Source organism: Canis lupus, chromosome 36 (assembly GCF_011100685.1).
Source record: "Canis lupus familiaris isolate Mischka breed German Shepherd chromosome 36, alternate assembly UU_Cfam_GSD_1.0, whole genome shotgun sequence".
Taxonomy (NCBI): Eukaryota; Metazoa; Chordata; class Mammalia; order Carnivora; family Canidae; genus Canis; species Canis lupus.
Genome location: NC_049257.1, coordinates 378,675 through 439,622, shown reverse-complemented (window position 1 = coordinate 439,622; position 60,948 = coordinate 378,675). Strand labels below are relative to the sequence as shown.

At 36.3% G+C, this 60,948-nt stretch overlaps 3 long non-coding RNA genes and 1 pseudogene across 3 annotated transcripts; 2 read left to right on the top strand and 2 right to left on the bottom strand.

Annotated features, from left to right (window-relative positions):
• The first annotated feature begins 330 nt into the window (after nucleotides 1–330).
• On the top strand, nucleotides 331–12,425 carry LOC102157338. Its single transcript, XR_005384534.1, has 4 exons — nucleotides 331–522; nucleotides 632–707; nucleotides 7,758–7,854; nucleotides 11,042–12,425. It is a non-coding gene; the product is annotated as an uncharacterized LOC102157338 (long non-coding RNA).
• Nucleotides 12,426–15,752: 3,327 nt separating this feature from the next.
• Nucleotides 15,753–29,941, bottom strand: LOC111094245. Its single transcript, XR_005384536.1, has 3 exons — nucleotides 29,660–29,941; nucleotides 29,294–29,393; nucleotides 15,753–16,199 (listed from the first exon to the last, which is right to left on the bottom strand). It is a non-coding gene; the product is annotated as an uncharacterized LOC111094245 (long non-coding RNA).
• A 107-nt stretch (nucleotides 29,942–30,048) lies between these two features.
• On the top strand, nucleotides 30,049–48,847 carry LOC111094246. The gene is made up of 4 exons (XR_005384539.1): nucleotides 30,049–30,114; nucleotides 36,258–36,391; nucleotides 45,876–45,941; nucleotides 47,890–48,847. It is a non-coding gene; the product is annotated as an uncharacterized LOC111094246 (long non-coding RNA).
• Nucleotides 38,317–39,851, bottom strand: LOC100687309 (annotated as a pseudogene).
• Nucleotides 48,848–60,948: the final 12,101 nt, after the last annotated feature.

Here is a 60,948-nt window from a genome sequence, read left to right as displayed (position 1 = left end):
TCTTTTGTTTGTTAAAGTTCCCAGTATCCCAAACTTTTGCCTATTTTCTCTTTCTTCTCATCTTTCTCAGGGAATAGATGCCCATCTTTTTTTCCAAGGCCAGATTCTAACTTTAATGTTAATTTCCTTTCTGCTTTACTTTTCTTGACTTTGTCTTCTTAGCAAACTTTTTATTGTTTCCTTTTTTCCTCTAGTCACACTTCTCCTAACCTATTCAATGTACTTTCTCTTGAAGTTTCAACATAAAACTTTTTTTTTTTTTTACCATAAACTTCTATAGCTCAAAATCCTATAGATTTCCTCAACATTCCAACCCATTGTGACCTCTTCTGTCTTTAATATCCCTAATGGAGGTTTTCTGTATTACTCTCATAGTTATTTAGTCTACACTGCCCTATTCTCCTTTAATTCTTCCTGGGCATATTCCTTGTTATCTCCATTATATTGTGATTTCAATGATAGTAACAGAAGAGTCATTTTGCTGTTTCATCTCATCTTGAGACCTAATTAACCATTCATAGGGTAGGTACTCAAAAATCTTTAAAAATAAATACATTCAAATGAATTAGAATCTTAAACTTTTCCTTGATATTCTAGAAAAATAAATTTTGATTTTCATCAATCCTAATAGTTTGCTTCTTGACACACCTTGAAACTCCACAGAATACTCCTATTATTGATGATCAAAAGGAAAGGCAAAAACACATGTAAGTACATGAATTTCCAACAAAATTTATTTTAACTTATTTCTTCAGAGAGTTTGCTATTTTAAACACAAAAATAGCTTTCAAATGCAGGATACTGTATTTAAACATTTTGAATCCAGTGACTCAGAAAATAGAAGGACTAATTGCTGTGAATTGTTCAAGCCTACACAGAATTTTGTTTCAATCTCATAACACAGGCTTAGTTCAAGATATGCATGTTCACAAAACAGGTAAAACATCCAAGATGGAGACAAACAGACTCTATATTTGGGTTTACAGAAAGAATTCTAGTAACAAACATAACTTTGAAGATTTTTGTACAGGTTAAACTGCATGAACATGGTATAAATAAAATGATTACCCCTTCAGTTTCTTTTACTAGAAGTTCTTTTAGCACAGTAAAGAATCAAGACTTAACAATGTTAGCTTTAATTTGCACCATTAGATTTCCTACACACAAAACTTCAGGACCCAGGAGAGCCATTGGTGAAGTATCCCACTTTAAGTTAGCACAAAATCTGAACCTATACTGTTAACAAAATAAAAATATATGAAAATCAGTGCTCTCTGCTTGATAGAAAATCTGTTCCCTGTAGTCTTTTACTTTCAACAGCTCAGTTTTGCATGCTTTCAAGACATGGAGGCTGTGAAATTGAGCAAGTGTTAACCTAAAGAAAACCAATGATCTAAAAACTCAAAATCTCCAGTTCTGATTAATGGAAACAAAGACAGACTGGATGGGAATAAAATGAACTATGTTTATAGAGCTTTCCACCTTAATGGAATAATGCAATGGTCGTCATCATTCATATTTTATATTCACTCTCACTATTAATACTACAACATAAACTCATCTAATTTAGAAATGGACCTTATGTGGCCTAATAAACAAAATTGGTGTAATCTAAGGAAATCTAGGCCACCAAGATGAGCTAAGAGGTCTTTTCCCTGCAACACCGTGACCAATTAGAATAATGACTGCTGAAGGAAGATGAGATAGTAAAGCAGAATGACTCAGAAGAGAAAAAAGCCAGACTCAAACGACTTAACTCCAGTAGAATGTAATGGGGAAAGTATTGATTATAACTGACCATCATACTTTATAACATTTTAAATAATATAAATTTTTATACCATGGATTAGGACACTATTTGTCATTCTTATTAAATTATCTTTACTGTAAGGTGTACCTATGCCACATATATATAAATAGCATTACTGAAAACTTACATGTAAATGACATATGTGTTCTGAATCATTTTCCCATAGACTTAGTATAGGATCTCAGATATGTTTGTTTTTTGGTGTGACACAGAATGGAGAAGATGTCATAAGTCAGGATTTTAATGTGAATTTCTATGAGAATTATACCATTATCAATTTCCTGCATTATATATATAATATATATATATAATCTCCAAATGCATTTTCCACACTCACTGAAACCTAATAGTTTGATTTTCATGTGTATTTCTCAGTGATCCTATGGAAACAAAATGTTTAAGTGGTCACTGTGCTTCACACATCCTTGTTTTAAATTATGGTGATGACTATATTTTCAAATTATATTTTTAAATTGTTTGCTGTTTTAATACCTTACTTTCTTTGTTTTAGAATATTGATCATTCTCGATAGCTGCTCTTTAACTTTCATATGCGTAATCATAATATTTACAAATGATGGCAGTTTTGTTTCTTTTTAGTGCTTTTAAATTTATTTTTCATGCTTTATTGATTTAAAGGAGACTCCAGTATAATGTTGATCAGAAAACTGGAAGTCTTAGTCCTGACTTTAAAGACAATGTTTTAGTATTTTATTACGAAGTATCTTGTCTCATGTAATAACATTTGGTCATGAACTTTTTAACATAGTAAATAGGATCTCTTCTATTCCTGTTTGCTGACAGTTTGCCATGAATGGGCTCTGAGTTTATTGAACAATTTTCCTGCAAGTACTGTGAATTATGTTTTAAACCTATTATGATAAATTACACCAATAGATATTTTAACTGTCCTTGTCAGGTTATATCAATGTTATAAGCAAATGCTATATTTGCTTTACCAAAACATAAAATTGTGGAAGAGTTTTCATATTTCTTCTTTTTTAGAACAGTATGAATAAAATAGAGATTATCTAACCCTTGAGTGGTTAAAGTATCCTGTAAATAGATTAAGGATTCATGTCACATTATTTGGGTGATTTTTGTTGTTGTTGTTATTGTTTTTGCTGTTGTTTCTCCCAAGGAACTTTTTCCAAGTATTTTATATTTGCAAAATCATTGGCAAAAATGCTATTGTATAATTGTGGCCTAATTCTCATTACAACTTCTCCATATTGCATAACCTGCCAGAGATTTGTCTATTAGTTTTTCTAAAAAAATAACTTTAGACATTGTTTGCCCTCCCTACTCCTTCTTTATTTTCTATTTAAAATTTTTTTGTTCATATCCTTACATTTTCCCTTCCTCTACTTTCTTTAAATGACTTCATTATTGCTTTTTTATCTGTATAAGTTGAAAGCTATGATTTCAGTATTTCTTTTCTTTTTTTTTTTTTTGAGATAACTACTATGACCACTTTAATGTTCTTTTTTTCTAATATGTACATTTAAGGCTTTGCTTTCTAAGAGTGATTGCAACTAAATCCTACACAATTTAATTTATAATGTTTGCATTATCATTCAGGTCTAAATATTTTCTAATTTCCATCACCGTTTCTACTTGAAATTGCATGAGTGCAAGTAGGGTTGGGGGGGCAGCAGGACAGAGAGGGAGGGAAAGAGAGAACCCCAAACAGGCTCCACACCCAGTATGGAGCCTGACATGGGACTAGATATTACCACCCGGAATCATTACCTGACCTGAAATCAAGAACCCCAAAACCTTGGATTCTTTGACCCTTCATGGGACTCTTCTTTTCTACTATCCCCCATTCCTTGGCCTCCTTCTTCTGAGACTTCTATCCTCCATTACACCAAGAAAACTGGACAATCTGTGTATTTAGTGTACATAAATGCCCCACAACTTTATCCTAATTTCTATTTGGCTTTCTTAACCTCGGGACAGAGTGACTTTGTACCCTTTTGGTTTAATTTTTCTGCCGATGTGGCTATTAAGAATCCATTTTTTAAGGGCTGTTGCTACTTTCATTTCTATTCATCCTCTCCTTCATGAATAAAAGGACCAGTAATTGCTTCCAAAAAAAAAAAAAAAAGGTTGCTTAACCGACTGAACCACCTAGGCACCCTTCATGAGTTCTTTAAATCCAGGGGTTATTTATAAATTTTTTATTTCCAAATATTTGGTGGCTTTTTCTCCTATATTCTCCTAATTTTTAATTATATTGCATTGTAGGCATGTGTGTGATCTGTATGCTTTATTTTATGCCTAAATATGTTGTCGTTTGTTAGTAGTTTCTTATATGTTTGAAAACAATATACTTTAATTCTTGGGTACAGGTTTCTATATATGTCAAACTTGTAACTTTTTTTATAGATCTTATATATATAATTAATGTATAAATAAAATGAATATTACACATAGTCATTTATATATATGTATATACATATATATATAATTTGTACATATACACATAGTTTGTATATAGTAGATCTTAAAATCGTCTAAGAAGTATGTTAAATAAACCATGATAATTATAGATTTGATTTTTATTTTTTGTAAATCAGTCCAATTTTGCTCCATATATTTGGGGGCAACACTGTTAAGTACATACTGATCAACTGCTCCCTTAATTAATTGGCTGTAACCTCTTCTTTCCTTAAGAATGCTTTTGACTTTAAAGTCTCTTTTGTTTGATATTATTATAGTGACATCAGCTTTCTTTGTTTAGTATTTACCTCAAATATAATTTTCCATTCTTTTACACTCTCGTTTTTGCATCTTATGTTTTAAGTAGGTCTCTTATAAATAAAACACAGGCAGATGGATTATTTCTTAATCTACTCTAAGAATTCTTGCCGTTTAACTTGCAAATGTAGTCAATTCACTTTGGATTTATTTCTACCATTCTTTCAACTTTTAAGGCTTTTAAAAACTTTTTAAACTTTTTTAACTCGTATTTTGAGATCATCATAGATTGATGTGAAGTTATAAGATATACCTTTCACTCGTTTTTCCCAATGGTAATATCAGAATAGCTATAGTAAAATACCTCAACCGGGAAATTGACAGTGATCCTGTCAACTCACCTTATTCAGTTTTCACCAGTTTTACATCTGCGTGTGTGTGTGTGTGTGTGTGTGTGTGTGTTCAGGTGTAAGAAGTCCTATCCCATATATGGATGGTGGAACTACCAACACAGTCAAATAGAGAACAATTCCAGCATAAAAATTCCTCTTACTACCTTCACCCATCTCCTTTCTCTCCCCCTACCCTCCCAATTTCTGGAAACCATTAATCTGTTCTCCATTTCTATCATTTTGTCATATCAAGAACATTGTATAAGTGGAATCATACAGTGTATATGATTTTGAGATTGTCTTTTCACTCAGCATACCTCTTATCCCTAAGAACCAAATGGTTGTTGTGTATATTGATATTTCTTCCTTTTCTTCCAGTGGCACGGAGACAGTAACATTCTCATTCAGAAGGAGAGAAAACAATTCTTCCCTTCTATTCTTTATTGAAGCCAGTTCCAATTTGGCTTCCCCACAGTGTCTCTACCAATCTACTTTCAAGATCATCAATGACCTCTATATTGCTAAATACAATGGTGATTTCTCAGTTTTAGCTTACCTGACCTACAAGCATCATTAGAGATAATTTTCCTTCTTGAAACACTTCCCTCATTTGGTCACCAGAACATTACACTCTCTTACCCCCTTACTTATTTCACTAACTGGCCCTTTCTCAGTTTCTGTACTTGTTTCCAGTGGTTGCTATAAAAATTATTACGAACTTAGTAGTCTAAAGCAATACAGATTTATTATCCTGTAGTTCTGGAGATCAAAAGCCCAACATGGGCTCCCTTGCTAATATCAAGAAGTAAAACCTTCTGGGGGCTCCAGGGAAGAACTGGCCTCCTTGCCTTTTCCAGCCTCTGGAGGTGTTTGCATTCCTTGGCTTGCATTCCTTGGCCTCTTTCAAAAATCATATCCCTCTGACCTCTGCTTCTGTCATCACATCTCCTTCTCTGATTGTGACCTTCCTACTTCCCTTTCATAAAGATTTTTGTGATCACTTCAGACTGATCAGGATAATCCAGGAAAGATCTCCCCATCCCAACAGCCTTAATTTCAATCTGCAAAATCTCTTTTGTCATGTAAGGTATTATATTCACTGGTTTTGGGAATTTAGGATGTGAGCATAAATGGGGGCAGGCATTAATCTACTGCCACATTCTCCTTGATGATTCTTCCACATTTCTATAAGCTAAACACTGGCCCACTCCAAGAGCTCCAGTCTCAGATCTCAGTTTCTTCTGTATCTGTACACTTCTTAAGTTAGTTGATACAGTGGCCCATAGAACTCACATATATCATGGTTTATACTCCAACTATAAACTCCTGATGTTCAAATGTGCATATCCAGTCTGGACTTCTCTACTAAATACCAACTGCATGTTTGACAATCTCCACTAGCACTTTCGATGGGCATATCAAATTCAGCATTCCCCAAAAGGACGTTTTCATTTATCTTATATCCAAAAGCTTATTCTGAGAACGTTTCTCATCTTATTGATTTAAAATTCCAAGTTTGCTTACTCAAGACAAAACCCACAATCCTTCTTTGAAGTCCATCTTTTTCACGACTTATGTCTAATACACCAGAAAATCTAGTCAGTTCTACCTTCAAGGCATATTCTGAAACAAATCGCATTTCTTCATCCCCCTACCAGACTAGTCAAAGCCATCACGATCTCTTGACTGGACATTATAGTATCCTCATCCATCTCCCTGTTTGCATCCTTTCTTTTTATGGTTTATTCTTAACTCAGTGACCTGAATGGAAGCATAAGTCAAGTCACTATACCTCTAGTGACTTCTCCACCCCCAGAAACAAAAGGCAAGAAAATTTACAGAACTTACAGTGTCCTATATCATCTGCTCTCCCTTTCCTGCAACTTCTCTTCTGTTACCTCTGTGACCTTTTTTCTATCACTTTCTCCTTGGCTCCGTCTGTTCCTGTCACACTAAACTCCTTTTCTGTCCTCAAATACAACAGGCATGCTCTCCCTATACAGATTTGTACTTTCTTTCTTCCTTTCCTGGTGTTCTCTGCCCCAGATGTTCCCCTCGGCACATTCCCTTCCTTTCTCTGGGTCTTGGTTTAAATTTGATCTCAGTAAGGCCTTCTCTGACCCCCTAATAAAAAGTTATGAGGTCCATCCCTGCCCTAACACTTCCACTTTTATTTGCCACCCCAGCACTCATTCTCATGTGATATATTCAGAAATCTTTCATCTGCACAGTTCATTTTCAAGATCCTGCACCCTATTTTCTATTTTTTCTCTTAAAGACAGCCCTCAAATTATTTAAGCTCCTGGCACTGTAAAACTTGGATCTGTTTTACTTGTTTATTGTGTGTCTCCCTCCATAGGAATATAAGCTCAATGAGAACAGCAGTTCTTGTCATTTTGGATTACTGCTGCACTTATAGCACACAGGAGAACCTGGCATAGTATGTGATAAATATGTGTTGAATCAACTAATAAAATCAGCAGAAAACAAAAATAAAAAGGCCAATGGATATGACCCTATAAAAGAAATAACTTTTATGTATTTTTAAAAAGTACAATAAACAGAATTAAATGTTAATCAGCAATATAGGAAAATATTTGTCACAATTCTAATAGACAAAGTTGAATGCCTTTAACAGGCCAAACAAAAACCCATGTAAATGAACAAGGCAAATTCTAATTATTCTACAGGAAACTATGTAACCAGTATTTGCCAGCTTTAATAAAATGATGCCTTTGTGCTCTTGTAATAAAGATTCATCTAAACTAGATGGGAGAAACCAACAGCTGATAACTAAATTATTTTGTTCAGCACTTACTCTTTATTAATATTCTTATGTTGGCTCTATTCCAGGGCATCTGGAACAGACTGATGAGACACTATGGACCACTCTCAAAAAATAGAGGCAGTCACAAAGCTTGGGACTTTGCATTTTTCAAGGAGTACACAAGTACATTTTTTTTCTATTCTTAATACAATAGTAATTGTAGGAGTATTTATTAATGTTGAATAAGAAAATGATTGGTTATGAATCACAAGTTACAAGACTAAGGGGCTGCTTTTGTACTGCTGTTTTTAATTATAAGCAGCATTTATATACTTTTTCTAATATAGCCCTAATTTCAGGAGAATTGGTGGTAGGCTTGTTTATTTATAGCATATGTTATCTTTTTAAGATGTTATTTATTTGAATTAGAGCCAAAGAGAGAGAGAGAGAGAGAAAGCATGAGTTGTGGGGAGGGGCAGAGGGAGAAGGAGAAGCAGGCTCCCCACTGAGCAGGGAGCCTGATGCCAGGCTCAAATCTCAGGACCCTGGGATCATGACCTGAGCTGAAGGCAGACACTTAAGTGACTGAGCTACCCAGGCATCCCTATAGCATATGTTCTTTAAACAATTACCTAGAATGGTTAAACATTTTTAAATAGGTTGTGTATGCTATTTCAGAACTTTCAGCTTTTTTTCTTTTTTAAAAAATAACATTGATGATTATAAAAATAATTTCTGTTAATTCATTGTAAAATGAATGACAATATAGAGGAATGTAAAGAAGAAACTTTTTCCTATTCTCATCATATAAAGTTTCTATTTTTTAATATTTAGCTTACCGTAAATTTTAAACTTTATTTTAACAAAGCTAGGATCTTAAATATTATTTTGCTTTTTGATTTTGTAATTCAATTCTATATTGTAAGCATTCTCATATTGTGTGTTTCTGAAAAATACAAAAACTCAATGGTTTTAATTTGATAAATGCATTGTATTTAATTTATACTATAAAACTGGTCATATATCCCTATTTTCATATAGACTTAAATGGAAAAAGGTTTAACACAATAGTTCCTAAGTAATCAGAATCTAAGTTTTCATTTGTATAAAATCAGAGCTAATGACCATTTTCATTAAGTTGCTTTACCTGCAATACAAGGAGTCAGACAAGCTGCATAACATTCATCAGCCTGTTGCTCTCTTTGGTAATCCTGGTTCAGATTTAGAACCTATTTATCAGAGGTTGTAAACTAATGAGCTTCCCAAAGTCAGTGAGATATTGTGGCTCAACTAATTGGCGTCCTTTGATGATGGAATCATACATATCCAGCCCTAGCCTTGGATGGTCCCTCTGAATGAGCAAGACTATTTATGACTTTTCTAACATCTGGAAGATAGTAACAAGCCAGTTGCCTTTCCAATAACTTCTAAATCTTAAAAAAAAAACTTTTTCTAAAAAATATTTTATTTACTCATGAGAAACACAGAAAGAAAATAGAGACCTAGGCAGAGGGAGAAGCAGGCTCCCCACAGGGAGCTCTAAGTGGGACTAGATCCCAGAACTCCAGGATCACACCCTGAGCTGAAGGCAGACGCTCAACCACTGAGCCACCAAGGCATCCCTAAAATAATGTTTTTAGTAAGTAGCTAATATTACAGAAAGGCCAAATTGACATATTCAGAAACCGAGACCATAAGTAATATAATGCCAATGCTTTCCAGAAAAGTCTGGAATTTCTACTACCTAGGACAGCAAAGCGATTATAATAGACTATGTTTTTAAAATTCTCTCCTTGTTCCCAAAGATGTTGCCTTCTGTTTACCAGGGTCTGCTCCCTAGTTGACATAAACATTTAAAAAACATATTCATTTGTAAACATCAACTAGTCTAAGGAAAATGTCACATTCTAACCTTTCAGTAGCTACAAAGACTAATTCAAAGAATGAGAATAGGGTCACCTGGGTGGCTTGGTCAGTTAAGTGTTCAACTCTTGATCTCAGCTTAGGTCATGATCTCAGGGTCATGAGACTGAGCTCATATCAGACTCCATGCTTTGCTTAAGATTCTCTCTCTCCTTCTGCTCCTCCCCACTCGAGTGCATGCACTCTCTCTAAAAAAAAAAAAAAAAAAAAGGTCCTACACTATTAGTGTTCCTAACTTAGATGTTCATCATTTTGTCCAATCTAATTAAAAAGGGCACTGTACCATTTTTAAAATGAAAGGTTGTTTTAGATTTCTCATATAGCTTATTCCAGCAGAGAAATCACCTTAAAGTTTTTTGGCCTTTTTCCCCTCATATTCCCTTGTGAACTCATTATTTTTAGAATAGTCACAGACTGTATAGATTTGTCCCAAGTATATGATGAAGTTATATTTTTAAACAATCTGAATCAATGGAAATGTTTAGATACTAAATTATGAGGGATTAGAATTCTCAGAAAGGTCTATATCGAAATTCTGAATAAAACATTAAGCATTTATTCACATACAAACTGTGTTAGCCAAGGTACAATGAAATTGCTCAGAAAATTGCTTTTTATAAATATCTACTTTAATGCACTTGTCTTTAAAGAGCAAAATCACTCACCAAATTTTCCAACTAATGTCTCACCTTTGATATTTTGAATATTAGGGATCTGAAAGAATGAGTTTCTATGTGAAGTAGACTCGATAAAGGCCAACCCTGGCAGTTTTATAACTGAAATTTATACCATTCATCTTTTAAAAAATGCAGTTTATCATCTATCATAGTCGATGGATGAAATTAGTCAATGTCCAAGCAACAGTCAGTATATATGTGTGCGTGCAGAATATACATTTATGTATATACGTATAAATATATACATCCACATATATCCTGAATGGAATGTAGATGTTGCTTTAGAAGACAGAAATTAAAGTTTAATAAACGTATCCTATATGGCAGTGTAGTGGAGGCCTGACAACTCTTCCCTGTGCTGTCTGCCCCAAGAGGCTAATCTGTGTGAGTGGCACCAACAGATTCCTGTGCCCTCGGGCTCCCTGTTGTTTCCTGTCAACGGGAGGGAAGGCATGGAAGGTGTACATTTCCTGGTTCCTTCCCCATGAGGTTGCTATGGGCTGGCCACGCCCCTGATCAGAAGGTTATCTTTACTCTGAAGGCATCCAGAGCCATCCAATTTTCTTATCCTGGGCTCTGGGAAACCCTCCCTCCTCTCATCCTTAACAGTCTACAGATGCAGCTAGTCCAGGTCTATGCATGATCTCTTACACTTCTATAACTTACCCATATTTTTGTGGCTGGCCACTTTTTATAGAAACCTTTCGTAAGTTATCATTTGTGTGAGCCATGTAATTTCTATTGAGGTCCTACTATGTCTCCTTTTCCAGAATTACTCCTCTCCTTGGAAATATTCCCATGCCCATATTAGTGCATGAACTCATCTACTGCCACAGTTGACTGGGTATGGAAAAAAACTCCAGAACTACGATGAGCAAAGAAGAATCCCTTCCTAGAACTTTGGAAATGAAACTAAGAAATTACAACTTTAATTAATCAAATTAATACTTTGATCAAAATAAACATTAACCCCAAGTTTTTGGTGGGCACACACTCTCAGACCCTAGGGAATGGGAAGAAAGCCAATGTGTAGATGAGAGGTGCAGGATCTTTAGTTTTCAAATCCCTGATTCTAGATGTTCATGAGGCCAAACTTCATTCTCCCCCATGGTTTCTGGGATGTGCCAAAGTGTTCTCACAATTGCCTCCCTTTGACTTCACACCCAGTTTAAGATGGACTTCTGCTACTTGGAACAAAAGATCCCACATATAGCCGGCACTGTGCTTAATGTTTTCACATTAAATTCTCATTTGTAGCTCTTGACTCTGCAAAAGCCCTTCAGGGAACACATCAGTATTTTCCTTTACAAGACAAAAACAAAAGCTCAAAAGGTTAAGTAATATATTCAAGGTCACACAACTTGTAAATGACAGAGCTGAGACTTGCAGCCAAAATTACAAACCTAGTTACATTAAAATACACTCTTACACCAAAATTTTATTGGTTTTGGGGAGGTAAAAGCATGTATTTCCACCACGTTTAACCAGAAGTTAACTTTCTAATATGCAAACCTATCATGCTACTTTTTCTGCGGAAGAATATTCCAGTGGCTATTACTACTGCTCCAACATAGCTTAGAAAGACTGGCATGATCCAGCCCCTGCCTGCCTCTCCCGCTCTGTCTCATGCATCTTCATCCAGCCGACTCTTTACTCTAGCCAGCCTGAAAGTGTTTCAGTTCTTTAAAAGCACCATGAGCTCTCTCAGTGTCACTCCCTCATGCATACATTTCTTTCTTTCCACGAGTAATTTTCTCTGGTCTCATCTTAGCCATCTTTTCCCAAAGGAATGAGTTGTTCCTCTGACACCTTACCAGGTCTGGGTCAGGTACCATGCCTAAGTGCTCTTGTATTGCCCTGAGCTTCCTGTGTCAGATCCCTAATTCAACAAAACGTATCTGAGGCTCCTATGGGCCATGTCACATCTTCCTATTGTATCGACTGTACTGAGCCCAGGGTCTGATATGGAACAGATATTCAATGATTATTTATTAAGTGAGTGAATGAATTTGCTGTGTTACTCTTTGAATGTATTACCCTCTCATTAAAAAAAAAATGTATAACTGTTTTTCAATCAAATTCTAAAATCTAAAATATCTCTAGTGCTAAGACTACATAATCAATACATGATCTTTACTGTGTTTACTCTCTGTTCCCCACCCATGTTTTATTCAAACCACCCAGAATTTTAATTGGTATTAATATTTTTATATGTCTTTATATTTTAAGAAATCCTTTAACAAGAGAATTACTATCACACCAAATACTATTTAATCTAGCTATTGAACTTTATAAGTTTTACAAGTTTTATCATTGCTGCTTTTTTCCTTCTATCTTCTTCTTTCCCTTTGTCTCTGTTTGATTGATCCATTGATTTTGGCCTATAAAACAAATTTTTCCAAAACTCACTGCATGTCTGAAAAATTCCATTGTACTCAGTTAAAAAGAAGACAACAGACCCAATATAAAGACTCATGATAAGTTCTGTATCACAAAAACCAGAACAATTTGATTATAGTTTGACTCTCCCAGAAATGGAATCTGAAACCAGTCAACCAGGAAGTGCGTGACCAGCACCAGTTGGGTGATGTGCCTGACGGACCCCTGCCATCCCCTAAAGGAAAGTGACCCTTTAATAAAAAAAACCATGGCCTCATTTAACTCCCTTTTCCTACTCCTTTCTGCCTATAAAAGGCTTTCATTTTGTACAGCTTTTGAAAGCTCCTTTCTGCTAGATTGGCTGCTGCCTGATTCAAATCGATTTTCACTCAAATAAACTCTTAAAATTCTTAAGTTGCCTCACTTTATATTTTAACCACTCTTACTTTTTGATACTGAGTATAGAATTCTAGATTCAAAAGCATTTCCATTCAGAACTTTGAAGAGTTTGACCCACGTTTTTTTTCAAGTATCCCAAGTAAAACCCAACTAAAACCAGTTTGTTTCTCATTTTTATAAATAATCTAATATTTCTCCCTAGAAACTTTTAGGAATTTTTTTCCTTTCTCCTTGAAGTTCACAACTCTGGCCACGACACATCCAGGTTTGGATTGGTTTTCTTTACACATGCTTGGCATGTTGTACAGGCCTCACATCCAACAGCATGTGTCTGTGTGTGTTCAGCTCAAGAAATAATTTTTTTATTAATTGTTTTTTCGATTTCTGTTCTTAATCATCTTCCCATACTTTTTTCTTATTCTATACCCTGGGAAATTTCCTCCAGATCACTGATAGTCTCAGTTCTGTCCATTCCATCAACTCATATTGTGTTGTGTTTCATTTCAGCAATTACATGTTTAATGTGTTTGTGTTCTTTCTTGTTCTCTGACTACCTGCTTTTCATGACAGTCAGTTCTTGTGTTTATGAATGCAATTTTTTTGAATTTCTCTGAATTTATTATTTTGATAATTATCTTTAAACTTTTGTGTTATCTTCATTTTTATTGTGGTTGCTTAACTCCTTTTTATATTCTATTTCAAACTGTTAGTTTTTCCTCAAATATTTTATGATCTGTGGCTACTGATTTAGATTTATAAATGAAATAAGCAGTTTATTGGCTTCACTAGTTAGTATAAGTTTCCCCAGAATTTGCCTGTGTCATTTTCACAAAGGCTAGTCCCTAGCATAGGAGGGCCAACTGTAGGCTCAGAGCTTTGTGGCCAAATGGGGTGGGCATAGCACAACCAGATGGATTCCCTGGAGAGCGTGTGATGAGAACAAGCCAGTGAGCCACAATTCTTTTGAGTGTCATAATAAGGAAATATTTATTATGGACAGAGTAGACCTAACTATTCTTACTACGTTCTTTCACTTCCTTCTTTCCTGATCATAGCTCGTGTTTATTTTTGCTTCTTGATGTTGTTCTAGCTTGCTCACATGCTGGCCATTTACTCCCCATGTAACTCATCTTGTGAACAATTCTGCACAGGTGTCTTCAGTGCATGCCCCTCCCCCTCTTACCCCAACCTATTCTGCTAGCTCTCCCTAATGGTAACTTGAAATCAGCTCCCTGGCCTGGAATTTCTTCTGAGATGAGCTACATTGTCTTCCTAACTCCACAGCGCATGGTACAGCCCTCTGTGTCTTGTAACATGGTCACCTATCCTAGTGACCCTTTTCCTGGCAAGCCTGTGGGTTCCCTGTCAGTGCACTGGGTACTTACTAGGAGCCAATGGAAATTTGGGTCCTCTGTGCACTCCTGCTCAGACACAAGGCTGCTTTGTCACATAACTCTAGGGGCTACCATTCCCATGATCTTTTTACTATAAATAATGTCTTTGGATGCTATAGCACTGGCTCCACTGTTCTTTCCATTCTTGTGGTTTGAAATATCTTTGCATGGTTCCGCTTCAGAAATTTTTAGATAAAAGCAACTCACAAGCCTTACTCTTGAATCTTCCCATTACTAAGATAATTTTGATCCTAAGTCCCAAGAGACACAAAAACTTTTGCGACAGACAGAATCAAAGTGGATGTCACTTAAGAATCAAAGTAGACATCATTAAACATCTATAAGAATTGTAGCCCTACAGGTGAAAAAAAAAAATGCATGACAAAAGTCCAGACCAAGATCAAGCAGTAAAGGATTTAAATCTGATCAAGTGGTGAAACTAGATGGGAATTACAAACTTACATCAGATTTGATAAATAACTAATGTGTGATTTGAGTTCAGCAGATGTGGGCTATGCAATCACTATGTTTGAAGACCACCAACTAGTCTATAAGTGTAGCACATTTTTCTTGGAATAGTTTAATTTGTATGGTGAACACCTTACCCTCAATGGGCTTTAAAATTAAATATAGCTGTAGTTATCAGACTTCAGCATGCATCAGAATGACCGACAGCTCTTATTAAAACACAAGTTGCTGAGTCTCAAGACAATTTCAAATTCAGGAGGTCTTGGGTAGTGCCTGACAATTCACATTTCCAACAAGCTCCTAGGTGATACTGATGCTTCTGGTTCTGGGACCATATTTTAAGAACTAAAAAAACAGAAATGGAAGTGAAAACAAAACTAGTAATATTAATATTTTGTGTTATATTTGGGAATAATCTTTAATTTTATCATCTTAAAGAGAATTTAGAATATTAGAGGATCTAAACATCAATGTTATGCTTCCAATTTAAATATGCAATTGAGTTCCTGATTTAGACTTAGAGTTTTAGGTTGAGAAGTACAAGAGTGTTGACCAGGTGTGAAAACAGTATTAGAATATTTAAGAGATTTAAAATTGTTATAATCCAATTACTAAGATACATCTACATTTAACTCATGCAATTTGCAAAATGTGTCTTGGCACTTGGGAAGGTTTGCTTGTTAGACAAAGTACTTAAAGACAAAACCAAATATACTAAATGTGTACATGCAGTTTAAGTCCTTAAGGGAATTTAATTAACCAAATTGTAAAATCTCCCTTAAAAGCGATGTTAGAATTTACTATACTAATAACCATATTAATAAGTAAAATGATAAGATTAGTAATTTGGACTTCAAAGGATAAAAAGGGGCTAGATTTACTTGAAATATTAGTGAAATAAGTAACAGTCTTTTAAAAAGCAGCTTCTGGATAATATTTTCTGTGTACAAAAGCCACTGTTGAAGATGTCACACCAAATTACATGGGAGATTCTTTGGTGCTCTTGTCCACTTCCCCTCTTCCAATACTCTTCATGGAGTTGAGGGGAACATGTGTCCGAATGCCTGCACACAGCTGCTTCTAACATTTTCCAGCTAGCTGCTTCCTGCTCCCCCATTCAGGCATCAGAGAGAAGTACTCATTCCGCTGGTTACGTTGCCTGTTGGTCTTCTCCTCCTCACACCTGATACCCTATGAGGAGCTGGGATACTGGCCAGTGTGGATCTCTGTTTGCTGCTCTGCGTCTAACAGTGTTAGCTCCAGCAGGGGCAACTCATAGTTTTAAAATCTGAGTTAGGGAAAAGTTGAAGTGTCAAGACTCTGCAGGGTAGTATCACACACTACCACTCTGTCCTGTAAGCATAATTAGTAGGTCCCACGTTTCCTTGGCTTATAATACCAATGATATATTCATATTAGTCCTTCAAAATCTCATGTTTCCCTGTCCTCTCCTTGTCTGGCAGAAATTCCAGTATTTTCTTAACGTTTTCATTTTCAACTATTTCTGAGAATCCATGCCTATAAATCATTCTTAATGAATCTCAGTGCTCATTGGGAGAGTAGGAATTTAGGTGCTGACCTTGAGGTTGGGCTTCCAAACAATAGTACCAGTGAGAATTGCCAAATTGCCACTTGACCCAGAGGAATGACTGCATGTTCAGTATCGCCAGATAGGGGCATCTGTTGTATTATTCTTTGCTGAGTGGTTCTTATACAATTCAGTATACAGTTATTTTATTCATCTTTGTGCAAAATTCATTCTCTGACTGAAGCTCTAGACCATTCACGTGGAAGTATTTTCTAATGAATGCTGATTATTGTATAGATTTTACATCAAGTGGAAAACACACTGTAACATGTTGGTAGACAAAAAAAAAAAAAAAATAATGCATATATAACTGCGGAAGCTTTCTCTAATCAATACTGTGTTTTTGCACAATCCCTGACCAGCCACAATTCATTTTGTGAATTGAATTAGCTATTTACTACTGTCCCTCTCCCCAACTGATGTTTCTCTTTCCTTGCTAACAGGCAAACTTCATGGTAAAAATGTTTGTGTTTTTAATTTTCCTAAAATGGAAACTCTGTTTGGGAAGGGATTTTGTCTATTTTGTTCATACATGGGTTTTTTGTATATTTTTTATTGGAGTTCGATTTGCCAACATATAGCATAACACCCAGTGCTCATCCGGTCAAGTGCCCCCCTCAGTGCCTGTCACCCGGTCGCCCCATCCCCCCACCCGCCTCCCGTTCCACTACCCCCTTGTTCGTGCATATTTCTTGTGTCTAGAAGAGAACCAGGTGCTCAAAAACACATATAATTGAGTCGATCCCCTTCATCTGCTGTCTAGCCCCACTACCAGTGCCTTAGTGCCATTACAGTCTCTTACAGGGGTCAGCAAATGGCTACCTGTGGCTCAGATCCAGCCTGCTGCCTGATTCTGTGAATAAAGTTGCACTGAAAGCCACACCCATTTGTTTACATGGGATTTATGCTGCTTTCACACTTCGACAGCAGAGCTGAATCTTTGTGACAAAGACACTGTCTAGACTACGAAACCTAAAATATTTGCTCATTTTTATGGAAAATGTTTGCCAAACACCTATCAATTGCAACATTTAGAAGTCATCTTTTCGCCCAGCACCATCACCTCTTACACACCCATACCCCAGGTGTCTTCTTCACTGGCTCCAAAGAAATCATTCTAAAATACACATATGAATTTGTCAGTTATCTGACTCATTCCCTGAAATATTCATCAGCTGACTTCTTTTTGATTGTGCATGTAATGTTTTAATCTTCAAGTAAGAAAACCTTTCATAATGAAGCTTCAAGCCTTATACATCCATAAATACATATCTCCAATCTTATTGTAATTCTACATTCTTTCTGTGTAGAAACTCTTGAGCTGGCACTGCTAGAAAGGATTAAAAGAATAAATAGTAAAGGACAACAAGAGAGTTTCTGGATATAAGGAGCAGCAGAGTGGGAAGGATACCCAAATGAGATATCCCTGGATATCCATGGAGGTCTATGTATTGAGGTCTTGTGCATTCATATAGTAAAAAGGATCTTAATAGCTCAACTAGGATTGTCACCTGATCTGTTACCCCAGCTTCCTCTACTTATTCACTACAATTTTGATCCCATGTGGTAGGCAGATTTTAAAATGATGCCTCAAATACTCATTCTTTGATGTCTACACCTTTTATAATCCTCTGCCTTTAAGTGTGAATGGAGCTTATAAATATGATATGATAGTCAGTCCCTTGACTAAATTATGCTATATAGCAAATGGTGGTGAAATAGTCATTTTGTGGTTACTTTCAATTTTAAGACTCCTTCTAGCAGGCTGGAGAAAGATTGGAAGTATGAGAACACCTAAGAAGGAGGTCCTGCAACAAGGACCTGAGATTGTCTTCCAGGAGCTGAAAGTGGTCCTTGGAGAGCCAGTAAGACAACAAGGCCCTCAGTCACATAACGGCAAGGAAATCAATTCTGTCAAGAAACCAAGGGAGCTCAGAAGTCTATCTTTCCCAAGCTGAGCCTCCAGATGAGGATGCAGAAGGCCAACACAGTCATTTCATACTTGTGAGATCTTGAGCAGAGGACACTGCTAAAACATGCCAGAAGCCTGACTCAGTGAACCTATGAAATAAGAAATTTCTGTTGTTCTAAGCCTTTAAGTTTGTGGTAATTTGTTATGCAGCAATAAGAAACTAATACATCATTATTAATAGAAAAAAGAATTATTTAAAGTTTTGCTAAGGGTTGAAAAGACATTTGTTTGAATGACAGTGCCTATCTTTTGATCATTGCAATTAGAACATTCAATGTACCGTCTTCAGGTTCTCAAGTGTCAGACCCTTTATGATGATAATATCCCAAGAGAGAAGTTCATAGTCTCTATGAGTAAAGTGGTCAACTGGTATTTTGAGCCAAGGAAGTGAGGATAGATTAGCATTTATTTGTGCAGGTTGGATTAAACAGCTTTACATTCTTGAGTTCAAGTTTTCTTCAAAGTTAACTGAACGATTGGGTAAGTGGTTCGAATATTTGTAAGAGCCCAATTTAAATTATTGTACTGCCAAGGTATTAAAAATGGTATTAGGGCAAATGGTAAAATCTAGAAAGGGAAGAAAAGCCTGACCTTGAAGTGTAAACTTAGAGGCTATTGTACCAGTCAGGAAAATATATGTTATATTGTAGTAGCATACAATCTTTGATTCATATTTTACAAAAATAAAAGTTTAATTCTTGCTCAAATTATATGTCCATCATTGTTTGGCTAGAGCTCCGCTCTATTTTCACATTTTCTGAGGCATGAAAGCAAATGTGGCAAATCATGCACTGGCAGTCAAAGCTTCTGTTCGTGTTTCGTTGGTTAAAACAAGTCATGTGCCCTGCATTACTCAGGGTTCTTAAAAAAACAGAACCAGCTGGGTGTGTGCATGTGTGTGTAGAGAAAGATTTATTTTAAGAAATTGGCTCACACCATTGTGGAGACTGGCAAGTCCAAAATCTGCAAGGTAGGCTGGCAGGCTAGAAAGACTTGATGTTGCAACTCGAGTCTGCTAGCATAATTCCCTCTTTCTCGGGGTAAGTCAGTCTTTTCTCTTAAGACCTTGAGTTGTTTGGACAAGTCCCACCACATTATGCAGGATAGTCTACTTTACTCAAAGTCTACTGATTTAAATGGTAATTTCATCTGAAAAATATCTTCCCAGAAATATCTAGAATAGTGTTTGGCCAAACACTTGGCTAAATACAAGACCTAACTAAGTGGACACATGAAATTAACCACCACATGGCCCCCATACCTAACTTCTAAGGAGGTAAGGATCTACAATTCTAACACAAGTTTGGTATGAAAGGAGCCAGAAACATATGGTGAACAGCACTGAAAAAAAATGCAACCAATCAAAGAATCTAGAGACCTATTTTGCCATGTATCTATTTCTCTGAGCAGAACAATAAACTAGACACTGAGGAGTCAGCCATTGGGACTAAAAGTAAATTAAGATTAAATGTCTAGTGAGAAGTTGGAGAGACTTTGGCATATGTGTATATACCAACTGTAGGGAAGATGCAGCTCTGAACGTCATGATTACCTGGCAGAGGCTTGCTTGAAGACCTCAAGAAGGTGATTTAATTGAGGAGAAAGAGGGCAGAGAAATTGGGATTCAGAAGGACATGGAATATTTACTCTTGGAAACTCACCGGGTATGCCTATTTTCATAGCTCTTGCTAAATTGATGAAACCTTGTCAACATCTTTCCCTAAGAAATTATAAAGATTTTTAATTGAAGTGGTTAGTCTGCTTTGAGATGAGAATAAATGCCCTCTTACACTTCTGTTTTACAGGAGGAAAATTATGTCCTAGGTCTTAAAATATCAAAGGCTGGTTTGCTTTTTTGGTTGTTTGATTTCTTTTTCTTAGTGAAAAGTTTGAAGATGATAAATTTAAACACTTCAAAAATCTCACAGCTTTTTAAAAGCTGAAAGACAAAATTTATACAATACTAACAAATTAGGTTACTTGTAAAATTTATAAAAAGTACTATAATAGTGTTTAAGTTATCTCATGGTAAAAATATAGCATATATCTAATTTATATAATATAAATATATAGAAAATATATGATTAAGTATTTTTAAAATGTATATATTTGAAAAGGTAAAGGTAGATTCACAATCATAGCTCTCTCATTTTGCTGGAAGACATAGGGCTTGGAAATTATGATTTTTCCATTTCAAAGTAGTTTTAAAATAACTATATTTTATACCGATTATTGATGTACTGAAAACAACATAACTATCTTTTCCTCAACAAAATCTGAAAGTGAAAAGGCACAGACACAAACCCTAGTCATAAAAAAAAAATAATAATCTCTGCAATGTCTCACAGCTGGGAGTCATATTGCATTGAGTGAGGTCATACTCTACCATAAATTTTAAAAATTCATTATTTTCTTCAAGGAGATCATGCGGTTTGGAAAAAAAGGATTTGATTGCAAGATCCCTATTACAAAGCTTTTTTTGAGTTTCAAACCCAAAGAGATATATTAGGGAAACCCACAGAATTGCCAGTAGAAATGTCTTGCAATCTCTCTTATCTCAGAATATACCTTAAAAGCCTACCCTCGCTGCCTGAACCTGGTCCCAGGAAAAAGTGAACCCTAAATAAAGATGCAATCATCCCCAAAGTAACAGTATATCAACTGAGCTGCCACAGGTTCCACACTCAGGAGTGTAACCACCTCTACAGCATGGGATGAGCTACCATCATCTTGCTCCCAGATTCCTGTAGTTACCTCTTAACTGCAATTCCTGCTGAGATCCTTGTCTCCCTAGAGACAATATGACCAAAAGATCAATTCTCAAGATACCATTCAGAGTGATACTATGAAAGCAAAATAGATCATGTCATTCCTGTGCACAAAACCCTCCAACAGCCCCCCAATTCCCCTCAAAATAAAGGCCTACCTCTTTGAAACCACCTAGAAGATCTTTTATAACCCAACACTCCATAAACCCTCTAGTCCTTCTGCCTAGAATGCTCTTCACCAGGTAGAAGAATGGTAAAAGCCCTCATCAACTTGAGTTCTTTGCTCAAATGTCACCTGCTTCATAAAAAAGCCCCCTCTCATCACCCTATTTAAAATTTTCTCCCAATCCTCACTCTCTTTATTCTTCTTGTTCTGTTCCACTTTTTTTCCTATCATACAATTTGTATCTATACTAACATTTTTCTCTAATACTTTTTTCTATAAAACTTTTCAGTATCTGATGTATAATATTCTTCTTATTATGTTTCTCATCTTCTCCTACCTTCAACCCTTTGCTAGAATGTTAGCACAATGAGGGCAATTGGCCCTATAAGTGATATATACCTATATACTTTTAAGTATATAATACAAAATTATTAACTATAATCACGATGTTGTACAATAGATTCCTAGAACTTATTAATCTTATAACTGGAAGTTTGTATCCTTTGACCAACATCTCCCTATTTCATCAACTCCCAAACCCTGGTAACTGCTACTTCACTCTCTGTAGTAGAGATACAATAAAATTTTAACAAGTGGGGAATATGAGTGAAGGGTATATGGAAGTTCTTTATTTTAAAAAAAATTCTAAATTTTAATTCCAGTATAGTTAACACACAGTGTTATATTAGTTCCAGATGTACAGTTCATTGGTTTGAGAACTCTATATATCACACAGTGCTCATTACAACAAATGCCCTCCTTAATCCCCATCACCTGTTTCACTTACTTGCCATTAATCTCCCCTCTGGTATCCATTAGTTGTTCACTATAGTTAAGAGTCTGTTTTCTGGTTTGTCTCTTTTTTTCTTTGTTCATTTGTTTTGTTTCTTAAATTTCACATGAGTGAAATCATATGGAATTTGTCTTTCTCTGACTTATTTCACTTAGCATTATATCCTCTAGATCCAGCCATGTTGTTGTAAATCCAAGATTTTATTTTTCATGGCTGAGTAATGTTCCATTGTGTGTGTGTATCTTCTTTATCCATTCATCTATTAGATTTAGCATTTTCATATTCTTTGGGTAAATATCCAAAGTGTTTTTATAAGCACTGTTATATAATAAACTTGTGAAGTAAAATTTATTTTACTTTAAGGATTCAGGAACCAAGTCTCAGAAACTGAATTTAAGAAATTTAAGAATAAACAAGCCCCAATATTTTGTTCCCGGTCTAGAGCTCTCTCGAATATACCCTCCACCAGGTGCTGCCATGAAGAAAGTTCTATTTTTACAAGTTGGTTCAGAACCCTTCCACCATCACCAAGGCAAGGAAAATGGATTTCAGGGCCTTCTTTCATCCTTTAAGACCTCCTAATGTTAATTTTTAGTTCATCCTGATGGCATCAAAGAATATAATGTGTTGTAATAGGGGTCCAGTGTAACTGGTGAGCTATGTGATTGGCTCTGGGAGCTTAATTCCCAGTTTGGAGTCAGGTGATGTGAGTGCTGGTTTAGGGTCTGCCTATGTGAACCTGTCCTTCTTTTCAGCTTCTGGCTTGGGCAGCACATTCCCCCACTTTATCTCCTTAACCATCCTGTGCTACTTCCCATGTAAAGTTTCTCCTGGTCAGAGCAAGACAAACTTGAACAAACTATCACAAATAAGAGTATTCCAATTTAAAACTTATGCATCCAATGTGTAACTCAAATATCGACAAAGAACCATAGCTCCCAAATTGGCTGTACTGCACATAAACACTGTACAAATTAGTAACAGAGAACACAGCTTGATGGGTACTTTATATGGAGACGATTACACTGGTATTAGCCAAGTACCAAGTACAGGCGTATAGGAGCCAAGTGAGCCAGTATCCCTCGGAGCATATGATGAACTCTGGAGTGCACCATGTTACCAAGGGCTTAACACGCGTATCTAACAAACTTTCTTAAGGTCAGGTTTTTTCACTGTGGTCTCCGAGGAAATTCCTGGGAGCCCTGTGTGAAGGGCTACTTTTACTCTCCAAGTAAGCCCCGGGCACCACCTTCATTGTTCAAAAGCAAACAACAGTAACATAAAAAGAAAATAACGATAATGACAAAATCCCTAGTGTACAACATGGATCAAAAAAAGTATCAGGACATCAAAGCAAACAAAGCTACATTGCCATAGCCCGTGCTCTGAGGTTTCTAAGGCTTAGCTGTATCAAAGAAAACCTACCTGAACTGGGAGTTGAGTTAGGAGGTGAGAATTCTACTCCTGGCTTTCCAAATAAACCACTAAATGACTTCAGCAGGTCAACAAAACTTGAGAGATCCTTGTTCCTTTAGTATATGATAAGGGGGTTAGATTAAAAGCCCCTTCAAACTCTATAATTTAATTAATCTATGCTCGGGTTAATTCATGGTTAATATTTCCTTGGTAGGACCCTGGAAATTCTAATGAAGATTTTCCATGGATCAGGAATTTTCCATATACTCAAAACCCTGATAATGAGCCCAATGCTAGACCTTAAACTAAATGCTTCCCTACAAGTCATCCCCTCAGTCCTGTGAGGCTAGAGCTTTCTGTTTTAGAGCTGACATGACTATGGCTCAGGAGAAACTTGCCTACAGGGTATGTGGCTCTTTCTGAATACTCCTTATAGCCTTCTTTTTCTTTACTGATTCAGGCATGACTGTCTTTAGACCACATTCAAACAAGAATATGGAGCAGAGTTGTTTTTTGCTGTTGTTGTTGTTGTTATGGCAGGTGCTTTTAGTTACACCACTTCGCTTTTAAAAACTCATCTCTTTGTACATATGGATAAAGGGAATAATTGAAATTTACAGCCTTGAAGGCATAAAACTTAAAGTTTTAGCTACTATTTAAAAGTTGTGCTGAGTGACTTTTTTATTCGCACAAGTAAAAATAAACATTTTTCTGCATCTTAAACAGCTCTGAACATCTCAGAGGCTGAAAATAAATTCACTGGGTTGCTAATAATGCATAAATTTACCACTAATACTTGATGTCTACTCTTCTAAAGAGAAAGAAAATACACTGATACCTTAAGCAGTGAAAATAAAACCCCTTTATAACAAAGTTAGTCAAATGAAATAAAAACAAAGCAGCAGACAGAAATCCAATAATTAGAAGCCCAGCTGCCAGGACACTGAGCAAGGAATGGAGGTACATCTTAAATGAAAGTACCCATTGGTAGCAAATTGACTAGGCACCTAACGCGTAACCTAGTTATGTGTGCGTACATGTTTGTGCGTGTTTGTGTGTATTGTGCTTGCTGCGAACTCCTGTCTATTTAAGTTATCATGTCATTAGAAAGGACAAATACCCACCATTTGCTTCAACGTGAATGGAACTGGAGGGTATCATGCTGAGTGAAGTAAGTTGATCGGAGAAGGACAAACATCATATGGTTTCACTCATATTCACGTGGAATATTAGAAATAGTGAAAGGGATTATAGGGGAAAGGAGGGGAACTGAGTAGGAAAAATTGGAGAGGGAGACAAACCATGAGAGACTCCTGACTCTGGGAAATGAACAAGGGGTAGTGGAAGGAGGGGTGGGCGGGGGTTGGGGTGACTGGGTGACGGGCACTGAGGGGGGCACTTGACGGGATGAGCACTGGGTGTTATATCATATGTTGGCAAATTGAACTTCAATAAAAAAAGTTGATCATCATGGGATAAACATAATATTGGATATTATTTAAATCTGCTCAGAAACAGGGATCCCTGGGTGGTGCAGCGGTTTAGCGCCTGCCTTTGGCCCAGGGCGTGATCCTGGAGACCCGGGATCGAATCCCACGTCGGGCTCCCAGTGCATGGAGCCTGCTTCTCCCTCTGCCTGTGTCTCTGCCTCTCTCTCTCTCTCTGTGACTATCCTAAATAAATAAAAATTTAAAAAAAAAAAAAAAAAGAAATCTGCTCAGAAACAAAAATAACTAAAGGAGATCTTTTATAGAGTCACATCATTCTGTCCTCTCATCATGTCAAAAAAAAAAAAAAGTGGTTCCCTTTTAAGGATTACCTTTCATGTCTTCTCTTCTCAATACACATCTTTACCTTTAGTCTCTGGAATATAGACCCAGAGCCAAATGCTATGAAGTAAGGATCAATACAATCATTTTTCTTTTTTCCTGTCCAAATAATCATTTCTGAGACTGGATTGTTGACAATGAAATGTTTTGGGAGAGAAAGACAGGAGTGTATTTTTAAAAGTTTGCTCAACACTGTAAACCTGAGCTGGTTTCTTGACATGATTACTACTATTATTATCTTATCTAAAGCATTCCAGGCTTGGGTAGGGATGGAAGGCAGAATTTTAGGGGATAGGCAAAGTACATAGCTGTTAGGGGGCCTGAATCTAAACATATGTCCCTAGAGACCTGGCCACTGATACTTGGGGAGAGGAAGTGCCATGTCCAAGGAGAAGTGCAATTATTAAATATATGTGGGGAAGGAATATTGACCTGGCCCCTGAGCCTTGTTAGCATCAATGAATCTAATAGTTTCCAAACTGAAAGTGGAGGCTTCAGCAAATGGGATAAGCATCCCCTTTCCTACTTCTCCTTGGGTACTTTGTCCACCTGAAATGTTCTCCCCTTTCTATTCTTCCAAGCCCATCAAATTCCATATCCACTGCAAAGCCACCTTTGCACATTCCAGCTTCCACTCACATCTCATGACTACAGCTCACCAAATCCCGAGAAACACATTAGCGCTTTACCAACTTGCTTTCACCTTTTATTTTTCTTCATTGCTTTGTCTTATGCTTCTTCTAAAGCTCATTTTGGCTATCTACGTACATGTCCTCTCTTCCTACAGATCATACTTTGACTAGACCCTGTAAAACACTAAACACATACTAGATATTTAGCAATTAATTATTAAGGTGCTATCCAATGGGTTTTAAAGAAAGAACATAGTACTGGAGGGACAACTATATATGCTTCCAACTTTATATTCTGGGGTAAGGAGAATTAGAGTTGCCCTCCCCAGTTCATCAAACATTTCCAACTCTCTGTGCCACCTGACAATTGCTCATTCCCTTTAATGCTGTTTCCCCACTTAACTATAAAAAGAAAGACTTCTAAAAAGAAAAAAAGAAAGACTTACCAATAGACTACCCAACTGCCATAGCCCACCCACTAAGGGTGGCCCCTTCCACCACCCCTTGTTTGTTTCCCAGAGTTTCATTTTCAAGTCAACAGGTTGAAGATGAATTTTCGTCTGCTTACTAAGGGAACAGTTCACTGTTTTGCTGTCATGTCAATTCAGCAGGAAATTCCCCTTCATGCTTAGAAGTTATTCAAATCTCCTAAAAATCTAGCACATGTGGAACCCTGAATACTGAATTTAGAACTTTGAAATAATCAGGAGTTCCTGGGTGGTACAGTTGGCTACACATCTGACTCTTGGTTTCAGCTCCTGTCATGATCCCCGGGGTCCTAGGATTCTGTGTGTCTATTTAGACCTCTGTGTGTCTGCACAGGACCTGCACTCAGCAAGGGGCCAGCTTAGAGATTCTCTCTCCCTCCCTCCCTCTCTCAAATAAATTAAAAAAAAAAAAAAAAGAACTTCAAAATAATCAGGTGAAGCTCCTTTGAAGATAGGATGGTATTTTGACCTTGATTCCTCAGAAAGTAAAATTCCCAGAATCAGGAAATTTTATCATCATATAGAAGTAGCCATTTGCTTTCATATGATAGGATATAAGATAAACATTAAGAGCAGATTTTTTAAGAGTATATTTTAAACAGATTAATTTACTACTGAAAAATTTTTAAAAATACTTAGTGAAGTAGGTAACATGAGCACTGGTGATCAATTTTATGTATTTTATTTATTTTTTGTATAGTTTTTATTGGAGTTGGATTTGCCAACATATAGCATAACACCCCGTGCTCATCCTGTCAAGTGCCCCCACCAGTGCCCGTCACCCAGTCACCCCAACCCCCCGCCCACCTCCCCTTCCACCACCCCTTGTTTGTTTCCCAGAGTTAGGAGTCTCTCATGTTCTGTCTCCCTCCCTGATATTTCCCACTCATTGTCTTTCCTTTCCCCTATAATCCCTTTCACTATTTATTATATTCCACGTATGAGTGAAACCATATGGTGATTGTCCTCCGATTGACCTACTTCACTCAGCGTATCGATTTTATGTTTTTAGTTTGATATGTATGGCTCACTTCTCCTCAGAAATTCTTCAAAGCCTGTGGTCCATTTTTTTTGTGAACTTCACAATACCTGGAGAACTTTAAGACAGGACATCATCATGCCTAAATTTTACACTTAATAACTACTTTTTGAATTGAAGATAAAGAGACCTTGATCTCTTTCCAGTATATTTAAAAATCTGAAACAAATATGCCTTCAAAGCAGAGGTTGCAAGCTAGCAGCCTGTCAGCTAGCTAGTCTGGGTGCAGAAATGTGTCCTTTGGATGAGATATTATGTTTTACATTTTTTGGAGAATTTTCTTTTAAAAACCAAGCGATTTTTAAGTAAAGTTCCAGATTCTTGTTTTGCCTTTAAAAACTGGAAGATCTAGCAAGACTAGAATTTAATTCCTTCATGGCAGCAATCTACTGGAGTGGTGTCCCCTTTGAATAGGGACACCCTCTCCAATTTCCTGCCATCTACAGCCCCATTATCCTCACCCAGCCTGTCTCACTCATTTACATTACCTGCCAGATTAAGAATCCTTGCTTCAAAGAATAACTGTAGTTTTTAAAATGCTATGTGCTTTCAAATATTACCCAGAAAGAGCCTACAAGAATGTCGTTTTGCAGAGAAATAGATTGTCTTCAGATTTCATGTGGTCACAGTAATTATTACCTCCTTGTTCAATGACACAATCAGTTCCCCAGTAACAATGATCTCCTAAACAGAGAATCAATGCTATTGGCTATTTTGGAGTGGGGAGGGGAGGAGGAGGAATAAGAATGTGAATAAGGACCACATCACCACCACAAAAGTTGAAATATCTTTTCTACAAAAATGTGCCTGGTAATTTACAAATGAGGAAACAGAAAAAGGGTGTCTTCACCAGTGAGAATGGAGAAAATTAACAAGGCAAGAAACAACAAATGTTGGAGAGGATGCGGAGAAAGGGGAACCCTCCTGCACTGTTGGTGGGAATGTGAACTGGTGCAGCCACCCTGGAACACTGTGTGGAGGTTCCTCAAAGAGTTAAAAATAGACCTGCCCTATGACCCAGCCATTGCACTGCTGGGGATTTACCCCAAAGATTCAGATGCAATGAAACGCCGGGACACCTGCACCCCGATGTTTCTAGCAGCAATGTCCACAATAGCCAAACTGTGGAAGGAGCCTCGGTGTCCATTGAAAGATGAATGGATAAAGAAGCTGTGGTCTATGTATACAATGGGATATTCCTCAGCCATTAGGAACGACAAATACCCACCATTTGCTTCAACGTGGATGGAACTGGAGGGTATTATGCTGAGTGAAGTAAGTCAGTCGGAGAAGGACAAACAGTGTATGTTCTCATTCATTTGGGGAATATAAACAATAGTGAAAGGGAATAAAGGGAAGGGAGAAGAAATGTGTGGGAAATATCAGAAAGGGAGACAGAACATAAAGACTCCTAACTCTGGGAAATGAACGAGGGGTGGTGGAAGGGGAGGAGGGCAGGGGGTGGAGGTGACTGGGTGACGGGCACTGAGGGGGGCACTTGACGGCATGAGCACTGGATGTTATTCTGTATGTTGGTAAATTGAACACCAATAAAAAAATTAATTTATTAAAAAAAAAGAAGAAAAAAGGTGTCTTCTATCTAAATTCTTTCCTAATCTACTCTCCAAGGTTCTCCTGGTAAGAATTCAAAACTTCCCTCCCCATGACCATGTCTTATTTTTTATACTCACCCACATTCACTCTTTTAATCCACTATACCAACTTCAAATACTATAGCCCGTAACAACACATTCTGTATCTCCTTCCCGGTGAGTCTTAATATCCTCTGTCCTACAAAGAAATGCAGTTCATTTGATTTTTCTGCCACTCATCGGGGGCTCATATTAGTTCTGAACACAGTGTTTTGGTAATGTCCTCTTGTTAATACTGTGGCACATCTTACCTGCAATTTAGATGCTTTACTGAACAATCAGGGAACACATTTATTCTTAGAGTATATATATTATCATCACAATTTAGATGAGTCAAATAAAAACAAACTAATTAAGTACTTGAAAAAGAAAATGCACAAAAGCAATGAGAAACCTGAAACATACCATATTTTTCTTTCTTCAACCCCAATATAAGCTGCTTCTTTAGCAATATACTGTTGAGGTTGTTTTAAGGTACCAATTTAGCTCATGCCATGCAACAATTCACAGTCTGATTCAAGATCATGCTTCCATATAGTTAATTTGAGTTAATTTTTTGAACACTCTCAAGACCAATGAAAGAGAATTTCTCATTTAGGAAATAAATTCAGCTGAACAGTTGCTGCATTAAATGTGGATATTTCAGAGTGGCAATATTTGGAATGACTGCATATAACCCTCTTAGGGTTATGGTTAAGTGTGTGTGATTATTACATATTCCTGTAAGCTCAACAAATAGGCTTCTGAATTGTTTCCTTAGCGATGGTTACTAAGCACTTTGGAAGATAGTAGAATTTCCTTCTATCTTAATATAATATGGACTGTACTTTTCTCCCCCAAAGATCTCATTATTTTACAAGGTAAAATTACTTAATTCAAATTTCCTTCAAAGTGAGGCACAAGGTATAGTTTATAAATCTGCTACTGAAAGAATCTGTATACATGACCCAGTTTCTTAAATAAATTAAAATATATATAGCTACAGAAATGAATTTCAAAAATTAATTCTTTAGTGATTCCTATAATCACAACATGTATGTAATGATATTGTTTGGTGCTTTCAACAGGAAAAGATTTTTCATAAGATTAAGTAGAAAATTCAGCTTGATTCACCTAGAATTTGTAATTGAAGCTCTTCACTAGTAATCCATCATACTTCCAATTTTTAATTGCTCTTTGATTGATTTTTCAGCCTGCCACACACATTATGCACAATTTTGTCACATAGGGAGTAAAATTTAATTTGGACTTGTGTATGAGTGTATTTACTGTCTACCACTTCAGAGTTGCCCCTAATTTATACGTTTATTATTCATACCTCAGTGTTACACTTCTGTTATATGCTCAGCAAAAAATAACTTGAGGCAAATAACTGAAGTAAGAAAATTTACTCTGTTGCTAAGTAAAAATGATTTGGTCCTGAAGTAGGTGAATAACACAGAGGAAGGCAGGAGCAGGGAGGAAAATGATTCTGCCAAGAGACCATCCCCAGCAGACTGAGTTCTTTATTAGCCTTGCTGAAAATCACTCCCGTTGGTTTAGCAGTTCAAGATTGAACAACCAGCATCGCTTATTTCTAGACTGTTGCCAGATTACACTGAGTTTTCACGGGTTTTTGTTGTTTTGTTTTGCTATTAGGTTTATCGTTATTGTCCTGCACACTACATTCCTACTGGGGTAGAATGATTTGAGTCCTTTGTACTGTTTTGTTTCTGCCAAAGAAAGTCTCACAGATAATAGTATAAATGCAGGGGGATTGGTTGCTTTAATATTTAATATTGGTTTAAAAAGGATGCTTATAAAGTTTATATAACTGTCCAATAAAATGTTAATTCCAAAATTCTCATCTTCCTAGATCTTTGTAAGGTTGGCTGAGCTCCTGGGTGTTCTGTTGATCTGTTTTTCTGTCCCTCTCCAAACACCTCACGAGTACTTTCAGTTCACCTTTCCTGCCTCATCCCACTTGCTTCATGACTTACTGCAGTCTGGCTCCCCAACCACCACAGCTCTGAAACTTGCTTTCTCCAATAATCGATGGGTTTTTTGTTTGACATCACATCTCTGCAAAATTCTCTTCTGGGTCCTGTGATCCCACTCTGTCCTTGTTTTCCTGCTGCTTCTCTGACCAGTCTTCACATGCCTTCATTAGATACTTTTCTTTTCTTTGCACATGTAAATGTAGTAATTTTACGAGATACTGTCACATATTTTCTCTCTGCAATCTGGCTCCAGATAGTCTCATTGTCACCCAGAGATTCAAATTCTATATGCATGTAGATGAATCTCAACTTTTCTTCTACTGACACCTAGATTCCAGATCCTTATTTCCAGTTTTACATTCCATCCAAAGAACTTGAATTCCATGGGCAAGATATCCATAATTAAATTCATTTTCTCTACCTTCTTCCTCCTTTCTCGCTCTCTGATTAATGACATCATCACTTTTCAAAAATGAGTAGTAAATATTAATAGTGTTCACCAATATTTCTGGTTCTCTTGTCCTTCTGGGAACAAAGGGGATGCCATTTCTACATTCCCTTTAGGACAGGCATGGCCATGTGACATCGCGGGAAAAAAAATCCTTTGTTGCTTTGAGTCACTGAAACTTGGGGATGGTTTACCTTTAAAATATAACACTCATTCTAACTACTATAGAATTTCTTTTTTTATTATTATTATTTTTTTATTAATTTTTTATTGGAGTTCAATTTGCCAACATATAGCATAACACCCAGTGCTCATCCCGCCAAGTGTCCCCCTCAGTGCCCATCACTCAGTCACCTCAACCCCCTGCCCACCTCCCTTTCCACTACCCCTTGTTCATTTCCCAGAGTTAGGTGTCTCTCATGTTTTGTCACTCTCACTAATATTTTCACTCATTTTCTCTCCTTTCCCCTTTATTCCCTTTCACTAATTTTTATATTCCCCAAATGAATGAACCATATAATGTTCATCCTTCTCCGATTGACTTATTTCACTCACCATAATACCCTCCAGTTCCATCCATGTCGAAGCAAATGGTGGGTATTTATCATTTCTAAAGGCTGAGGAATAGTCCATTGTATACATAGACCACAGCTTCTTTAACCATCATCTGTCGATGGACACCAAGGCTCCTTCCACAGTTTGGCTATTGTGGACATTGTTGCTATAAACATAGGGGTGGAGGTGTTCCGGCATTTCATTGCATTTGTATCTTTGGGGTAACAATGAGACTGAAGAAAGAAATTAAGGAGTCAATCCCATTTACAATCGCACACTCAAAAGCATAAGATACCTAGGAATAGACCTAACCAAAGAGGTAAAGGATCTATACCCTAAAAACTACAGAATACTTTTGAAAGAAATTGAGGAAGACACAAAGGGATGGAAAATATTCCATGCTCATGGATTGGAAGAATTAATACTGTGAAAATGTCAATTCTACCCAGGGCAATTTACACATTTAATGCAATCCCTATCAAAATACCATGGACTTTCTTCAGAGAGTTGGAACAAATCAACTTAAGATTTGTGTGGAATCAGAAAAGACCCTGAACAGCCAGGGGAATATTAAAAAAACAAAAACAAAAACAAAAACAAAACAAAACAAAACAACAACAACAACAACAAAAAACCAAGCCAGGGGCATCACAATGCTGGATTTCAGGTTGTACTACAAAGCTGTGGTCATCCAGACAGTGTGGTACTGGCACAAAAACAGACACATAGATCAATGGAACAGAGTAGAGAACCCAGAAATGGCCCCTCAACTCTATGGTCAACTCATCTTCGACAAGGCAGGAAAAACTATCCACTGGAAAAAAGACAGCCTCTTCAATAAATGGTGCTGGAAAAATTGGACAGCCACGTGCAGAAGAATAAAACTAGACCATTCTCTTACACCAGACACAAAGATGAACTCAAAATGGATGAAAGATCTACATGTGAGACAAGAATCCATCAGAATCCTAGAGGAGAACACAGACAACACCCTTTTTGAACTTGGCCACAGCAACTTCTTGCAAGATACATCCATGAAGGCAAGGGAAACAAAAGCAAAAATGAATTATTGGGACTTCATCAAGATAAAAAGCTTCTGCACAGCAAAAGAAACAGTCAACAAAACTAAAAGACAACCTACGATAGAATTTCTCAAGTAGGAAATCTGATGTCACTGAATGAGTCAGGAATAAGCTTAGGTATATATAATATAAAAAAGTTAAAATGTGAATGACAAAAAGATACTTTCACCTTTACTTCTGTGTTAGGTAAAAGGCAGCCAGAAGTAAGTATTCCCAGGCTGCTCCACCATCACCAGTGATTCACTTCCACTTTCCCACTTTTTAAGGCAAGCAAGAGCAGCACATGTAGCACATGACTTCCGCTTCATAGTACAGGAAGGATCAGTGGTGTTGTCACATGTCCCATCCATATCTCAGCACCTAGAAGGAAAAAAATGCTAGAGGGAAACATTTCTCTTTTAATGAGAATTTCTAGAAGTTGCATTTATGCCTCTCAGGCCTGTATTTAATCCCATGGCCATAACCAAGCTATACCAAGCTATGGAGATTTGAAAGTATCATCATTTAGCTGATGTGTCCAGCTAACATTCTGGGCACTGTATAAGACAAAGAGAATAAATATTGAAAGGTAACTAGCAATCTCCACCACAGCTATGTCTGACTTCAACATTCACCTCATCCTTTGCATCATCAAAATTTATTAATTTCATTTCCTAAATGTCTCTGAATTTCGACTCTTCCTTTCACTCTAATGATATTCTGAAAATAGTTTTCATGAATACTACTGCAATCAGTTGATAACTGATTTTCCTGCCTTCTTTTCCTCCTTTCTTTTGAGTATTGGAAGTTCTCAGTGCTCAATGCTTCATGCAGCTATAAGAGTTACTAGTCTATATAATCAATATTCTATATAATCTTTTACTCTCTTATTGTTCATTCTTCAACAATTCCTCATTAGTCATAAAATGTAGTTTAAATTTCTTACCATGAGATTCAAGACCTTCCACTGTAAATTTGATCATAATATTCCATTCATACCATCCATTTCCCATCATGGAATCAATGCACATTCACATCTATTGCTACTTTATGGCATCGCTCTTCTTAAGAGTAGGTGGGGCCCTGACTTACCTCTACTGAACCACTGTTCTTATCTTTCAAGCACCAGTTGAAAGAACTTTCCTCTAGGAAGACTTTCCACATCTTCCAATGCATTTGCATTGTTCTTTCTCCCTTCTTCTATTATAATATTACTTATATTTCTTTTAAGCATTTCGACTTAAATTCATGTATGTATGTATTTTCCCCATTGAATCATAAGATCTTTGAATGTGAGGAAATCATTGTTGAATGAGTGTATATATGAGAGTCTGTGCAATAGGGACAATGTTGTATCCATGCAATAAATATTAAGACATCAATACAAACAATGTTCCTCTCAGTTCTTCTGTGGCATTAACTACAGTTAAGTAAGACAACATCAGCTCTAAATCAGATTCCCAACTTCTTCTCGGACTTGTCACCATTTATCTTAAATATCCTTCATGACCTAATCAAGAGTCCTAATCAGAGTAAATGAAATAATATTGTCATATTAACTGCTTTATTTAGAATACAAAGAAGTCTGATTGCTGTCTAATCAGCCAAATTAGCACCTAATAAAATGTATTTCCCTAAAGGAGCCTTGAAAGTATTGATTTATAATTGTCTGATCTCTACAGTAAACCAACCAGTGGGTTCTTAGAAAACCTAAGCTTAGATGGTCTACTATATTTTTCCTTTATTTCTTTTAAATTTTATTCACTTATTTGGGAAAGAGGATGAACCAGAGAGAGGCGCAGAGGAGAAGGGAGAAACAGATTCCCTGCTGAGCAGGGAGCCTGACATGGGGCTCTATCCCAGAACCTATGAGTTCAGGACCTGAGCTGAAGGCAGACCTTAATTGACTGAGCCACCCAGGCACCCCTACCCTTTTCAAAATAAGCACAGTAGTATTGGAAATAGCAATACTATCTGTCATAGACTTGCTTGGGCATTATGAGCCAAATGTACTGTATGTGTGTAAGTGTATATTATTCTCAAAGCAAAATTATTTGACTTTTAATAGAATAAGATTTATGAACCAGTAAGATCTTTCAAAATGAGCCTGGATCATTTTTATTTAAAATAAAAAAGATCTCAGATGCCTAGGTCACTCAGCAGTTGAACACCTGCCTTCAGCCCAGGGTGTGATCCTGGAGACCCCAGATCTAGTCCCACATCGGGCTCCCGGCATGGAGCCTGCTTCTCCCTCTGCCTGTGTGTGTGTGTGTGTGTGTGTGTGTGTGTGTGTGTGTGTGTCTCATGAATAAATAAATAAAATCTTTTAAAAAATAAAAATAAAAATGATCTCAATAGGATAGAGGGATCTTTACAATATCTCCTTTGCTTAGGCTATTAGGAATTATACCCACTCCAGGCTCTAGAGGTGGGTCTTGTTTGGCCATAATTAATTTATTGAGGTCAGGGCCTGTTACAACATAGTCAACAAGCTAAGGAGGAATTCCCAAAAGAATCCCTGGAAGATGGAGTAGAAACCTAATTAATTTGTACCTGTAGTCTACCAACACTCTGGAGTTTTCAGCATAAGTACCAGCAGGTTCTTTCTATCTCTTAAGTCAGTTTGAACTTGCTTCCAAACGATTGAATTATCCAGATCAGAGGCCCAGGCTAACAGAGGCCTACTTTGCCTCTGCAAATGCACCATTGTGCTACTTTTCAAGCCTGTAAATGGAAAAATCAGATGTTTTTAAAATATAATCTGAGTGATGCTTCTTAAAAAGTATATTTCACCAATGAGAAAAAACATTACTTAAATCTTGGCTTCTGGAAACATTTAAGGGTGACCTTTGTTGGACATCTTGTCTACATTCTAGAAGAGAGGCAGTGATTGTGAATAAAGTAGCTTGAAGTGGTTCACAGAAGCTACCCTCTTGGCTTACTTCATCTTTATTATCCAGTTTTCTTTCACAGCTAGTGTTTTCATATTGGTATCACAAACTATATGTTCCAGAAACACTGAAGTATGAGCTTATTTTCCGGCAATAATTTGTTAAAGGCTGAAGAACTGGCATTTACTAAAAGAAAAAAAATAGTAAGTCATTAACTTTGTTATTTACCCTTCTGAGAACATTGCTTCTGTATAATACATTAAGAATATGTTTCAAAAAATAGCTTATAAATGAAAGGTCAACATACTGAAGCAAATCATCTAATTACTTCATGTCACAGAATAAGAAACATTTTAATTTCCATATTTTATCCCTGGATTTGAATCATTCCAAGACTCTCAAGAATAATGCAAAGTTCATTTGACCAAAGAAAAGGGCAATAAAAGAAATGAATCAAACATTTTAAAGTTCTATTAATAAGTTATATCCTTTGCTGAAAGAATACAGTCCAATTTAATTTTACATTTAAATATTTAGTTACCTCTGAAAAATATTTAAGACAAATAATTTCTCTAGTTAATAACACAGTGATTGTGTACTTAATGGTTTCTGAGAGTAAATCTTAAGCCTTCTCACCACACATACACATGCAAGCTAACTGTGTGAGGTGATGGTTAATTATTGTGATCTTAGAAATCATTCTATATATATGTATGTATACATTCATGTGTGTATATATGCATGCATATAATCATCCTGTTGTATACTACAAATGAACAATATTTGTCAACTATTCCTGAATAAATTTGGAAACAAGGAATTTTTATGCATCTTCTTTGTCTAGTTCTTGATTTCTCCTTATCATTAATTTATTTGCTCTGTGTACATGTACATGGATGTTTTAATTATTAATCACTGTATTTGTTGCTAGGGTTGCTATTAAAAAATATCACATTGACTATCATAAAAAAAACGAACAGAAATTTATTTTTTCCTACTTCCAGAGGCTGGAAGTTCAAAATTAAGGTGCCAGCAGGATTAGATTCCTCTGAGGCCTCTCTTGTTGCCTTCCAGATGGCCACTCTCTTGCCACTTTTTATATATTTGTTCCTCTGTATGTGGGCATTCCTGGTGCCTCTTCCTCTCCTTATAAGTACACCAGTTACACTGGATTAGAGCCCAGCTCTAACAGTCTCATTTTAACTTAATCACCTCTTTAAAGATCTTATCTCCAAATACATCTACATTCTGAGGTGCTGGGGTTTGGGGCTTCACATGAATTTTAAAGAGACATAATACAGCCCATAATAGTCACTTTGTTTTCTTTCTGGATATAAAATATGTAAGTAATAAATATTTTCATAATGTCCTATCTTGATTGTTATAGTAGTGCAGGAGCCTTATTCCAATTTCCCTTCCTGCCAGGGAGAAAGCATCTGATTTAGAAAGGGCATTTAATTAACATTTGTCAAATAAGTGAATGACTAGATCTAACACATAGACCTACTTTGTAAATTAATATGTATATGTTCTACAGACTTCTCAAATGCACCCCCAACAAATCTGATCAGATCCCCTTCTCACAAATCCTTCCCTGCTCCATGCACTGCTCCAGCCAGAATCCTTCATTTCTCCCTCTCTTTTTTTTCTCTCTTCTAGTTAGTCATCAACTTTTGCAGATGCTACCTCATTAAAAGGTCTTCAACCCATGCATTCCTCTTTATTTGTGTCACAAAGTTTATATCTCATATTATTGCAACACACTTGTACCAACACACTTGAACCATAAAACTTCACTCTCCACACTGATAGTCTTCATACCTGGTCTTCTGCTAAAATTCTTCAATTGTTTCCACTGTTCTTAACATGATTCTTGAGCTCCTTCTTTTAGGGCCCTAAATGAACTCATTGCTTCTTATCTTTTTCATGTCTCACCACTCTCCATTTCATAGCCCATTGCCCCATGATATTGAATGACATCTAAGCTCTCAAGCTGACCATGAACTTTGTCTCTTTTAACCATTATCTTATATTCCTTCCTCTTTTTTTCCCTCAATGTTCAGTTTCCTTTAATAATCCCCATCTTCTTTTAAGAAGGTGCAGGCAGCTAGGTGATGGAAAAAGATGTTCACTTGAAGATCTTGCCATGATTGAATGCTGTGCCCACATACTGAAAGGTGGAAGGCCCCCTTCCCAGGAAAAGTACTCCTGAACAAACATCTGGGTCTCCTCACAGCTAGGATCCAGCTTCTGCCACATATATGACTTGAAGTCCGCCTGCCAATATGGATTCAGCAGAAAGGCAGGCTCCTGGCCTTAGACCCAGACTCAAGAAATGGGGCTGCTATTGTTGGTTTCAAAGAGAATGACACCTGGAAAAGACATTCTTCCTCAGTTTGTCCAACCCCTGGAACATTCTGATGATGAAGTTGCAGCTCATGAAGGTCTGGGTGAGCTCTTCAGGAAAGCAGTAGTCAGAATACCTCAGAGACCAGTTATCCTTATCAAAGTGCTCTGAAACAAGTGGCAGCACCACAGACAGGGTGTCCTCATTGGAGTATTTGTGTTTAAATTCATCCAACACAAAGGTACTCTTAGGGAAGTGAGCAAAGGGATCCTTGGCCTTTGGCTCAGCAGCCAGCACCTGCTCACATTCATCCATCTCCTCCTCAGAAGCAGGGGCAGCAGCCCTTTTTTCCCACTTTCCACTCAGCATGGGGCTTCCGCTTCTCTTCTCAAGAAACTTTGTCTTTCCATGGGGTGTCCTTTTCAGGCTGGCTCTCTGAAAACTTTTTAGCATCAACCTGGGCCATCTTCTTATGGAGTTTCACCTCCCCCCAAATAGCCCCAAAATGGGGCTAGTTAATGTAAGTGAGGAACCAGTGGTCAGTGTTGGAGAAGGGCTGGTGGAAAGAAGGCTCCAGGATTTGTTTATTGAGCCATGACAGACAAATTGTGATATCAGCCAGCATCACACATTTGCCCACCATGAAAGTCCTCATCTTTAAGCATCCAGTAGCCCCAGAATTGGCCTCATCTCCTTTGCATTTTCTGTGGCCTACTTGTTGTGGTGCACAATGCCAAAAGTGGCGAGCACCCAGGTACTCGCTTGGAGCACTAGGTCACTATCCGCAAACCTCACCCACTGTACCACCTGAGCTGCTGGCTCTGTGGTACTTACCTGTAGCTTCTCTTTGCTCACACAGTAGGCAATGGCACTTCCCTCGAACACAGAGAAACCATCGTCACCTTCAAATTCTGGAATCTTGCTGGAAGGAAATTTATGAAGAAATTCAGGGGTGTAGGGCAGCCTGGGTGGCTCAGTGGCTTAGCACCGCCTTCAGCCCAGGGCCTGATCCTGGAGTCCCGGGATCGAGTCCCACATCGGTCTCCCTGCATAGAGCCTGCTTCTTCCTCTGCCTGTGTCTCTGCCTCTCTCTCTCTCATTCTCTGTGTGTGTGTGTGTGTGTGTGTGTGTCTCTCATGAATAAATAAATGAAATCTTAAAAAAAAAAAAAAGAAATTCAGGGGTATAGTTTGGTTTGGCCAAAGTGGAAGTGGGGTAGTGCAGAGAGTACTTGGAACCCTGCTGTTCTGAGCAGCAATGAGAGGCTTGAAGGCCCTCCAGTTTTCAGGATATGTGTATAGGGTCCTGGCTAGCATCGTGATTCCACAAAGAAAAAGCTGTTCCTTTCATAACCTGGAACATTCTTCCCATTTATCTCTTACCTTTATTTGCAACTGTCAGAGTCCCATTTGAACCTTTGGACTCAGTTAAAGGATCACCTCCTGTTTAGAGTTTCTGTTGAACACAGAATCTGAGAGCTGCTTCTGTTTTTCTCTTATCAGAAGCTGGTTAAAAGGAAAACTTGGAGACTTTATAACTATTACAAACATAAGATAAAGTGGCTGGGTTCAAAATTAGTCATATCAGGAATAACTAGGCTTCATATGTGTAAATCAAAACCTGCTACAAGTTCTAATGAAAGGAGACAACATTTACAGTAACAATTGTGTAAAATATCTAGGGTAAAGGACCTTTAAAAAAAAAAAAAAAAACCTCTCCAAAGGAAACAAAAACTAGTGAGAAATACAAATGAAGACTTAAACAAATGGAAATAGTACTATTCATGACTAAGTGAACTCAAAGATTTCACTTACCCCTAAGTTAATCTACAAATTTTATATTTATTTATTCAATAAAAATACCAGTATTATATTTTTATTTGATAAGCAGTTTCAAAATGTCAAACAGAAAATAAACCAGTAAAAATAGCCACAAAACTGTGGGGGAGGGGGAAATGAGTAATACCTTATTTCTAATACCATAAGAAATACCATATGAATCATAGATTTGAATGTAAATTTGAAGCTTCCAACATTTTTGTTATTGGCAAAGGCAATAAACCGTGGATTTCTCTTCCCCATGGTAAGGGTATCTACCTCACCATTGATGGAGAGACAAGACACTGGCAGCCAAACAGAGCAGTGGATGAATTGGTCTCTTGTTGATATGGTTAGAAGTCTTTATACATAAAGATAATATAGCATGAAAAAAAAAAGTGGTAAAAGGAAACATGAGACACTTTATACAATACTTGTATGACAATATCTTTTAAAGTATGACAAACTCCTGGAATCAGTAAAGAAAATATTGATAAACCAAAATTTCCTATATATAGAATTCACTACAGTTAATGTCCAATATAGAAAAAATAGTTCACCCAAACTGAGCGATTTGAGGAGTGCTGAATGAAAGGACAAAGCTAAGTGTAGGATTATCAGGAAAACCCTAGAGTTACTGCATTGTCTAAAAACTGGTACTAGCAGGATACATAATCTCTTTTAAGCCTAAAGAGTAAGAGAAGAGCAGTTACTGAACTCAGATAAATTTTTGTTAAGAGAGTTGGCTCACAGAACATAATGCTACAGGAATACACTCTTCAGGGATAGAGGGAGGAAACAAGGGTTAGAAATATTATGCATTTATTCTCCTTCCTTCCTCCTCTTCTCTGCCAGTACTCCTAATTTGTGGAATTTAGGTCAGCCCATAGTGTTCATTCTCTTGAGGCAGAAAAGCTAAAAAATATAGTAACCAAAATTAAGAATAAATAGGCTTATTAGACTGGACACAGCAAAGATCACTGTGAGCTAGTATGTAAATCACTGTAAAATGCTAGATTGAAACACAGAGAGAAAAGGGATAAAAAGCAGGAAAGAGTGAGAGATATACTGTATATTGTTAAAATTTCTAAGAGAGAAAGAGGCTAGAGAGTATATGACAAAAGCAATATTTGAAGACACACTGTCCAAGGATTTTCAAAAATTAATGAGTGAATAAATGATGCTGGAGAAACTGGATATCCTCATGCAAAAGGATGAAGTTGGACCTCTACTTTATATCATATGTAAAAAAATAACTCAAAATGAATCAAAAATCTAAATATAAGACTTAAAACTGTGAAACTCTTAGAAATAAACATGGGCAAAAAGCTTTATGACATCAGATTTGGCAGTGATTTCCTGGATGTGACACAAAAAGCACAAGAAAAACAGATAAATTGAACTACATCAAAATTAAAAACTTTTACATATCAGAAGACAGCATCGATAGAATTAGAAGCAACCCCCCAAAAAGGAATAATATTTGCAAATCATACATCTGATAAAGGGTTAATAATCAGAATAAATAACTCCTACAACTCAACAAAAACAAGAAAACATAAACAACTCAACTTAAAAATGGGCAAGTCTTGAATAGACATTTCTCTAAAGAAGATATACAAAAGGGTAATAATCACATGAAATGACACTCAACACAGCTAATCATTAGAGAATGCAAATTAAGACCACAATGAAATGCCACTTCACACCCATCAGGATGGCTATTTATCAAAAACACAGAAAATAACAAGTGTTGGCAAGGATGTGGAGAAGTTGGAACCCCTGTTACTGGGAATGTAAAATGGCTCAGCGGCTATGGAAAATGTTGTGGCAGTTCCTCAAAAAACTAAAAATAGAGTTACCGTATGATCCAGCAATTCTACTTCCAAAATAATTTAAAACACAGTCTTAAACAGATATTTGTATATCCACATTCATAGCAACACTATTCACAATAACTAAAAGCGGGAAGCAACCCAAGTGTCTATTGACAGATGAATGGATAAATAAAATGTGGTATATACACACAATGAATATTATTCAGCCTTAAAAACAAGGAAATTCTGACACATGCTACAACATGAATAAACATTAAATACATTATCCTAAGTGAAATAAGCCAGTCACAAAAGGACAAATACTGTATAATTCCATTAAATGAGATACCTAGAATAGTCAAATTCATAGATCTAGAAAACAGAATTGTGGCTGTCAGGGGCTCTGAGAAAGAGGATGTGGGTAATTATTGTTTAATGGATATGGAGTTTCAGGTTTGAAGTGATGAAAAAGTTTTGGAGATGGATGGTAGTGATGGTTGTACAACAGTTTGAATGTACTTAAATGCCTCTAAACTATATATTTAAAGTGGTTAAAATGGTAAATATTCATTGTTGAAAAATACAGTTTTTATAAAGAAATACTCCACAAACTGGCCTGCTGATCCAATGCAATCTCAATCAAAATTGTATGTAGGGATGCTCAGGCTAGGAGAAGTGCAAACAACTAAGCTAGGTGGTGAGATGGGGCTTAGTGCATCTGAAGGGCCACAAAAATTGAATCTTGTATTTTGAGAAAAATAAAAATTAAGTTTTGCAATCTCCACTTCTTAGCATAATGTGTAACATGTAGTAGGAGCTCCATAACACTTTTTTAAATAATTAGAAAGATTTTTAATAAATATATTTTGCTCTTCTTAATCAAAAGGGATGTCATGTTTCTGTGTCTTATGATACAATTTTCTTTCTTGTTCCAATTATTTTCGTCTCCCAGGAAGTAGATTGCCTACAAACAAACACAAACACATACACACACAACCCAATAGAAAAATGGAGAAAGATTATGAACTGACAATTCACAAAAGAAAGAGAGAATAAGCAATGATCATATCAACCTCAAACATAAAATTAAATGGTTTGAATTAAAATGTTCTTTATTTTTACTGCCTTATGCAGCTGCACTAAAATAATAGTAAATGGGTATCAATGGAAAAGGAAACCACAGTCAATGAATGATATCCATAAATATTTGTAAGATATATTATTGAAGTGGACAAATTAGGGTTTTTTGACATAAAGGAGTAAAAAGAATTTAAGCTTCAATTCCAGCACAGAGGATGCCTATAACAGAGAACACTAATTCGGCAAGTAAAACCTATAAAAGGCTCAGGATGGAAGCATCATTTATTTCCAGAGGAGATGAAAGATGGGATGAAAAGTACAGTGGCCAATTTAAAGTGAGCATAAAATGGAGTTAGAACCAAAGTCTCCTCTGCTTCCCTGCCAATTCCCTGTGGGGAAACCAGAAGCCTTTTTCTGGGATAAACTGAACTATAGAAACTCTAGATTCAGAGAAACTAGTCAATTGAAAGTGGGGATGAGATATTGCAGAAAAAAAGAAAAAAGATATTAAGTGAAATTTTACCCCTTATATAGTGAAGCACTTTCCCTACCCAAGTCTTATTTCCCAGCTCCTTTGAACAAAATGTGTAAAGCCTGGCATTTATCAGCACATCATAAGTCATAAACCGAATGGTTCTTTCCAAGAGAAATTGAAGAGCCCAAAGATAAGCTCAACAAATACTGGTATGTGTGTCTTCTGGCAAAATGCGAAGCTCTGTGCTGTCATCCTGAAGTGAAGCTCACTAAAATGGCAAGCCTCACCAACGCATACAGAGGTTTCAGTGAACTTTTCAGAGCCTAATACTTAGACTTTAAAAGGCATTCAAAGATCACCAAGTGTTTGAAAAAGAATAAACTTTAGAATAGCCTTGTCAATGTCTATAAAAACTCTGCTGGGATTTTTATTGAAATTTAGTTGAATTCATCAGTGAGTGAAACTGAGGAAATTTGACATCTTAATATTTATTGAGTCTTCGAATCCATGGACATTGTATATCTTTCAATTTATTTATTACTACTTTTGTCAATCTTTCATTGTTTTCACCTTATATATTACTTTCTTCCCTTCAGATTTATACCTCCATATTAAATTTGTTGATGTAATAATAAACAGTACTGTTCTTGGAATTGCATATTACAATTGGTTACCTATAATTTACAGAAATATAATTAATTTTCTTTTGGTGTTGATTTTGTATACTGTGACCTGGATAAGCTGATTTACTAGCTTTAGGAGCATTTTTATATATTCTTTTTTTTTTTTTTTTTATTCATTCGTGAGAGACAGGGAGAGAGAGAGGCAGAGAGAGAAGCAGGCTCCATGCAGGAAGCCCGATGCAGGACTCAATCCCGGGACTCCAGGATCACACCCTGGGCTGAAGTCAGGTGCTAAACTGCTGAGCCACCCAGGGATCCCCTTTTTTTTTTAATTTTTATTATATATTCTTTGAAATTTCCTAAGCAGACAATTATGTTTTCTTCAAAAAGAATTATTTCTTCTTTCTGATCTGTATGCTTTTAATTTCTTTTTTTCTTGCCTTACGGCATTGGATAGATTTTATAGTACAATATTAGATTGGAGTCATGAAAAATGACATTCATGCCTTGCTACAGATCTTGGGGAGAAAGCATTCAGTCTTCACTAATAAGTATGATGTTACGTGTAGGCTTTTATAGATGTCCTTTAGTAGAATAAGTTACCTTTGGGACGTCTGGGTGGCTCAATGATTGAGCATCTTGCCTTTGGCTCAGGTAATGATCCCAGGGTCCTGAGATCAAGTTCTTGCATCAGGCTCCCTGCAGGGAACCTGCTTTTCCCTCTGCTTATGTCTCTGCCTCTCTCTGTTTGTTTCTCATGAATAAATGAATAAAATCTTTAAAAAAGAGAATACATTACCTTCTATTCTTAGTTTGCTGAAAGTTTGTATCATAAATGGATATTAATTTTATTGAATTGTTTTCTACATATATTAAAATTAATTTTTTTCTACCTGGTCTGTTAATATCTTGCATTATATTAATTGATTTTGTAATAAATGAGCTTTTTTTTTCTGGGATAAACCCAAACTGGTCATAATATATTATCCTTTATATACATTGTTGGATTTGATTTGCAAAGATCTTTTTTTTTTTTTTTTTTTGAGGATTTTTGTGTCTATGTCCATGAGGGCATGTAGTTTTCTTTTCTCACAACACTTTTCTTCGTGGTTTTGATATTAGGATAATGCTGTTCTCAGAAACTGAGTTAGAAAATATTCCCTCCTTTGATATTTCCTAGAAGAGACTTTTTTATTATTTATTCCTTAAACATTTGGTAGTATTCATAAATGAAATTATCTGAGCCTGTTGTTTGTGTGTGTGTAAAAGATTTTTAGCTATACATTCAATTTATTTAAAAGGTATAGAATTATTTAGGGTATTTGTTTCTTCTTGAGTAATGTTTGGTAGTTTGTCTTTCAAGAAATTGGCTCATTTTATTTGTAGTATCAATTTGATTTATAATACAACTTTATGGGCATAGAATTGTTTTATCTCCTTATTGAATTTGTTATCTATTGCTGGGTAACAAATTACACTAAAATTTAGAGACAGAGGCTTCAACCATTAAACATTTGTTTCTTCACAGTTTCTGTGGGTCAGAAACTATGAATCAAAGAAAGAGCCTGGCTCATGATCTCTTATGAGGTTGCAGGTAAGCCATTGACCAGGGCAATGATTTCATCTGAACTTGATCTAAGAGGGGGAATCCACTTTACTCAGATTGTTGTTAGCCTACATCAGTCTCCTGTTATATGGTCCTCCATAAAGTTGTCTCACATCATGGTATCTGGAGTTCCCCAGGACAAGGATTATAGGAAAAAAGAAGTGAGAGGACCCAAGGTGAAAATCAAAGTACTTTTATAACCTAATCTTGGAAGAGATATCCCACTGTATCTAGAATAATCTCTCCATTATAAACAAGTCAGTAAGGCCAGTTAATAGTCAAAGGGAGAGTATTACACAAGAGCATGAATACCAAGTGGTGATCGTTAGGAAGTCATTGGGGGGCTGCATTATAGACTTATCCTTGTAAAATCTGTGGGAACTATAGTGATATATCTTCGTCTATGATATTGGTAATTCGTGTCTTCTCTCTTACTTTTTTTGACATTCTAACTAGAGATTTATCAATATTATTGAAAGAAACTTTGGTTTCATTGATTGTCTCTACTGTTTTTCTATTTTCAATTTCATTGACATCATCTTATATTTATTATTGCCTTCTCTTTATTTGCTGTTTTTACTGGTTTATTTTGCTGGAAGTTTGGATATTTTTTTTGAAGCTTGGATATTGATTTTAGAATTTCCTCATTTCTAACATGAGCTTTTAACCATGTAATTTTTCCTCTAAGAACTCGTATCAGGTACATAGTTTGGATATGATGTAGTTTTAATTTTCATTTGGTTCAAAATATGTTTTTGTTTCCCTTGACACTCTTCTTTGATGCATAAATTCTATAATAATGTTATTTAAGGGTGCCTGGCTGGCTCAATCAAGCATCTGCCTTTGGCTCAGGTCATGATCCTACTGTCCTGGGATCAAGCCTCAAATTTGGCTCCCTACTCTGCAGGGAAGCTGCTTCTCCCTCTCCCTCTGCCACTCCTCCTGCTTGTTATCTCTCTCTCTCTCTCTCTCTCTCTGTCAAATAAAGAAATAAAATATTTTTTATAAGAATGATGTTTAATTTCCCAATACTGGGGGATTTTTCAGATATCTATTATTGATTTCTAGTTTAATTTTGTTACGGTCCAAAAACATACTCTGTAGGATTTTTTTTTTAATTGTTCAGGTATCTTTTTTGACATAGAACATTCTCTGTCTTGGTGAATATTCCATTTATGTTGAAAATAAAGTATATGCTATTTTTCTTGATAGACTGCTCTCTGCTAGATGTAGTTGGCTTATGATGTTCAGATCATCTCTATCCTTATTGACCTTTTACTTTGTTCAATAAAGCGTCGTGAAGTATTCAGCTATAATTGTGGATTCATCTATTTCTCCTTTCAGTTTCTTCAGTATACATCCTATGTATTTTGAAGCTCTATTGTTAGATATAGGCACATTTAGAGTCGTTCTCTTGAGAACTGTACCCCTAGGCATTAAGTACTGACCCTCTTCATTTCTAGTACTTTTCATTCTAAAATCTACTTTGTCTGATATCAATATGCTCCAGCTTTCTATTGGCTAGTGCTTGCATCATTCATGTACTTTCAACCTATATATTTTATATTAAAAATGGTTTCACACAGACCTCTTATGATTTGGTATGCTTTTAAAATCCAGTTTGGCAACCTCTATTTCAATCGATGTGTTTAGACCATTCCCATTTAGGTCATTATTGATATGGTCGCAATAAAATCTACATTGCTGACTGCTTTTTGCTTATTCTATCTATTCTTTGTTTATTTTTCTTCTCTGCCTTCTCTTACAATAACCAAGAATTTAAAAATTTTCATTGTCTTTATTATTTATGTCTTTAAAGATATTTTATGGTTCCCCTAATATTTACAATATGCACCTATATTAGTGTCCTACTGATGCTGTATCATATTACCACAAACTTAGTAGTCTAATACAATGCAAATTTGTTATCTTCCAGTCCTGCGTGTCAGAAGTCCAAGATCAGCCTTTGTGGATCAAAGTCAAGATGTTGGCAAGGCAGTTCCCGCTGGAGGCACTGAAGAGGAAAGCTGTTCCCTTGCCTTTTTCAGGCTGTGGAAGCAATCTGCATTCCTTGTTCCATGCTCCCACCTATTTCATTCTTTGTACTCCTCATTTCATTGTACAGATTCAGTTTTTCTCCGATATATTAGTTGTGCCTAAACAATCATTTCTTGTAGAGCAAATATGCTGACAATGAATTTCTTAGGTTTTTTGTTTGAGAATTTTTTATATTTTTTAATTTTGAAATTTATGTTCAGTGGGTATAGAATTCTGCTGTGACAGGTTTTTTTTGTTTGTTTTCTCTAAGAACTTTAGAAGCTTCCTTCCTAGCTTACATGATTTCTGAAGAGAAGTTTGCCATAAATATTTTCTTTGTTCTTCTGTGAATAACATTAATTTTTTTTTTCTCTGGCTGCCTTCCAGATCTGCTCTTTGTCTATTGTTTTTAACAGTTTGAATATGACATGTCTTAAGGAGGGGGTGGGTATATGGTGGGATTAATTCTGTTTGATCTCTGAATTTCTGAATCTGTGACTTGGAGTTTGCCATTAATCTTGGAAAATTCTGCTCATTACTTCTTCAACGATTTCTTCTATGCATTTTCTTTCTTATCTCCTGGGATTCCAATTATGCTTATGTTAAAATGTTAACTATTGTCCCGTATCTCTTAATATCTCATTTCTATTTCTCTTTTTCTCTTTGTGTGTGTGTGTGTGTATGTGTATGTTCCATTTTGTATCATTTCTATTGTCCTATCTTCAAGTTTACTTATTCCTTTACTATGCCACATCTACTGATGAGTCTTTTAAAAAAATTCTTTACTACAGTGTTTTTCATTTCTAGCATTTATATTTGATTCATTTTTTTAAGATTTATTATTCATTTGAAAATCAGGTGCCTTGGTGGCTCAGTTGGTTAAGTGGCTACCTTGGGTATAGGTCATGATCCCAGTGTTCTGGGATCACACTCTGCATCAAGCTCCCTGCTCAGCATGGACTCTGTTCCTTCCTCTGCTCTCCTCGTTGCTTGTGTTCTCTCTCTCAAATAAATAAATATAATTTTAAAAAATTATCCATTTGAGAGAGAGAAAGCACATGCACGAGTAAGGGAAGGAGCAGAGGGAGAGAATCATCAAGCAGAGTCTCCATGCTGAGTGTGCAGCTCAACACCAGGTCAATCTCACAATCCATGAGATCACAATCTGAGCTGAAACCAAGAGTGAGACACTCAACCAACTGAGCGACCCAGGTGTCCCTCAATTTGGTTCATTTTTATAATTTTTATCTCTGTGCTGAAATTATCTGATCTTGCATGTTTTCTACCTTTTTCATTAGCATCTTTGATATGTAAATCACAATCATTTTAAATTCCCTATCAGATAATTCCAACATCTGTGTCAGATCCAAGCAATCCCAATGATTGCTTTGTCTCTTCTGAATGTGCCTTTTCCTGCCTTCTCATAAGGTCTTATAATTGTTGTGGAAAGCTGGAAGTCAGTGCTACATTCTGTACAGCCAGGTGAGTGAGTACTTACACCTCCCCTCTCTTCTATAGCTACTGTTTCTCTTTATATTTGGGGCCAGTTGTTTGCCATGCATTTAATGGATATGGAAAGAAATTAAAATTAAAGTATGGCTCTTTTTTCTTGAAATGGTGGGATTGTTCCTCCTTCTTGCCCTAGAGAGAACTAGAAAAATTGCTTAATTCTTCAATTATATGTTGATATTTCTTTAATTAAAAATTAGATGAAAAGATCCTTCATGGTAACAGTTTCATGAAATATAACTTAAAACAATCATTTCATACTTATCACATTGGCAGAAATTAAAAGTGTTGCTTATTAGTATGTGAAGTAACTGGAGCTGTTTTCAAATTCACTGCAAATGAGAGTATTATTTGGAAAAATCATTCAGGAAAGCAATTGGCAATATTCATTAAAATCGCTAAAATGCCCACTTTTGATCTAGCAATTTTAGTTTTAGATAAATATACTAGAGTATTTCTTTTTAAAAAAATATTTTATTTATTTGAAAAAAGAGAGAGAACACACAGAGGGAGAGGGAGAAGCAGACTCCTTGCTACACAGGAAGCCAGATGCAGGGCTGGATCCCAGGACTCCAAGACCATGACCTGAGCCAAAAGCAGACACTTAAATAACTGAGCCACTCACGTGCCCCTATACTAGAGTATTTCTTGTACTTGTGCACAGAATGCTTGTATTACAATAGCATTTTATAGAATGGAAATCATTAATAATGCACATCAATAAAAAAGAGAAAATGGCTTTTTTCATGCAGTATGAAATAATATACACATTAAAATGAATTAACTAATATACATGCATTAAAACAGATAAATATAAAAATTAAAATTGAGTTAAAGTAGCAAGTTGCAAACGGATATGTATACTATACAATTTTTATGAAATTGAAAAATGTCTAAAACAATTTTCTTTATTCCTACAGTTCTATGCATATGTTTAAAAAGTATGAAGACATATCTAGAGATGAGTTGCAGCAGCCACAGAATGGTGATAATCTCTGGTGGTAAAAAAGGGAGGAAGGGAGAAACACAGAAGAAGTGATTTAGATGTATATGAGATACTTCCTTTTTTCCAAAAAAGTACAAGCTTGGTACACTTGGGTAGCTATAACAAAATACCACAATAGAAACATATTTCTCACAGTTCTGAAGGCTAAAAGTCCAAAATCATATCTTCAGCATGGTCATGTTGTGGTAGGAATCCACTTCCTGGTTGATAGCACCTTCTCATTGTACCATTTCATGGTGGAAAGGGTGAGGGATCTCTGTGAGGTGTCAATTGTTAGAACACTAATCCCATTCATGAGAGCTCCTCCTTCATGACCTAAAAACCTCCCAAAGGCCCTACCTTCTAATATCATAATTTTTAGAAGTTAGTATTTCAACATATGAATTTTGGGAAAACACAAACATTCAGATCATAGCATATATATGGCAATATCTGGTAACTATGGGTTATGAGCACACGAGTGTCTGTTGTTATATATTTTTCCACGCATTTAAAATATCTCATAATTAAACATTTTAAGGGGAATCTACTCCTTATTGCTCCCATGTGAGTTGTTCTTGGCTCAATTAAAGATAATTTATTTCAAACTACTTGGACCTATCATAGATAATAGTTGCCGATACCAAACATTTTTCAAACAGTTTAATAAAAATTAAAGGGTAAATTTTCAGACTCACTAGTATACAAGGCATCATTAGTGTGTATACCTCCCAGCAGTTACAGATTAAGTAGAAACAATCCTTCATTGTTATGTTCATTGCCATCTGTCTTCCCTGTGATTGGCAGAAGTAGTTCTCTAAGTAGTGGTTGTGGTTCCACATTAAATTCTGCTAGTGATGCCTTTAGGCACCTTTATGTTGCTGTTATCCTGGTTAATTCAGAAAGATTTAAAATGATAAAGATTTCTCTCCCAGATTTGTGTTTAAATTCTTTCATTTTTCAAACATTTCATCATAGTGCATGTTCCTAACACTAGACTTAGGTAGTAGTATATTTCAGAGTAAGATAAAAATGTGAAGATGCAAGGACACCTGGGTGCTCAGTGGGTGGACATCTGCCTGTGGCTCAGGTCATGATCCTGGGGTTTTAAAAACCTTTTAAAAAATGTGAAGATCCAACAAGATCGAAAGCTATTTCTAAAGTTTTTTCCCACAGGGTAATTCTATTTTTAACTTTTTGAGGTAGCTCCATATTGTTTTCCAGAGTGGCTGCACCAGTTTGCATTCCAACAAAGATGTAAGGGAGTTCTCTGCATCCTCACCAACATCTGTTGTTTCCAATGTTGTTAATTTTAGCCTTTCTCTGCATCCTCACCAACATCTGTTGTTTCCAATGTTGTTAATTTTAGCCATTCTGACTGGGGTGAGGTGATATCTCATTGTAGTTTTGATTTGTATTTCCATGATGATGAGTGATGTTGAGCATCTTTTCATGTGTCTATTAGCCATCTGGATGTCTTCTTTGGAAAAATGTCTTCTGCCCATTTCGTTAAGAAAGCATTTTCCAAAGGACACAGAAATACTGTTTTGAAGGGACTCATGCACCCTGATGCTTATAGCAGCATTATCAACAATAGCCAAATTATGGAAAGAGTCCAAATGTCCACTGACTGATGAATAGATAAAGAAGTTGGGTGTAGGTATACAACAGAATATTACTCAGCCATAAAAAAGAATGAAATCTTGACATTTGCAATGACATGAATGGAACTAGAGAATATTATGCTAAGCAAAATAAGTCAGAGAAGGACAAATATCATATTTATTTCACTCATGTGGAATTTCAGAAACAAAACAAATGGGCACAGGAGAAAAAAGAGAGGCAAACCATAAAACAGACTCTTAACTATAGAGAACAACCTGAGGGTTGCTGGAGGGGTCGTGGGTGGGAGGATGGATTAAATAGGTGATGGATATTAAGGAGGGCACTTGTTGGGATGAATACTGGGTGTCATATGTAAGTGATGAATCGCTAAATTCTACTCCTGAAAGTAATATTATACTATATGTTAGCCAACTGGAATGTAACTAAAAACTTGAAACAAACAAACAAATATAAGTAAATAAAGGTCTTTTGCATAGAATTTTTAAGTAACCTGCAGAACTACAGGCAAGAAAGTATATTCTATTTACATTGGGAAACCTCATTTCTTGGTTCATAAAAATTCTTAAACCTCTCTGGCTAAACGTGTATATATAAGTATTCAGTTCAATCATAAACAAGCTGTATGTCCCTGAATGCCTCTTGTTAGGATGCACAATGATATCACATTATGGGGATTTAACGTGACAGTATAAACATGATGTAAATTAAGTAAACAAATGGTGGCTGAGACTTAATTCCCATTTAAATTAGATAATGGAAAGATAATTAGAACCAATATCTGCTACTTTCAAATGCATTATTTTGACAAATATACCTACTAATATGCAATGTATTTTTGGTACTATTAGCACAAATAAGGGCTAGTGTAATAAACTCTAAGCAGAGGGAAGATAGAGAATTGAGTTTGGAATTGCTACAAATAGTTCAAGATTCTACTTCCATCCCTATATTTTAATATTTACAGAAGTGGCATCTAAAAAGTTTCTAGGCAAGCAAGATTTACAAATGTCTCAAGAAAAATAAAAAAACACCAGAACAGCTTCTCGCCCCAGTTTGCTTCTGATCCTATTTTGAAATAATTCCATTATTTAGTACACAGGCAAGTAGAATTTTTTGTAAATGTTTCAGTCTTGCTAATTTAGGAAAATTAAAAAATTTAATTATAATCCTTTATTAACATAGAACATCAGCATTTTAATTAGGATAAATTGGTAATACAGTGTAATAAAGAATAATCAGTTGAAATAAACACCTTCAGTAATTAGATTTAATCTGAATTACTTGCTGAGATATAGTGCTTAAATATAAATGATTTTTCCATTAAATGTGTTCCCAATTCTGAATCAAGATGACATATTTATGAAATGGAAAGTATTCAGTTAAATTATTCCCTATTGTTACATGCATCAAATTCCAACACAACAGGGATATATCTACACAGAAAAAGAAGATAAATACCCATTATCTAAATGATCAAATTAATTGAAAATTTTCTAGATCTCTACTTCTGTCTGTAGTCTGTATACCTGGTTACTCTCTTCTCCATCAATCTAATCTGGTGAGTAATAGAGTACTCTATAAACATACTTGCAAAGAGCCTATTGAGATCTAGAAAATGGATTCATATGTTAATTATGAAAATATTTAATGATAAGAAAACCAGAATGGCCTTTAAGCTTTATAAGAGATTTTACTCACTTTTGTCCAGTTAGTATATTGGTCATATTAGGCAGTATCTCATTTCAGCAGCTCTGTGTAATAAAACACAAATCTGGGGATCCCTGGGTGGCTCAGTGGTTTGGCGCCTGCCTTTGGCCCATGGCGCGATCCTGGAGTCCCTGGATCGAATCCCGAATCGGGCTCCTGGCATGGAGCCTGCTTCTCTCTCTGCCAATCTCTCTCTCTCTCTCTCTCTCTCTCTCTGTCTCTCTCTGTCTATCATAAAAATAAATAAATAAATCTTTTAAAAAACCCCACAAATCTATCAGTTATTAATGAGTAATTCTTTGTTGGTTTCCTGTCATGAATTCTTTATTGCATGGTATACTTTGGAAAATACAAATTACCAGATACAACCTGTCTGCCCTTAAGACTTACTACCTTGAAACAAAAGTGAACTTTCCCTCCCACCAAAAGACATTTCTAGAAAGACAAAACCATCAGAACATGTGGGAAAAGTATCTTTGACCTATAATAATGTCAAAGTTTAGTCATTGCCCTCAGCAATATAATGTATATCTATGTAACTTCATTATTACATATGGTCCTCAAATCTACTTTTCCTGAATTTTTGGTAAATTGATATATAATTTCTGCACTGAAAAGCTAACTAATCCAATCAGTAAGTTAGCTAAATGGAAAGTGAGTTATATATTGTGCTATCGCATTGCTTTAGGCACTTTGCAAATGTCATTCCATTCAATACTCACAACAAATATTAAACTTGTTTAAATATTAAATTTTAATATCCTTAATCCACAAAATACTTAGAGAAGCAAATCTATTGGTCCTCCTGGTCGCTAAGAAGTGGCAAAGCTAGAATTCAAATCCAAGTGTCTAACCTCCAAATTCGTTCTTTTATTCTTTTATGTTATTTTACAAGAGAAAAGCTATAATTTGTAAGAAGAGTGATAATGTGATGCTTGATTTTTAAAGGATACATATAAATAACCTTCACTCAGCACTTACTATAAGTCGGGCAGTCTTCTGAAAACTTTGGAAGAAAACTTTGGGATTCATTTGATCCTCATGAAGCCTTTGTATGCACTACAATTTCCCTCATGTTACACATCAAGAAATGAGTGCTTAGAGAGCTCCAGTAAGTTGTCCCGGGTCACAGAGTTAGTACAGAATGCTCTAGATTTACATTCTGTTTGATTAGGGAACCCACATTGTTAGCCACTAGATGCAACTGAGATCAGGTGTGGAATTATAATACCACCCTCCTTTTGATCAATTTTTTTTCATACTTATACAAAATAGAAGATACCTATTTTCTACGGCTTTACACAAGGCATTAAACCATATGCTGGGTTCACAGAGTGAAAATGCCAAAACCCTTATGTGCAAAGAGATTGTGTTATATTGAAGGCAAAAAAAATAAAGTATTTACAGTATTCTGTGACAGCCATATACAGAGATTAATTATGAGTGAATACCTAATCCATAATGAAGAAATAAAGAAATATGAGCTGAGTCTTGTACAAACATACCATATTTTTTGAAAGCTTCTCCTCTTCATAAAAATGTTTTTAATATACTTATAATATTTATATTATCTTTGTTCCAGATTCTCCTGATTTAATAATACTTTTAAGAGGAAAAGTTCTTCCATGGTACCATTTTTTGCCAGATTAACTGACAAGTCTAGCTAAATTATTAGCCTGTTTTCACATTCCCCATGAAAAAAATCAATAAAGTTTTCTTTCACTCTACTAAACAATGTGATATTTGGTGTGGACTGTGTTGGATGAGAGCAAGCTGTCCATTTATTCTTCTCTAGAGGTTGCTGTTGATTTGATAGATTGGGAATTGAAAAATCCAATATATTTGGACACTGCACTTCAGAAAGTACCTGGCCAAACTGTTCTTTGTGCTTCTGTTGCAGCAGTTGAAACACTGGCCTTTATTCTGAGTCCTAACCCACGCATCTCAGCACAGGGATGATGTCCTACTGAAAAGCTATTCTTATCAATGAACATCAGAACATGACAATCTTAGGCATCCTGAAATGTCAAGTGCGATCCTTGAGAAGAATGGTATAGGTAGAAAAATAGGCCTTTTGCTATAAAAATACAAACTGAACTAAAATGAAACTCTCCTAGATTAACTGAGGGCAATCAATGGGACTGAACCAAAATACACCATATGGGTCCAATTCACCAGAGACAGATAAAATGTGCACAAGCACTGCTCCTGCCGATCTTACCTACAGTGAATCATCACTGACTTACAGTTGCTCTCGAGTAATGCTGTGGGCACGTAATAGCCCTTATAGGCTTCTCACACACACACTCGCCATAGTTGTGTACTTCTGTTTTACATCTCATTGTTATCTTAATGCACACATACCTTCCTCTCTCCAAAAATAAAATCCTATCCTTTGGTTAATTAGTTATTGGGACATGGAATAATGTTTCGCTGTGAGTTGAAAGGCTGACTTGCAACCAGAATATCAATAAATCAGTTTAACATTCTGCTACTCTGACAAAATGGCCCAGGATTAAAGACAGAGCTTTGTAATGGCCATAAGGAGAAGAGTCCCCACTCCTCTGAGAACTTACCCTTTAGGTGGTGTTTGCTCACATTCTGGCACTTCAGGAGAAAGAGTCAAACAATTTCAACCCAAAAAATGTTTTAAAAAGCCAAAGACTTTATTATGTTTTGTCATTTTTTCCTTATTTAATCACTTGTTTTCTAGACAAAATCAGCTTAAAAAATGAAAGGAAACACACACACATTACTTAGTTCAGTAGCTTTAATAAGTACGTCACACACACCAGCTAATAATCTTAAAAATATGGTTAGTACTTTTTTCTTTTCCTTCATTCTAACTTGTAGACACATTAACATTAGATGGTGCTTATTTAGTTTCTCCAGAGAATGTTTCTTAAAAGGATGAAAATCCACAAATCAAATGAAAAAAAAATCCACAAATCAAATGAAAAAAATTATTTTTCTGATAATTTCTAGCAGGAGATTGCAAAATTGGAGCAATAGTTTTTACATTGAGACATCGGACTACATTTTTTTTCTTTATATTAGGAAAACTAAATCAAAGAAAATTTTCTCATTCTGTTTCAAAACATAAATAGGAGCTTAGAAAATAAACTATATGGATAGGCTATTTCTTCTTAACTGGGTGACATCACCACCATTACTATTACCATGAATCTGTGGTCCATCCACATTAAAACTTACACCCTCTGGGTTAGAGATGCTTCCTGCTGCCAACCAGCTCAAGGATGGTTGAGGTAATGTGGATTAAAAACTGGTGGTGCTTACGTAAATGTATGAGCATCCTGTGATATGTGTGGCCATAAAAAAAATACTTAGTGACATGCTCCTGAAGAGAGAGAATGTGAAGTAGGCAATTCTGTTATAAGGAAAGAAAATTTACAAAGGAAACTATTTTAAACATCTTATATATCCCTTAATTTTAATTATTTTATTTTTCGAGTAAAATCTTCTGATTATGGAAGAAATGTGTAGTTATGACATATGAGGCTGTATCGGAGAGGTTAAAAATTGCAATACAATTACATGTAATTCAACTACTTGCAGGTTGTGCAGGATAAAGACCAGAGAAGAGAGAGGAAGGGCCAAACCTGGGAAGGATCTATACATCAGTCGGGCCAGAGAAGAGAAAGCCAGGAGGCAGTGTGGAAAGTTGGTGCAGGTATGTGAGGTGAGGAGTCACCATGAACCTAACTGGTACTTTAAGAATTTTGAGAAGACAGTCATGTTTTGGTTACAATTTCTGTCTAAATCTTCTATCATTTGAAAAATACGTGTGGGTTTTTTTAGCTCTTTATGTTTAACTGGAGTCTAAGGGGATCACCCCTTTCCAGTGCTGATACAGGATGACTCGTGTGGGATTCAAGCCAGAGAAGTCAAAAAGGAATATCCTGCACTTGCAGCATATTTCTTTAACATGGGGTTTCTTTAGGGAGGGTACTAGGGCAGGTAAGCCTCATTTAGCTATTTGGGCAAATTTAATCTAAGGCAAATTTGGAAGCGATTCCACTTGGGCAGTATACAAGAAGAAAAAGAGTTCTGAGTACATTTTCAGAAATGCAGGTTGACTCAACATTGTTCCTGGGACTCTGCTGCCATCTTTAAGAGCTGTCACATAGTATTTATCTTCCTCTGTTCTTTCCCTTTTGTGTTTGGATAAATGACAAACAGCAATTCCAAGTACTGTCTTGAATACTTTCCTCATTGAAAGCCATAGTGCTGCAGATTTTTCTAGTCAATGGATTATTTTGAAATCTGTAGAAATATTGTCTTAATAATAGTCACCACAGGAAAGAAAAGTGTTAAAGCTGAGTCACTGCACCAACAAAACCTGCATGCCCATCACATAGTCAAACACATCCTTTAATGCTCTCTGACTAACCAGAGGCACCTTTATTCCTATTTTTAAAAAGGAAGTGCATGGTTTGCAGAGCTCAGTCATTTTTAATGAACTTTGCCCTCTGAAGACAGTACTGAAGATGATGTATGGAGTTGCCAGCTGACAAATGTATGACCCATGGCTCCATGTTTCTCTCTGACAATCCATTAGGTGGGATCTAAGACCTAGGAGTTTGAAATGTAATTATCATAGATATTCTACTATATGTAATAATGGCTTGAATATTTATAGTTTTAAGATAATGTTTTGTCATCCTGTAGAAAGATACTACTGATAGAGTGATACACAATAGAAATTTCCAGAAGAGGGATCCTTGGGTGGCTCAGCGGTTTAGCGCCACCTTTGGCCCAGGGTGTGATCCTGGGGTCCTGGGATCGAGTCCCACGTCGGGCTCCCTGCATGGAGCCTGCTTCTTCCTCTGCCTGTGTCTCTGCCTCTCTCTCTCTCTCTCTTTCTCTCTCTCTCTGTGTCTCTCATGAATAAATAAATAAAATCTTAAAAAAATCTTTAAAAAGAAACTTCCAGAAGAATGTCAGGTCAATGCAGATCCTGTCCTCAGGAGACTTGTTCAAATCCCCTATGCTGTTCTCCACTGGCTCCTATCTGATATGACGGACTGGCAAGCACTCAGAATGGGGCAATAATTAAATTCTGGTGCTTTTAGCTGTAGTGATTAGTTTAAAAATTAAGAGTGCTTTTACGTCTATCATGTTAAAATCAGCAAGGCTTACATATATGAATTTTAGTATGTTGCTTAAAAATCCAAAAACACACAATAGACTATATCCATTGAATTTTAAAGTCAGGTACTATGGGAGAACTAGGACACTCTATGTATTTTAGGAAAATATATTTAATTCTCTATCCATAATTTTCTATATCATGCTTTGGTTACAAATATTTATTCTACAGAATTAATTTGCCACATTGTTAAAAACAAACTTCTCAAGAAGAAAGCCTCTCATTTTCTAAAGAGAAAAAAGGGAGAAGCCTTATGAATACAAATTCATTTCTGAGTACAACTGCTCTCAAAATGAAATGAATTTCACAAAGTATGCCCTAGAATTCATCATTTTAAGTCGCCTAGGTTGGTTTACATATTAATCCACTTCCCAAGCATCTCCCTTTGTGACCTGGCAGGCTTCAGTTATGCACAATGACATAGAGACAGTCTGCTGAAAGGTCTGTTCTTTTAAAATGTCACTCCTCACTGTGGAATATGTTTTATTAAGGGTAATGGGAAACGTGAAGGTCTGGTGGTGAATTTGCTTTTCTTTCCTCAGATGAAATTTGAACCACAGACTTAATAGGGAAATTTGTCATTAAATTATAGTAGCAGAGTGGGTTGGGCCGAGTGTCAGCCTCCACTCCAAACAGAGGACTCTAGCCTAACTTCTTGGGGAAGTTGGTCATCACATCCCCAGTTGGCTACCATCTGAGGCTGAGGATCAAATGGTCAAGATTAAGCATTGCTTCAGAAAAACCTAATTAACAGGCTAAGGAAGAGAGTTTCCAGGTCACTATAATAGAAGAAAACTTTTTAAACAATAATAATGATGCATTATTCATGTTGCATGCTTTTACATAGACAACATGCAGGTCAAACCATTTGAAGGAAAGCATAATGACTACCGAGAGTCCAGCATACACGGTGGCACAGATGCCTAAAAGGTAGACGTTGGTCTTCCCACCTCAACATCAGATCTATATGAGGATGCCTCTTATCTTAGTCAAAGGCTTCCATGGGTATTTTTTGGTCCTCGATGAACTTCTGTGACTCCTATTTCCTCTTTGGTATGATATGACTTCCAAGATGGGAAGGAATTAGGCTTTGGAACCCTTCATAACAGTGTTTGATTCTAAACTGTGCACTTGGTACTAACAAGCACTGGCTTCACGAGTGTTTGACCTAATGAAGTTTCATGAACTTCAGTCCTTTTCATGAACTCTTTCCCTCTGAAGGAAAAGCTCAGAAGAGCGTCCTGTGTTTGGATTTTAGTGCTTTATAGCCAGTGTCCTAAAATTCTCCATAAATTTATCTCTTAACTTGCAACTGTTAAGCAAAGTCTAAGGGGACAACGACACGTTCAATAAGTGCTTGGAGTCTGGGTTCATGCGTGATCTTCCCTCCCACAAAGTCCTGCCCTCCTGGGGCTGTTCTCAGCTGCCTGCTCCAGCTTCCCCTAGAACCCTGAGCTCCCATCATGGGTCTGTCCTGTGACTGCTGCTGCTTTCTGCCCCTTGTTGGGGGCTTGGATGGGGGGCAGGCAAGTTAGGCTTGTATCCTCAGTGCAGCCAGATGCAGGGTAAGGCTCTGGATATCTGGGAGAATGTGTATGTATCAGGTGAGTATTTTCATATCCAAGTAAGGGCAACACTCCACAGCAAGTAAAAAGCACTATGACAGCTTTAGACAGAGACTGCAAAAGAAAAGGGAAGGCTTCTTTCTACTTTTTGAGCAAGGGAGAGCCCACATTTTTATCTTGCACTGGGTCCCACAAATTATATAGCCAGCCTTGTCAGTATGTTCTTGTGCAAATCATATATCCTATATAGCCTCAGACTCTCCGTCTAAAAAGTAGGAATTACAATAACACCTATCACCTAGTTATAGTGGGGATGGATTTTTTTTAATGCATGTGAAAGGCTTCACATAGAAGCTAGTGTACTATAAGAAGACTCATAATATCAGTTACTAGTTT